This window comes from Daucus carota, chromosome 5, assembly GCF_001625215.2.
Source record: "Daucus carota subsp. sativus chromosome 5, DH1 v3.0, whole genome shotgun sequence".
NCBI lineage: Eukaryota > Viridiplantae > Streptophyta > Magnoliopsida > Apiales > Apiaceae > Daucus > Daucus carota.
In genome coordinates, this window is record NC_030385.2 from 37,691,234 (window position 1) to 37,761,909 (window position 70,676).

Sequence of the window (70,676 nt, forward strand, 5' to 3'; positions counted from 1 at the left end):
CATCTTCTTCCGTACTTAGTTTCGCTAGTGTCCATGATGAATGTTTGCAGTTCTTGGATGTTGGCGATGGAGGTGGTATAGCAGTGTATTAATTAGTGCGTGTAGATCACTCTGATTAACAAATGTTATTGCATGATTTTTGTTTTAGTTTTATAATTTTGGATATTGTTTGTTGTTAATAGTTTTAATTGTAGACATTAATATTAGTTATTTTTTGAATGACAAGTTGACTTTCTTTAAAAAAAAATTATCTTTGAAATTTGAATTTTCTCTTCATGTTTTAATTTGAATTTTTGTGTTTCAATTAGAAGATAATTTGATAAGATAATTGTTGTCTTTTAATTTGGTAATTACTGATTATTGTACCCAAATTTCATAATTCATGGGGACCATATATGATGGCTTTATTGTGCCTTAATGAGGTATTATTGCGCCATTAAGGGTTGATTTGTTGATTGGTGTATACCAAATTTATATGGGCAATGCCAGAGACCCCAAATTTTTATTCCAAAATTTGTTACCAAATGACGTGGCAAACAAGTGGCGAAATTTGATTGGGTGATTGATGAATCTGCAGGGGTGCCTCATTATTATGGGAATAAATGCAACCAATGAGATTTTGCCACGTCATTTGGGAAAAATTTTGGGGATAAATATTTGGGGTCCCTAGCATTTTCCAATTTATATAGTGTTAATAATGATAATTAGCTAAAATTGTGATATTTTTGCTTGTCAAGATTTTTTTTTATTTTTTAGTAGATATATTTTAGATCTTTTTTCAATTTTCAACTATATTTTCCTATTTATATTTTAAATTTTCTTAAATTAATAGTCGGTTATTTTGTTCAGATTAAAATTTTATTATGTATCTAACCAAAGAGATTTCACTATCTTTTTGGTGTAGATTTTTTTAATGATTTATTTTATATTAGTTTTTATATTACTTTCCTTATTCTTTAAAAAAATTATGTTATATTCATATCATTTAATGAGTTTGTTGACTCTTTTCGTCTTTAGTTTTATATAGTTTTATTATTCTATTGTCTATATGAACTTATTATGGTTTTATTTGTATTGTATTTTTCAGGGTACACGAGATGGAAGAAAGAACGATAGCGGGACCATTTATGGGTGTTTTCTTATCGAATATTAAATTTTATTGTCTAAGCGTCCCCGGTCATCTCTGCATGTTCGAAGGTTAGATGGTAAACTTTCTTGAACGAAAGGAACTCCTGAGAGCGACTATTGTATTATGATACAATTCATCATACGTGAAAGTATCTTGTGACAAAAAAAAAAAGTATTGTCTAGTTTTTTTGCTTTTGGGTATTTTGAGTTTCTGTGTCTTTGAAGTTGCAGGGCAAGGATTTAATCTCCCATTTATGATGTTTAATGCTATCGTTGTTTTATAAAAAAAAATAATTTGAAATTTGAATCTGATCTTGATTTCACATTTTTAGAAATTAAATTCAAATTAACCTTTTTCAGATTTGGAATTTAAATCTAGTTTTTGAGCGAGGAAGATAGGATGATTAAGAAAGCGACACCTTCAGTCGGCCAAAGCAAAAAAGAGAAATCGGGCCGACTAAACAATTGTATTTCCATCATTACATCATATAAAAATAAGATATATTTCTCGTCTTTTCTACACTTTGTCTGTGTAAAGTCATAGACCATTCCATAATTTAGTGGCATTTTATGTACATAGAAACTTGTCCACTTCCTCACTCCCATGGCCCCATCACCCATCACTCTGTATTCAATAACCGATAGGATAACCGGAGTGTACTTCGGATGGACTACGAGGTCGAGGATAGTTGATTTATATCGTCGGTATGATATTTTGTACTTCCTTTTTCATCTGGCGCTTTGGATTTGTGCCGGTCAAATGGATCAAAATTTAATTGAAATTTATTAATATTGAAAAAATAAAAAAATATGTCATTGGAAATAATTTTTAATCTATTTTAAGATGTACTCCCCTCCGTCCTACCAAATTCTTTAAAGTTTCTTTTTTTGGATGTTCCACCAATTTCTTTACATTACAAAACTTTTCTAAAATAGGTAATGGGTCCCATCACTTTCCCACTTTTTGTTCCCTTTCACACTACTTTTACTCCACTATCTCTATTTTTATATATTAAAAATCAATGGGTCCCACCATTTCACCCACTTTTCTTTCACTTTTCTACTATTTTATACATATTTCTTAACCTCCGTGCTCAAACCCAATGTAAACAATTGGGTGCGACGGAGGGAGTAATTTTTAGTTTTTTACATTAATGAAAGAGTGACTTATAATTTTTGTTCAAAACTTAGTCAATTTGACCAACAAAATTAGAAATATGACAATTAAAAAGGGACAGAGGGTGTATTTTATAAGTTATAAATATAAAAAAATTATTTAAACACAAAAAATAAAATTACTTTTATTTAAATAATTTTAAAATTATATATATTAAACGCTTATATTAAATTAAACCAAACTATCTTCCCGCTCCGCAAGTCGGTAATTTATTAACCCTGGATATAGGATATGATAACGACAAGTAGGACGCTGGTAAAACTTCTGTTTATGGTACCGACTCCATTATTTTTAATAAATAATGACTCTAAAGAAAAACATACCACTGTAATAAACATGAACATCACCGATCAACCAACTAATTATATTAGTCAAATTTTTAATCAAGATTAACGTAACGTGTGTCTAATGTTCATGTCTCTGTAGCAAGTTTAGTTGCCACTAATATATTAAAGTACATGCTAGCCCCGTCATTAAACTTAAGATGCGACCCTTCTGCTTAATTAATTGTTTAAAGCTCGCACCAAAGAGTGTGATTACACGTCTATTACCAGCAAATCCCAGCAGTAATCAAGAAGTATGGCCTAGTATTAAAAATTATATTAACATATAATTAATATTATTAAGACAAAATTTTAATAAAAAAATTCATCTATTTTTTAATCAAAAACTGTTAGTAATTTTTATTTAAGAAAACTAGTAAGTTACACGAAGTGCGCATGGTTCGTTTTCTAATTTACACTTGAGCTCATCATCCTAGAGAGGTGAAACAGTTGTCAATAAATTCATACTTAGTAATTTGTTGAACTGATTAAATTTTTAATTATTCAATTAATTATTGGAATTCAATTAATTTTTGATTAATTTATATTTCCTGGTTTTATTGATTAAATTTGATTTCTACCTTTTACGAGACTGAAATGTTTAACTTTAAACTAATTAATTAGCATAAATTTAATAATCTTGATTCTAAAAAATTTAATTAAATTTTTATTTGTGTATTACATCATGCAAAAAATCTAGAACAATCTTTACAGTCAACTAGGTAAATAGTGACCCTGACCAAGAAAAACGATGTAAATAGTGATCAGCACACGTCACAAATTATAAATGTTACTGAAAATGAAATTTAAAAGTAGATATATGTGAACAAAATAGGAAAGTTAATAATTATCATCATCATCTTGTTTGTATAGAATACAAAAACTTGTGATATAACAAACCATCAGTTTGTATCAAAAACGTGTACTCCAAGCGAATACACACTCAGTGTGTGTGAGAACCACTCCCCACACCTATTCAAACACGATCTCCCGTAAACCCCACTTGCTTAATTTTCCAATTTTCAGCTTTTTTTTAGGGGAGAGTGGTAAAAATCGAGTCTTTAATTCACGTGATCAGATGGGTTTTTAGGGTGTGATTTTGGGTTTGTGAATCAGTGATTCTTTGGGGGGTTTTAAAGATTTTGGTGGGATTTTGATGGGATTTTGGTGTGGTGAAAGAAGATATGAGAAAGTCTTTTAAAGATTCGTTGAAAGCTCTTGAAGCTGATATTCTGCATGCCAATACTCTGTATGTTTTTTGTTTTAGTATGTTTATGTTTATGTCAGTTGGCAATAAATTGTGCGAGTCTGGGGGTTTGTTGGTTTTTGTGATGTCAGTATTTTTTTATGGCTATCACTCTGTCACTCTTTGTGCGAGTGTGTGTGTGTGTGTGAGAGAGAGAGAGAGAGAGACAGAGGAGAGGAGAGGAAAGGAGAGAATTTTGGACCTTTTTAAATAAGAAACTGTGTCACTGTGTATGAGAGAGAGGGAGGGGGAGGGGGAGGGGGAGGGGGAGGGGGAGGAGGGAGGGGGGAAGCAGAACTATGGACCTTTTTTAATTAGTTATATAACTGTGATTGTTAATTTGTGGCTAGTTATTTCTGTTTGTGTTATGTGACTGAAAATTTTGGGTTGATTGCATTGTCTGGAATGATATGTGTTCCATTTTTTACCAGATCAACTGCAATGATTCGGCTCGATTGTCTCGACTGAAATTATTGATTCAATAATTATAGTTATGTTTAAATTTGTAGTTCATTGATCTTGTCTTATTTACATTAAGAAGCCTGATTATGTAGTTTCTGAATCCAGTAATGATTTACATTTTTTAAATTATGGATATGTATTCTGTTTGCAAGCATATGTAAGTTTATATACAGAGCTCTTGAAGAACCGTTATCTGTTTTTACCTAAGATTTTGAAATGCAGGGCTTCTGATTATCCTAAGGAGTATGATGGTGCCTGCCTGCAAATGAGATTGTCTTACAGTTCCTGTGCCCATATATTTCTCTTTCTTGTTCAATGGAGTGACTGTCACCTTGCTGGTGCACTTGGATTGCTCAGGATTCTAATTTATAAGGTTGTTTACTAGATTTATGCATCTATTATTCTGAGGATTATGATGTCTTCTGAAGAATATGATGTTTCATTGGTATGTGACAGGCATATGAGGGTGGCAAGACGTCTATGTATGTCCATGAGCGAAAAGCTAGTATAAGAGATTTTTATGGTCAGTAAGCCTTGGAAAAGGATATTAAAAATATTTGTATTATTTTTTGATGAGTTGTCACTCCACTTAAGAAGTGTCTGTGGATTGGTAGAATGTGGAACTCATACTTTTCTTTACTTTGAAAATTATTTTCTGATTTCTGCATTTTTTGTTTAAAACTTTATGCACAAAATTAGTAGCTTCAGTACTCATCTTTTCTCACCACGGATAGGTGTGATCTTCCCCTCCTTGTTGCAACTTCAAAGAGGGATCAGTGATATTGAAGATAGGAAACAGAAAGAGCTGTGTGCAACCAAGTATAAGCGAAGAGAGGAGTTGGACAAAGATAAGCTGAGTGAAATTGAAATAGAAAGGGAAGAGGAATGTGGCATTTGCATGGAGATGAACAGCAAGGTCGTGTTGCCCAGCTGCAATCACACTTTGTGTATAAAGTGCTATAGAGATTGGTAAGGAACTGTTCTACCAGTCCCTTGGGTGGTATGTGCATACATCGACATTTCTTGTACAAATTTTTGAGTTATGATCATTTGATGTGTAATGCTTTAGCAGTGAAAGGTGTGTAACTTTAAAAAAAAATGGGTATGCATGGAGTCATTTTTCCGTTTTGTGTTATCCACTGCCATCCTAAGATGGAGTCATTCAAAATCTCATCAACATGGTGACATTAGACTTTTATAGGACAACCTTATAACAACAGCAACATGACTAACCAGATTTTCAGTCTATACAATTTTTTCTTCTCTTTAGAAGGGCCGGGAGTTGTCACAGAAGCAGCTAGCAATATACAATCTCAGTCTACTTTTCTATTGAGTGGGTAATCCTGGGTATGTCAAAATTGGTCTGGTGTGGTTTGGATTGCCACCCGAGTCTTTAAATAAATATGTGTCCTGTAAACTCCTGGATTTGGAGCTATAGGGAGCTAGCTTTGATATCTTAAATTCCATGTTGCGAGATGTTAGTCCCTGATTCATAAAAATAATTTCAGTTCTAATGGTTTTTGTTTCCACCAACTAGTTATATCAAATTTGAGTTTCCAATTTGGCTAATGCTAGTCGGTAGAGTTATATTCCTGAGTTCTTGTGCACGAATGCTTGCTCCCTGCTAGGAACAGGCATATTCATATTACAATTTACACACCATTTCATCAGTCTTCTACAGGGTATATCTAATGTTAAGGTAAGGATATCTTGAGTATAGTGTAATTAATTGTTGCATCAAAACAGGGTGTACTTAGCATTACAGCCTTGTAGATAATAATTCTAGAATTTTGCCCTAAAATTTCTCTCATTTGCTGGTTACGTGAACAAACTTTTTCATGTCAAGAATACTGTATTTGTTTTCCTTTCTGCAGGCATTCTCGCTCTCAGTCATGTCCATTCTGTAGGGACAGTCTCAAGAGAGTAAAGTCGGGCGACCTTTGGATCTATACTGGCCCTTCTGACATTGTAGACTTGACTGCGATAGCAAGAGAAAGCATAAAGAGACTTATTATTTATATCAAGCAGTTGCCTGTAGTTGCTGAACCGACAGTAGTTCCGTATAATTCTCATTTCTGATCAGGGTTTCACACAAATGTTTTGTACATATACTGGATTGTCTTTTAGGATTCTATTTGCTTTATTTAAATACAATTAGGACCTATGCTGTAGTTGGACATGGTCACTAGTTTTAGATGATGTGCAGAGCCATGTCAGTGTGACAAATAGAATTATGAAAATACAAAGCATTCTTTTCTTCTTTCTCCTTATGTTTTTCTTGCCAAGTATATTCAACGCATTCATTCCTTAAATGCTTCAATCTCTTGTTGAATTTTGTTTAAGAGGAAATTCAGAATTTACTGGTATGCTATGAATCGCAAGATCGTTGTACTGAAAATTGCAACAATTATTGAGGTATATTTAATTGGGATTTTAAATAATTTTTTAATTTATGAAAATTGGGTGTATTCAACTCGATTTAAAAAATATATCAAGGTATACAACTAGGGTTTTAAATTATATTACAAAATCTGGTTGCATTCAATCAATTCATGAAATTTCTCAGGTGCTTAAATCCTAAAAAGTCTATATTGATTCTACGATTTTTTATCTAGAATCTGCGCGAAATTAAAATCAGATACAATACATTAAAATTCAAGAACTATATAAAATCCATGAACTCCCACGGAACAAATTAGCAAGCCTGGACAAATTTTCTATCTAATACTCCAGAGGGCGGACAGAGTCTGACATTTAAAGCTCCAATCACATATCCTTGGAGATGTTGATAACTTGCAAAAACTGCAGAACTGAAGCTAAATTGCTGCAGATGAGATGCTCATGATTATATATTACAGAACTGATGATATGAAGAGCATGGAGAAACTGGCATAAGCCAAAAAGACTATAAACCTACTTCGTAGAAAATACTGTGATTATGTTTATTACATTGGTCGGCCTTGACATGAAACAATAACTAGCATAAAGGAAAAGAAACACTGTATGAACATGTTCATTCCAATTTTGATTTAAACACAAGATGCCCTTTGGCTAAGGAATCCATAATTCAAAAGTAGCATATGGGTTTAGTCGTCATCTTCATCTTCGTCATCCTCTTCCTCAGCATCATCCTACACACGGGACAAAACTTGAGAATTAGTTTCACTCTTTTAGGTCATTACATATCTTGCTTTCTGGATAAGATAGCATGAGAACCAATCGGAGAAAAATACCATCAGCAAATCAATAGAACTGTCCTCAGTGAAATTAAAAAGGACAATGCATATACTATCATACTCTCTTAAAGAGTGCAAGTTTAATGTTTCGTGTATGGGACTACCTGTCCACTTTCTTCACCATCATCATGTATTTCAGATTCCTCGTCACCATCGTCAGTTGTGCTTTCCTGTTTTAAAATTTATATGAGCCAGCAGCAACCCAAAGCACTTAAATTAAACAAACTCTCGATCTGATAGTATTCTCCCACTGTTATAGATAGATGAAGTGGCTTACCTGCTTCTTATTGTACGCAGTTATAAGCTTTTGATACTCTCCCTTTCGTTTTGCTGCCTTCGCTTCATATGGTGCTTTTTCCTGCAAGAAGCAGAGACAGAAGCGAAATAAAGCTTCTTCCATCAATAGGCTTGCTACTAGGAGCACGTAACACAACGTATGTTTATAACCATTACATCCCCCTTAATTGGCAAAGACGTTTTTCCAGGTTTATGCCTAAGCTATGTATCTAAACTCAACTGTATTATATGATGGTTGATAAAAACGTTTCTCCTACATTAGTTTGTCTTCCTTACTTTTTTATAAAGTTGCAGAACACAGTTTTTAAATATAAAGAGTATTATCTGCTCTCAGCTTTTCTAACTATAGTACAGTTCTGAATGCATTCTTTAAAAGAATAACAACATATTCTATGTTCATCAATATAGCACTAGAAATCTCCTTAATGCATGCCTTACTCAAATCCATCCAATATAAACTTGAATAGAAATTTTGTAAGTGGTTTAGCAGAAGATCAATATAGTAATGTCTAATCATCCTACTCAATCAAGCCAGATAAGCACTAGAATGATAAGAATTAAAACTAATCTGTGTACTTACAGCTGCACTCAGTGACTTCCACTTCTCTCCACCAGCTTTTCCAACCTTCAATGAATTAGATGAATATAATTATACCGAAAGGAGATCTTTGGAAAGATTGCTAAGATCTACTTACTGCTGACACAGCCTTCACGGTAGGATTTTCCTTTTTGAATGTCTTCCTAAACTCCTCACTACAAAAACCACATGAAGAGAAACTTTAAAACACTCACTTCACATATAATTCAACTCCAATTTCAGGAATAACACATACAGAAAAACGAAAAAAGCACTTGGAGGCCTCTTTGGTTTGTTAGGGTCCTTGGCCAATTTATTCTTCTTGGCCTTGCTTCCGCTCTTATCTGCTTTCGCAACAGCCTTTCTCTTCCCAACTTTTCTGTTAGAACAGCACACAGTTTACCCATCAGAGATACGTCCCATTAACACGATACCAAATAACTCATACCCGCATAACAAACCTTACAAAATCAACATCAGGCAGCAACATAAAAGAACAACAAGACAACGACTTTTCAATTAATAATTATAACCAAAGAGCATTCTTTAAAAGAATAATTGAGCAAAACCCAAACTTCACAACCATTGTAGCACAAACGAACTATGAGCAAGAATATAAGATCATAATAAAGTGATTACTTGTCATCAACAGGCTTCAAGGTTTCCCTTGTAGCAGCTCCTTTACCCTTGGCAGTCTTCATACCAGTTTCTACTTGTATATGCTACACCTAACACAACTGAAAGACTAAAACAAATCAAATTAACCATCATCAAGCTTAATAAAAGTTCATATCATCACAAAATTATAATAAAAATATTACAAGCAACAATCAACTCAACAACAAAAGTCAACGCAGTCAGATTCAATAAACAAAATCATCAACAACAACAACAAAAAAAGCTATCCTATAATCTAATAAAAAAATCCTACATGAACCAAATTATCAAAATTATATTAAAAAACACATATAAACAGCTCTGACTTGACATATAAACTCAAAAGTAGTGCTTATATACCATAAAAACATGCTTAACTCCAAAGAATTTAGGACCAGAAGTTACAGAACAGTTATTACATGATTATAGAAAGTGATGTGCACTAACATGTATAAAGATATGTACATGTTTTCATACAGGTGGTGTTACATGGAGAAGAAACATACCCAGATGTAGAAAGATGGATCTAGATCAGAAATAAAACAAAGGGTGTAAACAGAATAATTATAAAATGATACTGAGCAAGTGGAGACTGAGAAAAAGAAAGCAAAGCCAGAAAGAAGAATCAAAGCGAGCGTGTGACAGACCACAAATGTAGTAAAATTTAGTTCCGGTTAAAAAATCAATTCGACCGTGTGACTTGCGTTGACTCTGTTTGTCCCGTCCAAGATACCGGAATCTCTTGTGTAAAATACTCCCTCTGTCCCTCTCATTTGTTTACAGTTACTATTTTGGGATGTCCCTCTCATTTCTTTACATTACCATAAATAGTAAGTTTTTCTCATCATTACACCCACTATCTTCCCACACTATCTCATATTTAACAATAAAAACTACTATTACACCCACTATTTTCCTCCACTATCTCAAATCTATTATTAAATATTGATGGGTCCCACCACTTTACTCACTTTTCATCTAACTTTACTCATTTTTCATACATTGTCTTGGTCTCCGTGTCCCCCTCCAATGTAAACAATTGAGGGGGACGGAGGGAGTAGAAAAATAGAGATGCACGAAACTCTCGGGACGGGTCGGATTCTAAAAAGACTTGGTTTTTTAATCAATATTATTGGGGTTTGATTTTAACCTGATCGGATTTTCGTAAAATAATTAAATCTGATTAAATTTTTTAAAAAATTAATATAATTGAATCAGATTTTTTTATCGGATCTCATCATATCGGGTCATATTTTATATGAAATATAGGATATATTGAAATCTTAAACTTGGTCATGACGAATCGCATTTTTAATTAAATTAGACTTTTTCTTGACCAAAATTAATTAGATTTTTTAATGTATGTTTTTTGTGCCCGGTTGTAGTAGCAACGAAATTATCGTTCAGAACGATAAATGAATTTAATAGAAATTTATTTTTATAGCTTATAAGGAATTTAATATTAAGATAAAAATGAACATGGTTTTATATGATTGATTATACATGAAAAAATTTAGATAATGTTTACTATTCTCTCACATTTTACTCTAAAGATATTTTTATTTACGGTTTTTTGAACCATCTCATTGTCTACAATTCTGAAAAAAAATACAATAATTTTCTTATTATTTGAACTTCGCCATTTCAAAATCCAACCTTATTCAAGAGTTACATTTAGATTTCGAGTTATATGATTCGCTCTTCTCTGGGTTTTAGTTCTCAGTACATGAAATTACACTAACACACAAGTACACGGGATACCAAATAAATACATATAGATCAATAATGAGCTCTGGACCAAAGATCAGTTCCTAGGTAGTTTCTTTCCTTTACCAAATCGGATTCCACAAATATGGGAGAAACTCTGCATAAAAACCAAACCAAACCAAACATATATATTTCCAAGAAAAACAGCAACGGAGAACTATATAATTTACTAATTTATTCTGAAGTGCTGGAATCAAACTATACACATATAGTTCTGTGTCCTTGGTTTCTTGTAAGGATAAGAGGAACCAGGCTGCATCTTCGTACAAGCTGGCGTGGTGGCCGTTTCATTGAGTAGAACAAGGCTCTCTGTTAAACTGTTGTCAAATGTGTATTCTGCTGCTGTCTACTGAGCTACACTGCATTGGTGAAGATCAGATCAAACCCATTTGTACAAGCTTCACTCGCCAGTTGAGGTCATATATGTTTCCATGAATGTCAATGCTCGAATGGTTAAACCAGCTGAAAGAGGAATAAATATATATTATATTTTATAATGTTTGTAATTATATTAAAAATTGATAACGTGTGTGTGTGTTTAAATGTTCAAATACATATATGTACAAGAGAAAAAAAGACAATCACCTGAGCACGTAACTGAGACGTAGATTCTTGGAGCACATTCTTCATTGTTTACTGCAAAAGATGTATAAATAAAAATTAAAAAACAGGATAAGTAATTGTATGGTAAAAATTTAAAAATCAAGTTAAAAATATTACAAATATTAATTAAAACATGTATTTTAAGTATAAAAAAATCATTTTAAATTGAATTCATTATTGTATACCGTGATAAGTTATGAATATATGCAAAATGAATTAAAGTTTCCTATCACGATCTCAAGGCAAGTCACACCAGGGTCAAAATTTAGTACGATTTTCGAAATTCAATCTTTAAAGATAGACCCAAAATATGAATATAGAACCAATAATTGAGATAAATATACTCAAAACAACTTGTATGAATCGAAACGTCAAGAAATTCAATTGAAAGTAAAATATTTCATATTGATAAGTTATAATTTTCTGGTCTAGACCAATAATAATATATCTTAAAAATGTTAATATATATATATATATATATATACACATATATACACACACATGTGTGTCTCATTACTCGTACATACAATATATATGCATGTGTATACTATTGTTTAAATATTCAACCTAAAAGATGCTTACCATTAAAGATCGAGATCCCCAAAATTATGCCGGGGACAATCAGGATATATTGACAAATCGATCAAAGATAATAAACTCGACACTCTAATTTTTAATTGAGAGCGTACTAATATTTTCAGATTTGATAAGGTCATGCTGGTTTCAGTTGAAAAATTTGGGTTCAAAATTCTTGCTAAATTTGATGCTCATAAAATTACTTTGATTAGGATGACTTCAAAAAGAGAGAAACAGGAAGGATGTGAGAAAAATTAAGAAAAGATTGGGACGATACAAGGTATGTGAGTAGCAGGGGAGAAAAGAGGATATGCGATATGTATATAAAAAGGAGATGAAAGGTTTTATAGGGGAGACCAAAATGATCTGGAAATGACGAGAAGTTTCTAGAGAAATCGAGAAGATATCAGAATGAAATAATAATATAAACAGATGTCTCGAAACTCTGTTTGGTTTTTTAATCATTACTATGGGGTTTGATTTTAACTTGACCGGATTTTCTTAAAACAATTAAATCTGATTAAGTTTTTTAAAAAAGTTAATATAATTGAATCAGATTTTTTTATCGGATCTCATTCTGTCGGGTCATATTTTATACAAAATATAAGATATATTGAAATCTTAAACTTGGTCAGGACGAATCGCATTTTTAATTAAATTAGACTTTTTCTTGACCAAAATTAATTAGATTTTCTGATGTATGTTTTTTTGTGCATCCCGGCTGTAGTAGCAACGAAATTGTCGTTTTCTGAACGATAAATGAATTTAATAGTAATTTATTTTTATAGCTTATGAAAAATTTAATATTAAAATAAAAATGAACCTGGTTTTATATGATTGATTATACATAAAAAAAATTAGATAATGTTTACTATTCTCTCACATTTTACTCTAAAGATATTTTTATTTATGGTTTTTTGAACCATCTCATTGTCTACAATTCCAAAAAAAAAAATTACTAACAATTTTTTTATTATTTGAACTTGGCCATTTCAAAATCCGACCTTATTTAAAAGTTACATTTACATTTCGAGTTACACGATTCCCTCTTCTCTGAGTTTTACCAAATAAGGGTCTGTTTGGGAGTGATGTTAAAAATTGTTGTGCTTTTAGAAAAAGTGCCGGTAAAATAAGTTCTGTTGTAGAAATCAGATGATTGTTTGGTAATTTTTTTGATATTTACTTATTTTGAGTTATAATATAAAAAAATAATGATTTTGGTGAGGTTTTATAATGAAATCTATAATAGCATTCTCCAAAAGCTGAAAAGCAGCTTTTAAAAGCATGGGAGAACATGCTTTTTCTAACGGCAGCTAAAAGCTGTGTTCCAGTTTTTCAGCAAAAAGCTACTGTTGTTGTCTGCAACAGCAACCCAAACAGTACCTAAATACATTTAGGTATCAATAATCAGCTTTGGACCAAAGATCAGTTCCTATTCTAGGTAGTTTCTTTCCTTTACCAAATCGGATTCCACAAATATGGGAGAAACTCGGCATAAAAACCAAACAAAACAAATATATTTCCAAGAAAAACAGCAACGGAGAAGTATATAATTTAATTTTTTCTGAAGTGCTGGAATTAAACCATACACATATAGTCCTGTGTCCTTGGTTTCTTGTAAGGATAAGAGGAACCAGGCTGCATCTTCGTACAAGCTGGCGTGGTGGTTTCATTGAGTAGAACAAGGCTCTCTGTTAAACCATTTATACGGGGACTTGCTCGATTCTTTACTACGTCTGATAGTCCCATTGGAGCTGTATATTCTAGTTCCGATTCATTTTCTACATCATAGAGGAAGTACTTAGCTAAGAACGGCTTACGTTTGACGAACCTCTTTAGCACAAGCTTGCCCATACTTATGAAACCCATATCAGAAAAATGACTGCTGCTGTTTTCTGCTTCGATAGTGAACTTCTTATCCCATGAAACAGAGTGGTCATTACCAGTTCTCAGAACCCACATTACCATATAAGAACCAAGGGACTTGCCCATCACAGCTACTGTTTTTTCGCAATATTCCTCCAGTTTAACAAAGAGATAGCCATCAGCATCAGGCAAATCTATCTGTCGCATTATCTCATGCCTCAAATCAAAGACAGCAACAACTTGATCGATCCCATTTTTTTTTGGATATTGTAGAAAATATGCACAACCATTTACTAACCTGGCTGGAAATGGCCTAATTGTATATTCACCATAAAAAATAGAACCAATATTGTTTTTAGCAATTCTTGATTTCTTCCACTGATCCGTGCTCAAGCTGTAGACATAAACATGATACAATGTGTTTAGATAAGGTACAACATTGATCACCTTGTAATCACCCCCATGGTAACCAAAACACAAGTAACAAGTATCAACGTACGGACGTTTTTCTTCGTTTTCTATTGGAGGAAGTTTCTTGCCTTTTTTGACAACCGGATTCCATAAAAATATGGGAGAGTCCGCCTTGAGTACCTTCTGAGGAAGCGACAAACAAACTAACCCATCACAAATTCCGTAATTCTCTAAACCATGTTCGGCTGAATCTTTACCAAACATGGAACGCATGTCGTGTGCATGCGACTCAAGAACGTGACTATATGTTTTGGAATCAACCAGAGTTGTCAAGTAGGGAAAATCATGATCAAGTGCAGGATTGGGGTCTCTCTGGTTCCAGAGTAGAAGGTATTTGTTTGGGTTCGAGGAGGCTTTGTTGTGGGCGAGATGGGATTCGATGAAGGAATGATCGCTGATGACTTGATTCCAGCTTTTGCAGACACTCCTCAGTAGCAAAAGACACTTCACGGGTAGTAGTATGAATATACTGCACCACAAGTGTTCTGGTATGTGTTGATTCCAGCTTGAAGCCATTGAATTCTTCCTAGCTGTTCGAAAAAGTTTTGAAAGATGTGGTGGCTGAATATAGTTATCGATGAGTCGCTAGGGTTGTGTGTTTTTCTAAATAAAACCAAACCAAACCAATGTGAGAGGGTTTGGACTTTGAAGATGGTATGATCTGGGCCCAAAAAAGGCTCAGGAAATATAGTGAGCTGACACATTTACCTAAAACGGGAATTATTCCAGCCCTTTGCGTGCGGGTAAATTATTAAAATTTTCATTAAGATGAGGTTGGAAAATAAATTAAACCAATATTAATATTAGATTTTAATCTTATTTAACATGTTATGTATATTTACGGGTACTGCATTATTAAAAATTAATTATTTGCAATACAACTTTAAAAATCTTATATCTTACCAACACTTTTACATTTATTTTTGAATATTACCAATATGATGTACATTAGGTGAACGTTTGATTGATGTCGATATTAATTTTTTACATAATAAGTCAAAATAACATATATGTAGTACCTTAGATAGATACGAATGGATCGTATCCGACTTATAATTTTTAAATAATGATAGTCCAAATTTAAGAGTAATATTAGAAGAATTGACTACATTAAAGAATTGTTATTTTTCCGGTCCCAAAAAAATGTTAAATTATTTTTATATTTTCAAACACTTTTTAAAAAAATAGGGTATTATGCCCGCGCTACGCGTGCTAAGACACATAAAAATATTATAAATCTAATAAAACATGCGAAATTAACTAAATAATGATTTGTTCAAAAAAATAATTCAAAAAATTCTCAATTCTCAAACCCGAAGAATTTTTAAATGCTTTCGTTACTATCAAATTCTTGAAAAATCATAATTAAAAATTACGTAAATAATGCTGACAAAAAAAACTTCTCACTTGAAAAAATGTGACGAATCAGTAAATATCTTATTTGTCTCGCATACCGATACTACACGTTCTAAAACTCTGGAATTTATTGATACACAAAGCAATATAATAACAAAAATATTAACAGTTTACATGTCAGGACTAAAGTATACAAAAAATGATTAGGCTAATGATTATATTGTATGTATGATTTTTCAAGTCTCTAACTATAATTAAAAAAATAAGACACATCCGATTAACATTTATGTAATATCTACGCTTTCCACGATTTTCATAACTTCATTCTAAAAAACATACGTATAACACGCAAAATGTCATAACTGATTACTATTATATTTATAAATTTATAAAATATATGTGACAAAAAAATAATTTGTGTTATTTTTTTCTCTTATTCAAAACATGAAGATTTATTGCTCAAAGATCCAGAAGTTTCAATATGTTACAACTTAATAAATCTTGCTCTCATTTGTGTTCTTTTTAACTTCTTGCTCTATGAATGATGTTCGTTATTTTAAAGGGAACTAACGCATCTCAAATAATGTTGTAATAACACAAAATATAATCTTTAATAAAGAAGCGCAAAAACAAATATCTAACAAACACTTGTATCCTTGAGCAACATGGATTTACATATATTGCAACAAATTTTGCTTATTAAAATATGTAAAATAGGGTAAATATAACATTTAATCAATGCCAATAGTCTTACTAAATTAAATATAATAAACATAATAAAACCTCCGAATATGCTTTATAATCAATATACTTATAATATAAAGGAGAAGCGAGGGGCGTGTAGGTGGCGCCTCTCACATCGCTCCGTTCTATTTTTCTAATTTTCTGAAATTTTTAGATGAAAAATATCAAAAATTAGTAATATCTTTTTTAGTTTCGGATATATTAGAAGCAAGTTTTGGAATCTGATTTTGTTTCAGATTATTTATGAAATACAGTAGGTTGAAATTTTAATCTGATTTTGTTTTCATATAAAGAAGAAGCGAGGGGCGTGTAAGTGGCGGCTATCACATCACTCCATTCTATTTTTATATTTTTCTGGAATTTTCGGATGAAAAATATCAAAAATTAGAACTACCTTCTTTAGTTTAGGATATATTAGAAGCAAGTTTCAGAATCTGATTTTGTTCCAGATTATTTATGGAATATAGCATCTTGAAAGTTTTAATCTGATTTTGTTTCAGATTATTTAATTATGGGAAAGAGTAGCACACAGGTATCCCTGCACCTATGAATACCCCTTTAGTACTATCTCTCAATACCACAATCCTACCTTTCTCTGGTGATATTTCTCTTGCTCGATTTCTAACTCGGTGGTGCCGTCCTTCTCAACGATAAGTGAAGGCTGTTCATAATGGTATATATTAAAAAAAATAAATCCAAACACGGGGGAAGATCTAGTTTTCACATGATTTTGATAGATGATATCAATAAATTAACTATTAGTGATGTATTTTTGTTGGTTATTCTTTTATAATATTTGTTTCGTTAATCGGACATGTTTGTTGTTGTTAATTTTTATATGATTTACTTTGTACAGAGGAAAAAATTATTCATGCATTATCTGGTTGCTCCGCTCAAGCAACTTTTAAGTGAAGACTGTTCATACAATATTAAAAAATAAAAGCTGTTACAAGGGGTAGTTATAGACCGCTATGTTAAGGATTTAAGTTAGATGGTTTTGTGCACAATCAATCGAAAAAATTGGAGGAAGGTGACAATGTAAGAACATGATTAGTTTTAAAAAAAACATAAATAAAATTAAGATTCGTCGTACTTTAAATTGTTAATTACGTGTAAAAATATATATTTATTTTTTCATAGTCCAATTTTGCAATTTTATAAATCAGTATTGGTATTACATCAAGATTTTTATAATATAAAATTTATTTTATCCTATGAATATTAATTTTTAATCATTAATATACTTTTTATAGACAGCCACAAAACTATTGCATCCTACATATATTAATATTAAATCATTAATATAATTTTTATAGACCGCCGCAACGCGCGGTTTCTCAACTAGTTATTATTAAAAGGAAAATGCAACTCAATGTTAATATGTAACATGGATTCTTTTATTATATTTAATATGAGTAAGACGAAATTTACTTCAGTAGTGATCTATATAATTTATGTGGTGCTACGTTCACAAATATACGCATACGCCAATATGTATATATAGCACAATTTAGTGCTCTCGCCAATATTAATATATGTACATATGTACATATTTTTTACACAGCTGATGTTACATGGAGAAGAAACATACCCAAATGTAGAAAGATAAATCTAGATCAGAAATAAAGGGTGTAAACAGAATAAATTAGAAAGTGATACGAAGCAAGTGGAGACCGAGAAAAAGAAAGCAAAGCCAGAAAGAAAATCAAAGCGAGCAAATTTATTCGACCGTGTGACGCGTTGATTCTATTTGTTCCGTCCAAGATACTGGAATCTACTTGTAAAATAGAGATGCACGAAACTCTCGGGACGGGTAACACCTCTGGTTTAGGTGTGATCCTCCGTAGGTTCAATGGGGAACTGATTTCGTGCGCAGCAGGCTCGATTAGGAGGTTATGATCCCCTCTGGGAAACCAACTGTGGGCTATATTTAGTGGAATGCATCGGGCTTATCTTGGGGACTCTCGCCGTGTTATCATAGAAACTGACAATATCGAGGCATTTGGAGCAATCAAATTCCCCAACGCAAATGCCCCAACTGAAGTCTCTAGTATTGTTCAACAAATCTTGGTGCTGAAGAATAGCCAGACATGGAACTGTGCTATTTGCTTTGTTTATGCTAGCTAGCCGAAACAAAGTAGCCACTTACCTTGCTCTTCTTGGTGCTGAGCTTTTCACAAGGGTGTTCCTCTTCACTGAGCCTCTTGGGCGTGCAGCCGAGCTGATGGACCTCGATATTGGTCTAGGGCCTCATGATCCGGAGTTCTTGGAGGCTGAAATGGCAGAAGATGAGTTGGAACAACTGGAGGTCGTCATGGCAAATGTGGATGATGGCCCTTTGGTGCTGGGTTTGGCTGCAACTTTTCTGGGGGTGGCTGGCTTCCAGCTCGCACCTCCGGTGCCTGAAAACCAGGAGCCTGACATTCAAGATGTGGCATACGAGGATGACCTCGATGTTGTAGATGGTGCAGTAATTATGCAAGCGTAATTTCAGTGCAGTACATGGAGCAGTGCTTTTTGCTATATGCACTGTCTTATTCTATTGTGTACCTTTTGCTCGGCGTAGTATTCTATTTGAGCTTTTAGCAGCTCTTCCTAGCTAGTAGTTTCCCCAGTAGCTCCTTGTTTTTGTTCTGTTTCATGATATAAGCTGGAGATATGGGTGGCTTCGGCCGGTGTTTCTTTTGTATCTCCTCTTTAGAGGAGTTTCTTATATTAATGAAATTGCATTCAAAAAAAAAAAAACTCTCGGGACGGGTTTTAAACGGATTCTAAAAAGATTTGTTTTTTAGACAATATTATGGGTTTTGATTTTCACCCGACCAGATTTCGTAAATAATTAAGCCTGATTAAGTTTCTTAAAAATGGTTTTAAGAAACGTAAAAATAATCGAATCAGATTTTTACATCGGATTTTATCATATTGAGTCGTATTTTATACAAAATATAGAATATATTGAAACCTCAAATTTGGAGACCCTACCGGATTTTAATCGGATTGAACTTTTTCCGGACAAGAATGAATTAGATTTTTCGATCTAGGTTTATGCGCATCTATGAATCTACGCGGTTGTATTAGCAACAAAGTCATCTTTTTGCAAATGAGAAATGAATTTAATAAAAAAAGTTTTATAAATTGTGGAAAATATTTAAATAGAAAGGAACTTGATTTTATATAATTATACATTAAAAAAATTAGATAATGTTGGTATTCTCTCGCATTTTACTCAAAATATTTTTATTTACGATTTTTTGAAACATCTCATTTGTTTCCATTTCTGAAAAAATAAAACAATTTTCTTATTATTCGAACTGGGCCATTTCAAAATCAGAGCTCATTTTAAAATATTTTTTTTAAAATACTAAAACTAAAAGTATTACATAACTGTTGTGCATATATATAAAGTCGGTCTAAGAAAATCACATCAATTTGTTGTGATAATATAATACAAACAAATATAAGATCTTCCTTATATGTTGAAACAAATCATTTTCTGAACTTATATTTATTGTTTAATTTATATAATTACAAATTTGCAATCTATTACATATGTATTTTAAATATTGTGTTTTGACGCGGCTATTAAATCTGTTTTTTATAACCTCAAGTTCGTCGAATGATACACTTTAAAACTGTTGTCAAATGTGTATTATGCTGCTGTCTGCTGAGCTACACTGCATTGGTGAAGATCAGATCAAACCCATTTGTACAAGCTTCACTCGCCAATTGAGGTCATATACGATCTCATGAATGTCAATGCTCGAATGGTTAAACCAGCTGAAAGAGGAATAAATATATATTATATTTTATAGTGTTTGTAATTATATTGAAAATTGATAATGTGTGTGTGTATAAATGTTCAAATACATATATGTACAAGAGAAAAAAAGACAATCACCTGAGCACGTAACTGAGACGTAGATTCTTGGAGCACATTCTTCATTGTTTACCGCAAAAGATGTATAAATTAAAATTAAAAAATAGGACAAGTAATTGAATGGTAAAAATTTAAAGATCAAGTTAAAAATATTACAAATATTAATTAAAACATGTATTTTAAGTATAAAAAATGATTTTAAATTGAATTAATTATTGTATACCGTGATAAGTTATGAATATATGCAAATGAATTAAAGTTTTCTATCACGATCTCAAGGCAAGTCACAACAGGGTCAAAATTTAGTACGATTTTCGAAATTCAATCTTTAAAGATAGACCCAATATATGAATATAGAACCAATAATTGAGATAAATATACTCAAAACAACTTGTATGAATCGAAACGTCACGAAACTCAATTGAAAATAAAATATTTCATATTAATAAGTTAAAATTTTCAGGTCTAGACCAATAATAATATATCTTAAAAATGTTAATATATATATATATATACACACACACATACAGACACACACGTGTGTGTCTCATTACTCGTACATACAATATATATGCATGTGTATACTATTGTTTAAATATTCAACCTAAAAGATGCTTACCATTAAAGATCGAGATCCCCAAAATTATGCCGGGACAATCAGGATATATTGACAAATCGATCAAAGATAATAGACTCGACACTCTAATTTTTAATTGAGAGCGTACTAATATTTTCAGATTTGATAAGATCATGCTGGTTTCAGTTGAAAATTTTGGGTTCAAAATTCTTGCTAAATTTGATGCTCATAAAATTACTTTGATTAGAATGACTTCAAAAAGAGAGAAACAGGAAGGATGTGAGAAAAGTTAAGAAAAGATTGGGACGATACAAGGTATGTGAGTAGCAGGGGATAAAAGAGGATATGCGATATGTATATAAAAAGGAGATGAAAGGTTTTACAGGGGAGACCAAAATGGTCTGGAAATGACGAGAAGTTTCTAGAGAAATCGAGAAGATATCATAATAAAATAATAATATAAACAGATGTCTCGAAACTCTGTTTGGTTTTTTAATCAATACTATGGGGTTTGATTTTAATCTGACCGGATTTTCGTAAAATAATTAAATCTGATTAAGTATTCTAAAAAAGTTAATATAATTGAATCAGATTTTTTTATCGGATCTCATTCTGTCGGGTCATATTTTATACGAAATATAGGATATACTGAAATCTTAAACTTGGTCAGGACGAATCGCATTTTTAATTAAATTAGACTTTTTATTGACCAAAATTAATTAGATTTTCTGATGTATGTTTTTTGTGCATCCCGGCTGTAGTAGCAACAAAATTATCGTTTTCTGAACGATAGATGAATTTAATAGGAATTTATTTTTATAGCTTATGAAAAATCTAATATTAAAATAAAAATGAACCTAGTTTTATATGATTGATTATACATAAAATTATCAGATAATGTTTACTATTCTCTCACATTTTACTCTAAAAATATTTTTATTTATGGTTTTTTGAACCATCTCATTGTCTACAATTCTAAAAAAAAAATACTAACAATTTTTTTATTATTTGAACTTGGCCATTTCAAAATCCGACCTTATTTAAGAGTTACATTTACGTTTCGAGTTATATGATTCCCTCTACTCTGAGTTTTACCAAATAAGGGTCTGTTTGGGAGTGCTGTTAAAAATTGCGGTGCTGTCAGAAAAAGTGCTGGTAAAATAAGTTCTGTTGTAGAAATCAGATAACTGTTTGGTAATTTTTTTGATATTTACTTATTTTGAGTTATAATATAAAAAAAATAATGATTTTGGTGAGGTTTTATAATGAAATCTATAATAGCATTCTCCAAAAGCTGAAAAGCAGCTTTTAAAAGAATGGGAGAACATGTTTTTTCTAACTTTTCCAGTTTTTCACCTGCTTTTCAGCAAAAAGCTGATGTTGCTGTCTGCAACAGCAACCCAAACAGTACATTTACAGATCAATAATGAGCTCTGGACCAAAGATCAGTTCCTATTCTAGGTAGTTTCTTTCCTTTACCAAATCGGATTCCACAGATATGGGAGAAACTCTGCATAATTAAAATCCAAACCAAACAAAAATATTTCCAAGAAAAACAGCAACGGAGAAGTATATAATTTAATTTATTCTAAAGTGCTGGAATCAAACCATCCACATATAGTTCTGTGTCCTTGGTTTCTTGTAAGGCTGAAAAGCAGCTTTTAAAAGAATGGGAGAACATGTTTTTTCTAACTTTTCCAGTTTTTCACCTGCTTTTCAGCAAAAAGCTGATGTTGCTGTCTGCAACAGCAACCCAAACAGTACATTTACAGATCAATAATGAGCTCTGGACCAAAGATCAGTTCCTATTCTAGGTAGTTTCTTTCCTTTACCAAATCGGATTCCACAGATATGGGAGAAACTCTGCATAATTAAAATCCAAACCAAACAAAAATATTTCCAAGAAAAACAGCAACGGAGAAGTATATAATTTAATTTATTTTAAAGTGCTGGAATCAAACCATCCACATATAGTTCTGTGTCCTTGGTTTCTTGTAAGGATATATAAGAGGAACCAGGCTGCATCTTCGTACAAGTTTCTTGCCTTTTTTGACAACCGGATTCCATAAAAATTTGGGAGAGTCCGCCTTGAGCACCTTCTGAGGAAGCGACAAACCAACTAACCCATCACAAATTCCGTAATTCTATAAACCATGTTCGGCTGAATCTTTACCAAACATGGAACGCATGTCGTGTGCATGCGACTCGAGAACGTGACTATATGTTTTGGAATCAACCAGAGTTGTCAAGTAGGGAAAATCATGATCAAGTGCAGGATTGGGGTCTCTCTGGTTCCAGAGTAGAAGGTATTTGTTTGGGTTCGAGGAGGCTTTGTTGTGGGCGAGATGGGATTCGATGAAGGAATGATCGCTGATGACTTGATTCCAGCTTTTGCAGACACTCCTCAGTAGCAAAAGACACTTCACGGGTAGTAGTATGAATATACTGCACCACAAGTGTTCTGGTATGTGTTGCTTCCAGCTTGAAGCCATTGAATTCTTTCTAGCTGTTCCAAAAAGTTTTGGAAGACGCTGAATATAGTTATCGATGAGTAGCTAGGGTTTCATGTTTTTTTAAATAAAACCAAACCAAACCCAATGTGAGAGAGTTTGGACTTTGGAGATAGTATGATCTGGGCCCAAAAAAGTTTTTTTTTTTTTTTTTTACAAATGCAAGAAGATTTCATTAACTCGAATATAATACAGTCGGGACAAACCCCCAACTGTCGATACAACCAGGTGGTAAAACAAATAGCATGCTAAAAACAATTAGATGATTTGTTTCCTGATCGTTTAACAGATAGAATTCAATAATTCTTGAAGCTAAGAACGAAATCAAAGACATCCCAAGCGATCCAAATTGCACCAAAATTTCTGGAAACAGTAACATCGCAATTGACCATATCACGGCCCAAAAAAGTTTTAGGAAATATAGGAAGCTGACACATTTACATAAAACTAGGGAATTATTCCCCGCCGGTAAATTATTAAAATCATCAATATAATCAATCATCACTCAATATACTTATATAAAGGAGAAGCGAGGGGCGTGTAGGTGGCGCCTTGAAAGTTTTAATCTGATTTTGTTTCAGATTATTTGATTATGGGAAAGACAGATTATTTATGGAATATAGTAACTTGAAAGTTTTAATATGATTTTGTTTCAGATTATTTAATTATGGGAAAGATTAGCACACAAGTCTCTCTGCACCTATAAATACCCCTATAAACGGTAGGGTTTTGGATCATCTAAACACAACTTCCTCTCTCTCAATATCTCTCAATATCTTTGGTGATAGCTCTCTTGCTCGATTTTTAAAGGAGAAGCGAGAGGCGTGTAGGTGGCGCCTCTCACATCGCTCCGTTCTCTCTTGTGAGAGTTCTCTTGCTCGATTTCTAACTCAGAGTCGGTGGTGCCGTTCTTCTTCAACGATAAGTGAAGGCTGTTTATACGGTATTAAAAACAAATATTAATATTAAATCATTAATATAATTTTTTATAGGCAGCCGCAACGCGCGGCTTCTCAACTAGTCAATATACTTATATAAAGGAGAAGCGAAGGGCGTGTAGGTGGCGCCTCTCACATCGCTCCGTTCTATTTTTCCAATTTTCTGGATTTTTCAGATGAAAAATATCAAAAATTATGCGGGCGTTTCTAGAATTGCTCGATTCAGTCTTTTAATTTTTCTTAAATTTTGGAGAGAAAATATAGTTATAATTCAAAAAATCATGTTCAAGAATTCTAAAGGTAATACAATTCTTTTCTTATTGATATTGAATTCTAAATGTAACTCTAGAATCTAGAAGAGGGGTTCTTAATTTTTTTATTTAGGAATCATAAAGATAATATAATTCTTATTTTTTTTATACATTAATATACAAATTATTAAAGAAGTACAATTCTTATTTTCAAAAATTATAGAATTTATAGTTTTATTTTATCAAATTTAAAAACAAAATTTACAGTTTTATTTTATTAATTTTTCAAAATTGATCACATAAATTTGTATTAAACGTGTATAAAAAATCAATTTTTTACGGGGCTGGCCGCATGAACTGATCAGGAGACATAAGTTTCTTTCACCACCTATTTCTACTCTGCTTCTAATCTCTGGATGGCTATAACTTGCTCTGACTTGGCACCGGAGATCATGATCGTGTGCTACAGATTTCTCAACATTATACAACACGCGTAAGTTTTCTACTCATTATCTTCCTTATGTTGATTGCAGTAGAGCTATCTATCTCCTTTTTTCCTGTGATATGGTAACTTGGCTATGCTTCTGCCTGGAAGTTTGCAGTGCCAATTTCTGTATATTTGAGTATACAGCTACATTGTGTGTCTGGGGTAGCTTACATAGATTTTTGTGGTTTGAATCAATGTCCAGGCGAGTGTCCAATGTGTTTGTGTAAGATTAACAAAATAAAGTGTATGACTTCAACCATTCTAAAAAACCAATCATCACACTAAACCTTGAAAGATTTCTGGCAGGAGAAGAAGGCGCCAAAGCCAAAGTTTTCGTCAACACAATCGTAGCTACTGTGTTTTACAATTCCGCAACCAACACTCGAAGATATATATATATATATATATATATATATATATATATATATATATATATAGAGAGAGAGAGAGAGAGAGAGAGAGAGAGAGAGAGAGGGGGGTTACATGGAGTACTTTAAAAAGGGAGTATTTGGAGTCCCTTAGATTAGCCATTGGATCAGATTCCATCCTGCGGTTAAGATTAGAAGTTGAGAAACATTTTTTGTTTAATTTTTGAAACACAAAAAACTGCACATTTTTTGTTCAGCGCGTGTCATACCCGTCTTCAGCGGTGGGAGACTAATCCCGCATTCCATTCCAGTGTGATCAGTTTCATCCCGCATACCACTCCACTGAAATATCGATTAGAAGCACTGTAGGATTCGCATCAACATGTCCTGCGGTTTTTTGAATTGCTGTATACTTAAGGAAGAAAAGTTTCATCGGAGAGAGACCCACAATCGACGATGAGTTCAGGTATGTAACCGCCTAATTGATCTAATTTTGGGGTCTATTTCCATTGCATGCAATGTTTAGGGTTTAAATGAGTTTCTAATTGAGGGATTTTGGTACTGATACTGTAATGCATGTCCTACTGTAATTGAGGTGTTGTATCGATCCTCGGTTGTGCCGTGTAGATGAAATTAGTGTCTAATTATTTTGTTTTACGTTGTTTGGTATTGGTTTTTATAATGGGGAGTTGGTTTCTCACTTTAATGTGGTTCGGAAATATAACTGGATTTGTACTGCTATGGGATCAATTTGCTAATATCTTACCTTTTTTGTTCTGCATAACATGTTGTTTAGAATATTATAGTGTGTTAAATGTGTGTGGGTAAAATTAGTGTTAAAAATTGAGTGTAGTACATAATTTGTTCTCAACCTAGGTGAGCCATATTGTGCTGTAGGCCTTAAAATTGGGTTTTATGTTCCCAGTTGCAAGATGTGTGTAGAATTTGTGGGTATTTCGCGTGCCTTTGTGTCCTGCTATAAGAGTCGAGTGTGAGACCAGTCCATTTGACTTGCTCTTTGCAGAACAAGAAAACTATTCTGTGTGTCAGACATATTTGATTTCGTTGGGCGTATAAGACTTGTCTGTGTAGTAATTGTGGGTAATATTAATGTTTTTGGGTCATGCTATAAGTGTTGAGGATGAGTTAAGTAAATTGTACTTGATCTGTGCAGAACAAGGAAACCGTAATGTGCTTTCATAGTGCGTCAAATTATTTTCTTGTGGTCTTGAAGTTCTGCTAAAGGTGTTGGCTTGCATAACACATTGTTTAGTTGCATGACATTGAAGTTGCAATGAAATTATGAATCATGTTCCCTTTTATGTCGCATAATGAAACTAAGAAATTTATTTTGTAGGACGAAGGAGAAGAGGTCCTCAGTTTCAGCATCTGAATGATTCATGTATTTGTAGTCGACATCATGTACAATGTTTTCAAAGGCATTGTTCCTCAACTTTCCACTAGTCCAGCGAACTTCTCCTCTAAATCTGACAACCAAGCTGCTTCCCTTGGGATCCCATTCAAGAGTAAAAGCTCCAACTGACGGATCATTCTCATTCAACCAAGATGTCATCGACCAGACGCTGCCAGTCTTATGATTAACTCCAAGTTTCATTCCCGATAAAAGGGTATCACTCGGATAATCAAAAGTTTGCCATAATGTCACACCCCCTTCAATTAGTACAAAATTCCCCGTATCCAACAGCCTCACGGTTCTATTAAAACCCTTTGAACTATTATATAAAACTACATTGACAGAAGAGTCAGAGCTGAGCATAAGATAGCCTGATCCTGATTCTATCGAGAGCACTGAGGTTAAATTTATTGGTGTGTTTCTATTACCAACCCATAATGATTTGGGATCGAACTGCACATACGACAAAAAACATAGTTAAAGAGAAGTGCTAAACAATAGAGCAAATAAGTTACATCAAACACGTAAACAAAAAGTAACAAAACAAAAACAATGTTACTGGTGGCATCCATCAACACACGCGCAAAGCCAAAGAAAACATATAAAAATGATTCTGCACTCCAAAAACATTCGGAACAGACTATCCTATACACCCACTGGACTAAAATATGAGTTCATAATATTTGTTTAGAATAGCATGACTCGCAAAAAATAGAGATGGGAACGATATGAATACCGTGCACTATTCTTACTACCCAACACAAAAGCCATACATTTTTAACTCATACTACAATTGCTAGCACTACACAATCCAAACACCTAGAAATACATACTACATAATAATGATAGATAGCATGCAGGACAAAATCGAGAACTGAACTCCTAGAAAAATGGTTTAGTTGTAACTGCCTTGATTGATGCTTGATCACGTACATGCCTGAGGACAAAAAAGAAACGCGCGTGATATATAGAAAATATTGTTTAAACTTTAGTTTTAATAAAACTGATCTAATATAATGACAGCCGTTGGATGCAGTTTGAATGGAGGGCCTAGATTAGGATTCCAAGGACTCCAATATAACATGGATCCCAAATAACTTTTCTCTCTCTCTCTCTCTCTCTCTCTCTCTCTATATATATATATATATATATATATATATATATATATATATATATATATGGGTAGCACTCCATAGCATACCCTCTTATATGGAGTTACGTAGCACACCATTATAAATATACACATAATATATATTCTATTATATTTTTTATGAAATATAATTGCAAATTTTGGTTATTGAACCGAAAACGAAGATTACAATTTTTTTATTCCAAAGATCATCTAAAATTATGCAATATCTCAACATGATTCTATAACAGAATAATAATCATCCAGAATTATTCTGTTGTAGAATCAGTTTCGAAAATATACTTTTTTTCATCAAATTTTAAGTTTTAAATTACTTAAAATAGATATATTTTATAGTATTCTATATTAGAATCACGTTTTATATGTATTTTATAACAGAATTTATAATAAAATTGATGATTTATAGTGGCGCACTATGTAACTCCATATAAGGAGTCCCTCTCTTGAATGTTAGCCTATATATATATATATATATATATATATATATATATATATATATATATATATATATATATATATATATAAGAATTCTAAAGATAATATAATTCTTTTTTTTTATCAGATTTTAAAGGTAATACTCTAGAATCTATTAAAAGGATTCTAACAAAAATAATACGATTCCTTTTGCAAGACGGATCCATCTTAGTCGTTTCGGAGAAAACTGAATAACGTGATTATATAAATTCTTTGGACAAGAAAAGATAAAACAAGCAGTTAATTAACCACAATATATGATGCTGGCCAGAGGTGGGAAAGTGGTCTAAAAATAATTATAGACAAGTACAGTTTAGAAAAATTAAATTCTTATTTTCAAAAGTTATAAAATTTATATTCTTATTTGATTAATTTTTTTCAAATTATATATCTAAAAAATATAAAGGAGGATGCAGTACGGTGATGTGGCGTCTCTGGAAACTCTCCGTTTAATTTTTCTAATTCTTTAAGAAAAAATAGGTAAAGTAGCTAAAAAATAGTAATCGTAAAAGAGATATAATTTTAAGTAGTTAAGAAGTAGGAATCTTAACGCGTCTCTAGAAACTCTCTGGTTAATTATTCTATTTTTTCTAATTTTTTAAAGAGAAAATAGGTAAAGTAGCTAAAAAATAGTAATTGTAAAAGAGATATAATTCTAAGTAGTTAAAAAATAAGAATCGTAACAAAAATATAATAGCTAAAATTTGTGAAATTCTAAGTAGTTAACAAATAGGAACCTTAAATTAAAAAATAGGAATCTTAAGAAAAATATAATAGCTAAAATTTATGAAATGGATATATTTATCCAATTATGATTATAATTTTATCATAACGTAAATGATTCTTGAGAGGACACGCGGGAGGTTACGTAGAGTCTCTAGAAACTTTCCGTTAAAATTGATAATTTTTTGAAAGAAAATAGGTAAAGTAGCTAAAAAATAGTAATCATAAAAGAGATACAATTCTAAGTAGTTAAGAAATAAAAATTTTAACAAATATATAATAGCTAAAATCTATGAAATTCTAAGTAGTGAAGAAATAGGAATCTTAAAGAAAAATAAAATAGCTAAAATCTATGAAATTGGATATATTTATCCAATTATAATTATAATTTTATCATAATGTAAATGATTCTTGATTAGTATTGTATTTGAGGGGAGGGCGGCCCAAATTAATTTTTATCGAAATAATAATAAATTTTCTATTAGTATTATGTTTGACGGGAAAGTGGCTAAAATAAATTTTTTATCTAAGTTATAATATATTTTTTTTATTAAAATGTGGCTACAACTTAAAATAATTTTTATCCAATTATAATCTTTAACTTTATTATAATTATAATAATTTTTATTAGTATTCTGTTTGACGGTAGGGTGACTCAAACTAATATCTATATTATATTGTTTTGTGCGGCTCAAACTAATTTTTATCTATATTATTATATTTAATTTTATCATAATTATAATAATTATTGATTAATATTGTCTTTGATAGGTAGGCGGGTCAAACAATTTTTTTTATTAGTATTGTGTTTGACAGGTGAGCCACTTAAACAAATTTTTATATTAATTATAATATTTTTTTATTAATGATATGTTTAACGGGAACACGACTCAAAATATCTTTTATGCCATTATAATATTATTTCATATCAAAATTTATAAAAAAAGATTCTTTATTAGTATTGTGTTTGAGGGGAGGGCGATCCAAATTAATTTTTATCTAAATAATAATAAATTTTCTATTAGTATTATGTTTGACAGGAAAGTAGCTAAAACAATTTTTTGTCTAAATTTATAAAAAATTTCATAACACCGCCGCGAAGCGCGGCTTTATTCACTAGTATACTTATATAATCATAGGGGCGTGTAGGTGGCGCCTCTCGCATCGCTCTATTCTATTTTTCTAAATTTTTTGGAATTTTTTGATGAAAAATATCAAAAATTAGAACTACCATTTTTAATTTCGGGTATATTAGAAGCAAGTTTCAGAATCTGATTTTGCTTCAGATTATTTATGGAATAAATTAGCTTGAAAGTTTTAATCTGATTTTGTTTCAAATTATTTAATTATGGGAAAGACAGATTATTTATGGAATATAGTAGCTTGAAAGTATTAATATGATTGTGTTCAGATTATTTAATTATGGGAAAAAGTAGCACACAAGTCACTCTGCACCTATAAATACCCGTATTGATTGTACTTTGTAGGGTTTTGGATCATCTAAACACAATCGCCTCTCTCTCAATACCACAAACCAACCTCTCTCTGGTGATAGTTCTCTTACTAGATTTTTAAAGGAGAAGCGAGGGTGTGTAGGTGGCGCCTCTCACATCGCTCCGTTCTATTATTCTAATTTTCTGGAATTTTTAGAAGAAAATTATCAAAAATTAGAACTACCTTTTTTAGTTTCGGGTATATTACAAGCAAGTTTCAAAATCTGATTTTGTTTCAAATTATTTATGAAATATAGTAGTTTGAAATTTTTAATCTGATTTTGTTTCAGATTATTTAATTATGGGAAAGAGTGGCACACAAGTCTCTCTGCACTTATAAATACCCCTATAGATTGTAGTGTTTTGGATCATCTAAACACAACCTCCTATCTCTCAATACCACAACCCTACCTATCTCTGGTGATAGTTCTCTTGCTCGATTTCTAACTCGTAGGTGCCGTTCTTCTCCAACGATAAGTGAAGGCTGTTTATACAGTATTGAAAAAATAAAAGTTGTTGCAAGCAAAGGTAGTTATAGACCGTGATATTGGAGTCGACAAATCCAAACACGGGAAAAGAATATTGTCTTGACATGATATTGATGGTTGATATCAACAAAATTCACTATCAGTGATGTATGTTTGTTGGTTTTTCTTTTTATAATATTTGTTTTGTTCATCGAACATGTTTGTTGTTGTTAATTTTTATATGATTTACTTTGTATATAGGATAAAATTATTCATGAATTATCTGTTTGCTCCGTTCAAGCAACTTTTAAGAGGGTAGTTATAGACCGCTATCTCACAGATTTAAGTTAAATGTTTTTGTTCACAATCAATCCAAAAAAATTGGAGGAAGGCGACAATGTAAAAACATGATTACTTTTTTAAAAAAACAAATAAAATTAAGATTCGTCATACTTTAAATTGTTAGTTACGTGTATAAATTTATTTTCATTTTTTCACCATGAATATAAATTCGTCATTATGTATATAAATTTTGTTTCAGATTATTTAGTTATGGGAAAGACAAATTATTTATGGAATATAGTAGCTTGAAAATTTTAATCTGATTTTATTTCAGATTATTTAATTATGGGAAAGAGTAGCGCAAAAGTCTCTCTGCACCTATAAATACACGTGTATATTGTAGGGTTTTGGATCATCTAAACACAACCTTCTTTCTCTCAATACCACAAACCTATCTCTCTCTGGTGATAGTTCTCTTGCTCAATTTTTAAACGAGAAGCGAGGGGCATGTAGGTGGCGCCTCTCACATCGCTCCATTCTATTTTTCTAATTTTCTGGAATTTTCGGAATAAAAATATCAAAAATTAGAACTACCTTTTTTAGTTTCGGATATATTAGAAGCAAATTTCAAAATCTGATTTTGTTTCAAATTATTTATAGAATATAGTAGCTTGAAAGTTTTAATCTGATTTTGTTTCGGATTATTTAATTATGGGAAAGAGTAGCACACAAGTCTCTCTGCACCTATAAATACCCCTATAGATGGTAGGGTTTTGAATCATTTAAACACAACCTCCTGTCTCTCAATACCACAACCCTACCTCTCTCTCTCTCTGGTGATAGTTCTCTTGCTCGATTTCTAACTCGGAGGTGCCGTTCTTCTGCAACGATAGGTGAAGGCTATTTATACAGTATTTAAAAAATAAAGGTTGTTGCAAGCAAAGATAGTTATAAACCGCTATATTGGAGTCGACAAATCCAAACACAGGAAAAGAATATAGTCTTGACATAATATTGATGGTTGATATCAATAAATTAACTATTAGTGACGTATGTTTGTTGGTTATTCTTTTATAATATTTGGTTTGTTCGTCAGACATGTTATTTGTTGTTAATTTTTCTATAATTTACTTTGTATACAGGAAAAAATTATTCATGCATTATCTGTTTGCTCCGTTCAAGCAACTTTTAAGAAAAAGTTGTTTATACAGTATTAAAAAAATAAAGGTTGTTACAAGTAAGAGTAGTTATAGACCGCTATCTCATAGATTTAAATTAGATGTTTTTTTGCAAAATTAATCCGAAAAAATTGGAAGAAGGTGACAATGTAAGAACATGATTACTTTTCAAAAAAAAAAACAAATAAAATTAACATTCGTCATGCTTTAAATTGTTAATTACGTGTATAAATTTATTTTCATTTTTTCACCATGAATTATAGTCCAATTTTGCAATTTTATATATTAGTATTGGTATTACATCAAGATTGTTATAATATAAATTTATTTGATCCTACAAATATTAATTTTAAAACATTAATATACTTTAATAAACTTCCACAAAATTATTCTATTCTACAAATATTAATATTGAATCATTAATATAATTTTTATAATTTTTATAGGCCGCCGCAACTCGCGACTTCTCAACTAGTTTTCATTAAGATGAGGTCGGAAAATAAATTAGACCATATTAACATTAGATTTTTTTATCTTTATTTAACATATTATGTATATTTACGGGTATTGCATCATTAAATATTAATTATTTGCAATACAACTTTAAAAATCTTATCTTACAAACACTTTTACATTTATTTTTGAATATTACCAATATGATGTACATGATGTGAACGTTTGATTGATGTCGATATTATTTTTTAACATAATAAGTCAAAATAACATATATGTAGTACCTTAGAGAGATACGAATGGATCGTATCTGAATTATTATTTTTAAATAATGATGGTCTAAATTTAAGAGTAATATTAGAAGAATTGACTACATAAAAGAACTGTTATCTTTTTAGTCCCAAAAAAATGTTAAATTATTTTTATATTTTCAAACACATTTTAAAAAAAAGTTTTAAAAAACGTAAAAATAATCGAATCAGATTTTTACATCGGATTTTTATCATATTGAGTCGTATTTTATACAAAATATAGAATATATTAAAACCTTAAATTTGGTGACCCTACCGGATTTTAACCGGATTGAACTTTTTTCGGACAAGAATGAATTATATTTTTGGATCTAGATTTTTGTGCATATCTGAATCTACGCGGTTGTATTAGCAACAAAGTTATCGTTTTGCGAATGAGAATTGAATTTAATAAAAAAAGTTTTATAAATTGTGAAAAATATTTAAATAGAAAGGAACCTGATTTTATATAATTATACATTAAAAAAATTAGATAATGTTGGTATTCTCTGGCATTTTACTTTAAAAATATTTTTATTTATGATTTTTTGAAACATCTCATTTGTTTCCATTTCTGAAAAAATAAAACAATTTTCTTATTATTCGAACTTGGCCATTTCAAAATCAGAGCTCATTGTAAAATAATTTTTATAAAAAATACTAAAACTAAAAGTATTACATAACTGTTGTGCATGTATATAAAGTAAGTCTAAGAAAATCACATCAATTTGTTGTGATAATATAATACAAACAAAATATACGATCGTCCTTATATGTTGAAACAAATCATTTTCTGAACTTATATTTATTTTTTAATTTATATAATTACAAGTTTACAATCTATGACATATGTATTTTAAATATTGTGTTTTGACGCGGCTATTAAATCCGCTTTTTATAACCTCAAGTTCTTCGAATGATACACTTTAAAATTGTTGTCAAATGTGTATTCTGTTGCTGTCTACTGAGCTACACTGCATTGGTCAAGATCAGATCATATACGCCCTCATGAATGTCGATGCTCGAATGGTTAAACCAGCTGAAAGAGGAATAAATATATATTATATTTTATGATGTTTGTAACTATATTGAAAATTGATAATGTGTGTATATCTCCGTGTGTGTGTGAGTGTGTTCAAATACATATATGTACAAGAGATAAAAAGACAATCACCTGAGCACGTAACTGAGACGTAGATTCTTGAAGCACATTCTTCATTGTTTACTGCAAAAGTTGTATAAATTAAAATTAAAAAACTGGACATATGATTGTATGGTAAAAATTTAAAGATCAAGTTAAAAATATTACAAATATTAATTAAAACATGTATTTTAAGTATAAAAAATCATATTAAATTGAATTCATTATTGTATACCGTGATAGTTATGAATATATGCAAATGAATTAAAGTTTCCTATCACGATCTCAAGGCAAGTCACAGCAGGGTCAAAATTTAGTACGATTTTTGAAATTCAATCTATAAAAATAGACCCAAAATATGAATATAGAACCAATAATTGAGATAAATATACTCAAAACAACTTGTATGAATCGAAATGTCAAGAAACTCAATTGAAAGTAAAATCTTTCATATTGATAAGTTAAAAATTTTAACATATATATACACACACACATATAGACACACACATGTGTGTGTCTCATTACTCGTATATTTGCATGTGTATACTATTGTTTAAATATTCAACTTAAAAGATGCTTACCATTAAAGATCGAGATCCCCAAAATTATGCCGGAGACAATCAGGATATATTGACAAATCGATAAAAGATAGTAGAACTGACACTCTGATTTTATTTGAGATCGTACTAATATTTTCAGATTTGATAAGGTCATGCTGGTTTCAATTGAAAATTTTGGGTTCAAAATTCTTGCTGAATTTGATGCTCATAAAATTACTTTGATTAGGATGACTTCAAAAAGAGAGAAACAGGAAGGATGTGAGAAAAATTAAGAAAATATTGGGACGATATGTGAGTAGCAGGGGAGAAAAGAGGATATGCGATATGTATATAAAAAGGAGAAGAAAGGTTTTATAGGGGAGACCGAAATGGTGTGGAAATGACGAGAAGTTTCTAGAGAAGTCGAGAAGATATCAGAATAAAATAATAATATAAACATATATAAATAATGATAAAAAAATCATTTTTTAACTTGAAATTTAGAAGCTAATGATTTTTGTAATAATAAATGATCATTTCTATACTAGCTCGTCTATTATATATCTAATACAACAATCTTGAGTAAATTAATTCAATATGACTAATATACCCTTTGCTTATTACACATATTTTAATATATATAAAGGTTATTATTGACTTTTAACACTAACGTATTTATTATACATTAATGTCTAAGCGATGTATTTATTATACATTAATGTCTAAGTATTAATATATATTAATTATAACATGAACGAATTATTTTAGTATTATACATATAAATAACATATATCATTTTTAAAATTTTAAATTTTCCACACAAATTTTGTAAATTTTAATATTCTACCTGATTTTTGACTGATTAATCTAATTTTGACTAATTAATCATCGATTTAAACGATTTCACCAAATCATATTAAAAATTCGTCTGGTCATCGATTATTCGGTTAATCGGTCGATTTTTAGAATATTTAATTATTGTGATTTAATAAAATTATATATATGATTTTTTAACTGTACGACAAAGACTCTGATTCGACAAGAATCTTATTTGGTTTTTTTCAAATTTTCAATAATTTTAGGTGAATGATAATTTAATTATATAATAAAATTTTAAATAGTGTATATTTTTTATGTTTATATTTTAATAAATATCATCATAGTGAGGATATATGTACATTTAGACATCAAGATAATATGACTTAAAATACAAGTACATATAAAATTTAAATTATTTTTATAATATAAATAATCTCAATTTTTTTTTTAAATGAATAAAAAATATAATAATATATCAAAAAAATAATTTAAAGCAACCCGTGCTTTGCACGGGTTAAGAACCTAGTTTTTATATACTAGCTAATCAATTGTGCAATATACAAATTCAGATAATTTTCATATAAATATATTTGTATCGTATTACAATCGTGTTTGTAGTCTAATATAATATTATATGAAAATTGGCATATCAAAAATAAAAATATAGATAATCATATAAAATTTTTACACTCCAATCATGATCTTTCCCCTTTTATAATTTTAGTCAAAATCCCATGATATACTCTATTTGCGAGACTGCTATAGACCATAAAATCATAGATCTGTAGCCAATGTCACGTCATAAGTTACAATATTAAAACAATACATTTATTTATAACAATTTGAAATAATAACAATATATTATATTTAAAATATGACCAATCATAGCGAGTACAATTGAAATAAAATATATTATAAATTATAAATTTAATAATTTTAACATAATACATGAATATTCCAATTTTGCCGGCCAACAGAGAGGCTCTAATAGAATTAAGGTTAAATAGCTAATTCAAACTTGCAACTGGGTCATATTATTCAAAAAAAACTTTCAAACATATCACTAAGTAATTAAAATTTTTTTAAAGTATCACTCTCCGTCAGTTCTATTAAGTAATTAACGAAAATTTGGAAAAAGGAATAAAGAAAATATAAGAAAATCAATAATTTTAAAAAAAATCGAAAAAATCTTGAAAAATTGAAAAATTTCAACAAAATCTGATATTTTTATAATTTTTTAAAAAATGTGAATAAAATCAAAAATGGAAAACAAAACGTGGCAAGCTTCTTCTTTTTTGTTCTTTTCAAATATTCTGAAATCCGAAAAAAAAATGCCACCTAATTTTTTCCAAATTGTTTTCAAATCTCAAATCTCAGTTTATATAACTTCTACTTACGAAGTACTCCCTCCATCCCAAATTAGATGTGCTGGTTGATTTTAGACACGCACTTTAAAGTTCATTGATCGCATAACTACATTATATATTTTTAAAATTTTATTTTTGTAAATAAAAATTTAAATCTGAAATTTTCATTTACAAAAGAAAAATTTTAAAAATAAATTTCGAAAATCAATGCATTTTAAGTTACATGCCCAAAATCAAATATATCTAATTTGGGGATGGAGGGGTATTATCTTGATCCAGTGCGGGCTTTATGTGGGCCATAAGAACCGTTCTGCGGATTTAGCAGTTCTTACTTCAAATTTAGCATGACGAAGACGATTGTATAATTTGCACAATACACTTTCTTCTGCAACTTTTGCTTCGGTTAATTAGGTAACCTTTGTCATTTAGGTTCATCTCAATTTTTTTGTCAAGTAAATATAAAATCTTGAGTAAATTATTACCCGAGTTAATCTCAATTTCCATTTCTGTTTTAATGATTTTTTCTTTTTGGGTTTTAAATTGATTGAAGGTATGGGTAGGCTTTTTGTTGAATCTCTTGAAGGGAACATCTATTCTTGCAAGCATTGCAAAACCCATTTGGCTATTCTTGAAGATATTGTCTCTAAGGTTCTCTCTCCCTCCCCCTTCCCCTCTCTCTGTATATATTTGTGTATAATCACACAGGAAAGGTGAATTTTTTGTAGTAATGATCACTCTTTGTTAAAGTAGCTGATGAGTTCCTTATCGGTTTAAATGCTTGTTGGGGTCTGGAAGTAATATTAGATTATATATTTGCTCTTCCGGATCTTGATGGTTGATTAATTGTTTTGTGCTTTTATGATCAGTCCTTGTATCTGGCAGGAGGAGTCGTATAATATGTTTATAGCATGTTTGTGGAATCCTGAACTTCGATTGGGGATATGAATATTTTTTTTATTAACAAACTTGATTGGTTAGTAGTTTATTGAGTGTTGCATGAATAAGAACAGCTAAATATGTATATACATCAGAATGAATCATAACTATTGCGAATGTAATACAAGATAAGTTTCTTTTATGACATGTTTGTTGGAATGTTCATTTGGTCAATCATATCACTTAGTGCACTACTATTATATTCTGTAACAAGGTAGGTGTGAGTTTTAGATATGATCAGGGTTTTTAGTATTTTCAATAAATTATGTCAGGTTTTTTATATTTAAAACACTGACCTACAGAAATTGATCTCTTATATGACTATGCCAAGTATAAATTTCAAGCAGTAAATATGTTTTTCATGTTCCAAATGGTGATGGGTAGCCAAAGTGAACATAAAGGAGTATTTTGGTCCGTGTTATTAGTTAGTTTGAATTATCTGGTGTAGGGATAACTAGTGTATTTATCTATACTTATTTTATGTGGAGCTGGCAGTATATTATATGTGTTGGTTAGTTATGTCAGTGCATTAGGCTATGTTTTTACAGTTTTATTTCCTATATTACCTTAGAATTGATTAATGAGATATGTCAGTGTGTTAGGCTATGTTCTTTTTGTTAATGGGTTCCAATCCATCATAATATTATTTCACCAATGGTTAAGAAAAAAAATATTCGGGTGGTGGAATTACTACAGTTAATGCACCCAAGTTTTCCTTTTTATCATTTTTATTCAATCAGTCAATGTTCCTGCCTAATTGCGTCTCTCTCACTTGATCCCAAACTCTGTATAACCTTTCTCACTTTCTGTTGGCTTCCCTCCCTCATTTAGATGATGCATAGAGTTATCTGTATTGAAGAACTAAATCATTGCCATAGGCAGCTGAAATAGTACATTCATTTTAACATAACTGTTGGAGTTACTTTTTTAACTCCAATTGATGAAGAGAAAAAAGAGATGAGGTTTTGAGGACTCCAAGATGCAGGAATTTGTTTTCAAGTGTTGTAGTTATTGACTTAGTTATAGTGAGTAGTGACTTATTTCTATAATGTTTGAGAATGTGAGTTTATGATATACTTTGAAATTGCTATCTATTTGAACCAACAACAAACTTGTTTCAGTAAGTTAATATATGTTAGACTTGTTTCCACTATTTGTGTATTTTTGCATAAGTGCATATTTAAATGTCCGGGAAAGTTCCGGTTCAGATTCGATCATTGTGTTCATTGTCCGGGAAAGTCAAGGAAGATCTCAGTAAAAAACAATATAAATAGGCTGGTACATTTAATTCACCCTTTGTAAATCAGAAAAAAATAGCATTTATTCTGTCGAGACAAATTTGTGCAAATTTAAGGCATGCATTTTTTAGTTTTCCGGTCTCCCTGTATGACAAATCCTTGGATTTCACCTTTAAGTATACAATTGCAATATCCATACAGACTGTATATTTTGTAACTTTAGACTGCTGCATGCGGAAAACATATTGGATTCCTTTATATCAGTACATCATTTTCTTATAACTTCTTTACATTGGATAATATAAATGTTTTCTGTAGAGGCAGCAGAAAAGTCTGACAATATTATATTCCTTCCATCCCACTCATTTCTTTATATGTTTTTTTTACTGCTCGACACGCATTTTAAGGCTCCAATTAAATATAGTTCCATAACTTATTTTTGAAATTTTCTTTTTATGAATAAAAATTTAAACATTATACTTTTATTCAGAAAGAAAAAAATTAAAATAATTTATAGAACTCTACTTAATCAGAGCCTTAAAATGTGTGCCGAGTCCGTGTCTCCCAATTTAAAGAACCTGGTGGGACGGAGGGAGTATTGTTTACATCGTTCCGGGAGTAGTTGCAACAGAACGTTTATGGACATACTAAAATATCTCATATAACATTATGTCTCTGTTCATGCTTTTAAGTACTTTATATGAATTGATGACCCCATTCCTGACCTGTTATTTGCTCATGCTTTCAGGCTTTCCATTGTAGGCATGGGAAAGCTTATCTCTTCCGTGATGTGTAAGTCTTCTTGTTTAGTTTTGTAAATTATTAAGATATATTGCATATTAGATTGGATGTAAGAAGTAATCCGTCTAAGCAGAAATATTATAGTTCTAGAAACTAAAATTCCCTTTCCTGTTGATTATCGGTCATCTGCTGCATCAATTTGGCTGCTGGCTAATCTTTGGCTAGGCAGAACAAATTCTAACTTGTCAGTTTGATAAAGAATTAAGGAGCTCTGTATGCATAAATGGAATTAACTTTCACTTCTCAATTGATCTTTTGATAAGAAAGTCTTTCTTATGAAATGTAGAATATATGAAATTCTTAAATCACAGAAGGATTAACACGACTAAGCAGGCTAGGTGCCTGTGTGGAACAAACAAGAGTCGTGTCTAAACAAATTTAAAAGTTACAGTGTACTTTTTGGCTTCATTGTACACAGTCCAATTTGCCTGCTAATTGTGTTTTTCTTACCTACGTGCAAATGCTATTCTTCATAGTGTGAATGTTACCTTGGGAGAGAAAGAGGAGAGGATGATGATAACTGGAATGCATATAGTGGCTGACATATTCTGTGTGCGCTGTGGATCAATTGTTGGGTGGAAATATGTAAGCTAAGCTAATATTTATCAGCTCAATAACTTGATTTCATATTTTTAAGTAAATTTCATTTTATTGATGGAGTTGGATGATGTTTTTTCAGGAGTCTGCATATGAAAAGAGCCAAAAATACAAGGAAGGGAAATTCATTCTCGAGAGGTATTTCAGATTATATTCTATCGTGTGCAACTCAATGGAGCACTAATCCCTGAATCTTATTTTTGAGCAGGTTCAAGGTACTGGGTCCTGATGGGAGCACCTACCAGGGAATTCCAGAAGCTCAACTTGCAGAAAGTGATGCTGATGAAGAATAAGAGTGGTTTACCCTCTCTTGTTTAGGCTAAATAAAGTAGTATATATAGGATTACCCACAAATAACTGTACATCCTCTAGATCTTATCACTTAGCGGCCATGGTATTCATTTGCTAGTTACAGTCGTGCTTAGAGTCGTTGCAGACCAGTTTTGCAGGAAAACTTAGAATGGTCCTGTCATTTTGACAGTTTCGTTTTACATATTAGGCTATTGATTACATTAAGCAAAGGCAGTCTATATGTCCTACATAATTTCCTATTAATCAACCATATTTAGTAAATGCACTAATTATGTCGGAATACAAAGATTATTATGATGATTTTTGTTGTTGTGAGCCTTCACCCAGTGATAGTAATCCTTTTAGAAATCAGTCTGCCATTTGACTTTTGTTGTCCTCTATTCTACTATACACAGTGAGCTTATTGTTGTGCTCTATTCCATTCTGCCCATTTGATGAAAGAGCGAAGCTTGATTTACTGAGGTTCTCGCTCAAATTTTAAAGTTGCAAGGGTTTTAGGTACTCCTCTTCCATCTTTGAAGTGTTTGAGTGGCGCGTAGAGGTGATATGTTACTAACTTTACTCTCGATTCAGCCTTGTTAAACATCCAGTAAAAGCAAATCGGAATGTAAGATAAAAACATATTTATATAGATTACAGAGCATGCTGTGACTTGCCCAGATAAACTTCCCGGAGAAATTTAAAGAATCGGAATGTAAATAACAGAACAGAACTCTCATATTTGTATTTACATTTACCAGTGTCCCAGAACACCAGCTGTTCTCTGTTTATGGCACATGGATTTCCCCGGTTGTTATTATCTGTCGATCTTACTCAAAGAGGAAGTTAGCAAAGAGTTTTTGCAGACTGCTTAGACCCCATCGATCATTGTTTTCCAAGACGAGATCATATGACTTGGAATTCCGCTCACCTTCATCTTCAGCAAATCGCGGATTTTCAACCTCAACATGTTGGTGCTGCTCTTGGTAGTCAATATCTATAACTTGCTCGGATTTTAACTGCAATTAGTTCTGTTCTCTTAGTAGCAGTATAGTGTAAAGATCAAAAGATAACTGGTGTTTGCGGATTTTGTTTTTCTCTTTGTTGGCAAATCATATGAGTAATCTGTTTCTTCTGAAGATAATCCTGTGTTTTATAGTTGTTTTTTCCAGGTACATTGTTTATGAAACAGAATGAATTGCAAATTGTGGCTTTCTATCAAAGTCTTGGTGCTCCTGTTCTATAGGTAGGTTGAATCTGTGCTTGGATGAACTGATATCATCTGTAATTCTAGTTGTTACATGTGAATTTCATATCGGAAATTGAACATATTCTAAAGCGGATCGCATACATGCATACTATGCTATATGAACTGTTAACTTGCAAACAATGTACTGCGGTTCACAGTTCACCGATACATTGTAGTTGAAAGAAATATAAGAAAAGGCTGTATCTTTTTTGCTATGTCAATTTAACAGGTAATTTATTTTTGCGAAAAGATACAGTGAAAATGTGATTCGCTTTTAGCAAGGAGATATCTCTTCTGCCGGTTGTAGAGCCGAATCAATTTTGTAACAAAATTAAGCACAGAAACACAATTACAGAAATGCTGCGCGGGTTAAGCATTTACCTCTGGTATATTAAGCTCCTTAATATTTTCAGCTTCCATTGTTGCATCAGCAAAGATTTTGTTATCAACTTCATTCATGAGTTTCTCTTCAGGTAGAGTTGTCGGCAGTGGTTCCAGGCCTGGTACCAGAAGAGGCAGTCCTTTCGCTGATAACGACTCATCTGTAGTGAGTTTTGAATCTTCAACATTCATCTTGCCGCCATTAGGTCCGAGCATAAGCCTACTTATATCTTCGTCTGAAAGAGCAACAGGACTTTCCTTTACATCGGTAACCAGTCCTCTACCAGGTATTGTGTTACTTTCATCAATGTGAACTTCTTTGTTTGGCTCAGTAATTTCTTCTGCATTAATGATAGACTCTTCAATTTGTTTAAAGGTCGATTCCTCGTCTGAGATCTTCTGACAATCAGCACTATCCCAATCTTCACAAATAGTAAGCGTTTTCTCTGTCTCCCATGTCTGAAGAATTCGGTCTGGTCCAGGTTGCCATATGATATTTTCAGGGCCTTCTTTCAGTATGATCTTGAACCTGATACATTTTTCTATGGGAACATCCTGTTTAAAACAGAGAAAGCATCATACAAAGTAAGATTACACGTTTAATAAGTTCATACTTCTGTGTAAATATTATTTTTAGTGCTGTACATTCTTACCAGCTCTGTCGTTGTCCACACGTGTCCATCTGACCAGTTGAATGGTACGGCGCCTGACGGATCCCATTGTCCGAGGACCGGATCGTCTCCGACAATGTGGAACTGCTGGCCAAATGCACATTCTCTTTGCAGCTGGAATCTGACACGAACAGTTTTCGACTGATCTGTTGGATTATGACATTATTATATTGTTTCCATGTTAATGACATAAAACATTGTTTAAAATAACTACATTAGTACTATATAAAACTTACTTGTCATATCAGAAGCCTTTGTTTCTTCTTCATCCTGGAGGTCTAACTTCATCTGCAAACAAGATCTCAAAGAATCAAAAATCGATCTCTATAAGCTCATAGCATTTCTTCGTTTAATCATTAACTTTGCATTGCTTAAAATTATATAATACATGTAAGAGATATTGCTAAATGTAGTATGCAAAGAAACTACAAAGATAATATAGCTTAGTAAGGAAGGGAGAGGGAAAGAGAGAGAGGGAGGGAGGGAGAGAGAGAGAGAGAGAGAGAGACCTGTGTGTCTGAGGATGACATAGAGATAGGTCTTCTCTGGTAGAGAGGCTTAGATACTGAGAAACTAAGACTACCAACATATTTAGGAAGAAAAGAGGATGGCCTCAAGGGAAGTGGTTCTTTTCTTTTGTTGAAAAGCCCTTCATCTGCACAAAACTTTTCTGAAAACAACTTGAGTGATGGTGATAAAGAAGCTGAGCCCCTCAAAGCTTCCATCTTTTTTTACTTGTATTTTCTCAAAAAATTTCACACACTGAACACACAGGGAGAGTGTGAATAAGAACAGAGAAGAGAGTGAGCAGAGGAGGATTATATGAAATGGGTATTTTGTAATGTAGTGATGGTATATCTGAAGTTTGTGGCCTGGGGAGTGTATATAAAGAGAAATGGACTGGGGAGCATGTGGGTAAATCGTAAATATATGTTTGAGTGTGTGTAGTAGACTATAAAGTAGCGGATCAAGAAGCAGGTGTCATTTGACTCGCTTTGTTTTATGTTGCTTCTAACGGAACCTCTTTTCGGATCCGGTCATTCGGACCCTCGAAAGTAGGGTACTAAATTACTAATTTTGTGAGATGGCACAAAATACTATAGACCCGAGTTGTTCCATTATATAAAGGCGTGAAGACTGAATTTAGGAAAATGATTCGTTTATGAGATACGAAACCTTTAACAAAATAATATTTGTTAATTTTGATTAGAATGTGTTTTCATGTATTCATATGAATAGTATTAATTAAAAAATTTATTTCATCTATCATTTTATTTTGTTTAAAATTTGTACCCAATTTTATACATACACGCTATCCTTGAATTTATGCAGCTGACATAATTTCAGGCTATGAGGTCATTTGGACAAATTTAAAAAGATGGATTTTTGTTTAAAATAAAAAAATGGATTAGAAGTGAAAATTAAATAAATTAATAAAATGTTTGAAAAAGAAGTAGAATTTCTGAAAGGAATGTTTCTACTTATTTATTTATATCATTATATGTAAAAAAAGCAAAAATTAGAAACAGTTTTTGCTCGTGCGCTATATCTTAAGTTTTGCTTCATCCAATCAGATCCGAATCAATTTTATTCAGACAGATAAATGCTTAAATGTGTTAAATTAATTGCGATGACTTTCTAATTAAGCATGGAATATACGAGTTGGGTAAAGTAATAAAATGTTGATAACATTTAAGCCTTTCACATGACACATCGGGTGTTTCAAGTGACAAGTCCGCACCGTCACGGCATCTAAAAACAACTTGAAATCCAATTCTTTGTCGGTCCAATAGGCCCTCAGAATCTTCAAAGTTGATGGGCCATTCGGTTAAGATGATGATTGTGGCCTGTCACAAGTATATGGACCTTCGGCCTAGATTTTATACATCACATGGGCCTGTTGTATGCAGATCAGACACCTTCACATTGTTTAACATATGACGACCGACTCGAATACAGTCCCGATTTCACTGCTGGACAGTACCCGCTCCGATTTCTATCATGTATTCCTATTTTTATTTCTTTCATTTCTTATACATTTTTATTTATTTGATTCTATTATTTACATTTTGAAACAAATTCTTATTTTGATTTCTTTTAGAATTATTTTTTTAATCTTATATTTCTATTTTATTTAAATACTAGAATATTGAATAGTTTCTCGGATAAGAATTTATTTATTTCTGTTTTCTTTTAATATTATATTACTTTTATTTAATATCACTAACAAAAATATTCAAATATGTTAATCATATTACCTACCACGTGTAAACAAATTACGAATAATATGAATCAGTAGGAGCTGCCCTCATTAGGAAATTAATACTAATATTTGTATAAAATCTTCTGCAATATATCTATCGCTTCAAAAAGATAATGAGACACAAAAAAAAAAGATCTTTTTAGATAATCACAAAATAAGTGTGAATTCAGATAATACAAACAATCTAATTCTTTCGAAGCAATATGCATTAATAGGAACAAGCAAGAGTGCACATCTCAATTTAACTATAATCTTACAGAGGCATCAGGCATTAAGCAAGTAATAATGTAGCAATATTTTCCATCAATATACCGTCACGTAATATTTCACAGCAATTTTTGCAATTTATAATTTCTTTAAAATATTATACGGCCAAGTGCAACCTTGCTGAAATCCTTGCTTGCTTGTTGCCTCATTTTTCTCTCCATATATCTTCAACGTCCACCGAAACAAACTAACTGTATTCAAAGTCTCTTCAGTTGAGATAGCCTTATCTACAGGATTATATATTAAGGAAAATATCTCTTCACATAAAATTAAAATAAAATAGAAATATTATTTTCATTATAATAGTGTGTGTTTAATTGGGTAGGGTGGTACATTAATAAATTTATCCAAATACAGAATCTATGGAATTCAATAGAGATAATCATTAGTAGCTGAGGAGCCGAAAATTAGAAGAATAGACCTCTAACAAACAAGTTGCTAACGAGAAGATTCATTTGAGCTGATCAAAACAATAAACTCTGTTTCTACACACCAACCAAAATTATATAATTTTGGAAACATGCAGTTGTATATTAGTAGTAAACTCCGCCAAATAAATCCTTGGTTTTTGTCTTTAGTTCTGTCAAATTTTATCAACTATGCTGCACATTCATTATCAATCCGTTCCCTCTCTTGACATCCCAAAAACAAAGTCTACTATGCATAAGCACGATCATATGTTCGATTTTCGCCTTCTGCGACGCCTTGATCGTGCAAAGCTGAGGATTTTCTCAGCTCTGTCGTGTCTGGCGTTCTGTTTTCTTGTTGTTTTTGGAGATGTTTATGTTGATCAAGTGAAGTTGCATGGTTCAAAGGGTTCTAGGAAAGTGCTGGAGTCAGTTTCGATGAGTGACTCTTTTACGATGAGTGTCCCGAAAAGAGTGTCACCAAAAGAAGATGTTGATGAGGGTGAAAAGAGGAGCCATGATTTTATTAGTTTGGTACCTCCTGTGAATGTTTCTGCAGAAGAAAGAATTGCTTGGTTTAAGGGAAAATTACCTGTTTTTGAGATATTTCAGTCGAATGCAAAGTCACTGAGGTTCGAAAAACGGGCTAATGAATTCTTTCATGGTGCAAATGGTCATTGTGGAACTAGGTTTTTTATGACATGGATATCTTCAGCAAGATCATTTGGAGAAAGGGAGGTTTTGGCGATAGAGGCACTTTTTAAGTCCAATCCGAATGGATGCTTGATGATATTGTCGTCGACGTTGGATTCTGTCCAGGGTTTAAGGATTCTAAGGCCTATACTAGAACATGGTTTTAAGGTTGTTGCAGTAACACCTAACTTGCCTTTTCTGTTCAAGAACACGCCAGCTAAGACGTGGTTTGATAAAATCAAGAGTGGAAAGAAGGATCCGGGGGAGATACCCTTGGCGCAGAATCTTTCAAATTTGATCAGATTAGCACTTGTGTACAAGTATGGTGGGGTTTACTTGGATACAGATTTCATTGTTTTGAAAGATTTTTCAGGTTTGAGAAATTCGATTGGAGCACAAAGTTGTAATTCATATGGGAAGTGGACAAGGTTGAATAATGCAGTACTGGTATTCGACAAGAAACATCCCCTTGTGTACAAGTTCATAGAAGAATTTGCATTAACGTTTAACGGAAACATATGGGGACACAATGGACCTTACCTTGTTTCCAGAGTGGCTTCAAGATTTGCAACAAGAAAAGGTTATAACTTTACAGTCTTGCCTCCTATGGCTTTCTATCCGGTTTATTGGAGTCGGATTAAAGGGTTCTTTGTGAAACCACATAATCGGGCTAGATCAAAATGGGTTGAAGCTAAGTTGGTTCAGCTAAAAGGGGAGACTTATGGGGTGCACTTGTGGAACAGGCAAAGTAGTGGATTAAGAATTGAACAAGGAAGCATCATGGAGAGACTTATTTCAGAGCATTGTATACTCTGCCAACACATATATAGTTCTTGACGGAATGCACCATCTACAACACGCTTTGCTTTAGTAAGCTCTGATTATTAAGATTCTTTATTACTTGTTAAGCAAGATGTTCCTATTACACTAGTAGTTTACAATTGATACTCACTTCTGAAAGCAAAACTGAATCAAAACATATCCTGTATATCCCGCTTGTAGACTTAAAATACAAACTTTAGCTGGATTCGTAGGAGTAGAAACCTTAGTTTCCAATCAATAATCACTTCTCTCTGAGTGTATTTCTGTTTTGTGTCTTGTTGAGTGTCAAAAAATATGTTTATCTCAATAAATTCTACCACATATCATGATACGTATACGTCTCAGCCTAAACCTAAATCTAAAACCTCTACACGTCCATTTAATAAACCTTGGCAATCTTCTAAAACTCTTTGTTCTGTTTAACTTGCGCCTGCGCCATTTGGATCTGCTCTTCTGGTAGGCGAAGTCTTTATCAATGAAGCTGCCTTCTGAAGCTGATCCATAAGGACTATCAAAAGCATTTACAGTTTCAGCTTTCTTAAATGTCCTCCAAGGATCATCACAGATTCCATCATCTGTATCACTTCCCCACAAAAGAAGAGGCTTAATTATAGGGGAACCACTGTATTCCTTCATATGAGTTGCCAAACTAGTATGCTCCATTTCAAATAATCGTCGTAGAGATGTATTTCCTCCCTTCATCAACCCTAACAAACTATGACTAGTGCGTGAAGAGACAGATGAAGAAGCTGTTGAAGAGTAAGATACTGATGCAGACGACGAAAAGTAGAGAGATTTCTGGTGCTCTATGATCTGTCTTATCCTGTTTCTGTGAGCTTCTGTCTTGATAATAAAGCAATCATCCTCATCTTCCTCTTGTGTAATTTCTGATGCCATTGTGTTGGAAACAATGTTCTTAGGGTCACTGATGAAAGGAATCTAGAAAGACATGAGGAGGCTATTTGGCTAAAACTCTATCCAAGTAAATCCAAAGCCGGCTCCAATTTTATTCTTTACAAAACAAAAGGACAAGTTGAACTATACTAGTATTAGACTACACATAAGTGTGCCAGTGACTGAAATTTGGATTGCGTCTAGGTAGTGACCAGTGGTGGAGCCAGGCAGCCAGCATAGTAGTTAAGAGGTCCAATTGCACTTGAAGGTTTTTACACAAAAAAGTTGAGTTTCTTAGCTCACAGTCCAGAAGAGACCCTCATGTTTTTCAAGGTCTAGGCATCAGCCTTAACATGCGTGCGTGAGTATTTTGAAGGAAGGTAGACGGATCTAGTAAGAGGCGTGCGGGGACATTGAAACCCACTCAAGTCACATCGAATGATGAATTGCTCTATGTGTTGATCAATTTGAAGTGAAGGGGTTGGATATCCGAAGCAATGTGTCCCATTCGGGGATCAAGAAGCTCGTAAATTTTCAAAGAGTCGAGATGATAGCATGCATGATCTGCCAATGCCGGATCACTCTAAATCATTGTGAATTCTAAATAATTAATATCTGGAACTAAATATCTACGATGACTTGTGGAACGTAACGCATAGGCATATGTTTTTATGGCTTTATTTAGTCGGGCATTCATATCCGAGTTTGTTTGTTTGTATGGTTGGATGATTTTCCACCTCCCAGTAGTTTTCTCGAATTTATTGCTCCAGCTAAGACTGATTTTATTGAACAGAATAGAATCGAGTTTTTGGGTTTTTTTCCGGCTCATCTGCAGGCAGAGTTGCAGACTAAAGTTTAAAAAGGATTCTCAGAAGGCCCATCACTTGTAGCAGTATTGAAGCCTGTTTACAATCCGCCAATCTGGAGTGATGCATTCTGAGCTGGGCCTTTCTGGCCCCAGCTTTAGACTGGATTCCTTAACTAAATGTCTGAGTTAAAAAGATCCGCTCAAAGGTTTGAAAGATAATTCGGATACATCATACATCATATTCATATATGTAAATTCGGATTTAAAATTTTGAATATGTATCCAAATTCAAATCTCACCAATAATATCCGGATCCTTTTTAATTTAATAAAAAATAACTCAATAATTTATTTTACTTATAAAACAAGAATTAATATATGAAATATTAATGATTTATACCAGCCCACACTCAAATATATCTTGAAAATATAGTTTAAATAATAAATGAAAACACATATTATTAATTATAATTATTATATATTTATTTATCATGAGCAGATACAAATATGCCTTTATCTATATTCGAAATTGCCTCATAAACATGTGAATAATACTTGTTATATCGTTCGCACGACTGTCATTCACTAGAAACAAATAAACTTAGAAATAGCCTTCACCCCATGAACAGTGATCATTAATATTATGCTCGAATAGGAGAATAAATCTTTTGAAAAAATAATTATTATTATTATTTTGTATAAATCGATCATTTATACATTTTAACCTGATAATTCAGATAGAATAACATTAGTTGCAATACAAGATAACGTGCATTTGAACTTGACTATATTTAAACGCAACATGCATAACATTATAGACTTCATACCTGGCGGGTGAAGAAACGAGAATAGATATTCATATTTCAATTTTCATGTTGATGAACACACTTGGCCATGTGAGGAGCTTTGAAGGAGATATGGGGAATATATAGGGGAGAAAATAGTGGCACATGACTTTGAGCTTAATGAACGTGTAACCCATGTGATCGGGTCGGGTCCACGCGCCTTGCTCTCCCACCTCCTCCATTACATCTACACCAGTTCGAAGTGTGATTGATGAAGAATCTATGCTCCATTAATTTTAGATCCAAGCTATGTATTTTTTACTTTAATCCCAATCACACTATTCCCGTTTCAAATATCTATCATTGACTTCCAGTCCACTCCATTCTTCGCTCTAATTTATTTTATGCTTATAAATATAGTTATATATTAAAAATAATCATATTGAATGCTTGATTTCGTCTGAGTGTTTGAATTTGTGCACCACTTAACTCACTACTGCATCAATCGTTTTAGATGTTTTGGATAGGAAAATTTGACACGCATTTTAGGATTTAGGATTTATACGTATTTTAGGATTTATATGTAATTTTTATAAATTATTTAATTAGTTTTTCTTTCTGAAAAAATTTTAGTGTTCTAATTTTATTAAAAATTTAAAAATAAAATATGAAATTATATTTCTTGTAATTTTAAAATTTGTGAAATAATAACAAAAAACCGTTAACAAATGAAAAATGAAAGTTATAGAAAGAGTACCACCGAGGGCTCTACGTAGTGTATGATATTATCAGCGTTCAGTTTCCCTCTAAAATTTATAACTTATACCGCTTTACAACTTATTTGGTAAACTTTTAATTTTTATATATATGACAATTTAATTTTAAAACAATTGAATCAGGTTTGCTATGCTTCATTAATTAGAAAAGAAAGCATTAATTTCAACAAAAAGTGTGAAATAATTATCGCAAAAAATGGAATCGAGTAGATAAAAATACATAATATGGAAAAGCTAAACATACAGTCCATTGAATTTAATCGTAGTGATTTAGCTCATGCTTTTGTAACAAAGGAATCATTACAACTCAACCACACTATTTCTTTACCTAATATCATAAATGTAAATAAATTAAAAAAGAAAAAAGAAGTCAAATAGACTAAAAGATGGATGAAATCCAGCACACATGTAGGGAAAGCATTTGATACCTCCCATGTATATATTACAAAATATGCAGAAACATGATGAGTTTGGTCATACTCTGTTGAGTTGAAGTGAGTTAACTCAGTGTTTTTGTGGTGGTGGTGGAGGCTTGCATTGATAGCACTTTGCAAATAGTCCAAAGGTGTCAACTTGCCTCACAAAGTTCGTCACACTTGCCCATCCACCGAACCCAAATCCTACTATTAATACCCAGATCACGATGAAAGTGTTGATCACAAACATTGCCGTCCATCCTGGTAGGAACTTTGGAGGCTTCTCCGCCGCATTCTGCAATCATGTCAAAATACGATTATATTAAGTTTAAGTTTGAAGGTTCACTCGATAACAAGAGGTTGATGGTTCGAACTATGTTACATTGTAGAGCTAGTTCAGTCTTTTTGTTGGGCAGGTGTGAGTCAACAACATGACAGCTCATTTGAGACATGATAAATCACTCAAATGTACCATATAACCAAATGAAAACGACTTTCTACCAATCTCCCTCTTACACGAATATTTTCCAAATCTAGGCCTTTATTGCTATTGCATTCTCAGTTTTATTCCAAAAAAATAAAAGTTTCCGCAGATCAAATGACAAATCATACATGTGATTTGCCTCTGTTTTCTATGATTTATAATGTTGCGAGATATGTGAGGACTGAGGAGTGTAGGAGAATTTTTCTCCATGATACGCATGGACTGAGTAAGGTCAATCTAGTAACTTCATATTGCAGGAAAGGGAAAAGGAAGATGTAGAGTTAAGTTACCTGTCTAGCAGATGCTTTCCTGTAGGTGAGCATATGGGCTAAAGCAGGGATGATGTACACAGTAAAACTAACCAAGAGAGCCCCAACTGCAGAATTAATGGGCCCGAAAAATGGAAATATAATAGCTAAAAACCAGATCGGTATCACCACTGGCAATCTTGCTAATGCCCTTAAGCAAATGCTCTTAGTGTCATGCATTCCAATAACTTTCTCCCACACAAAGTACAGAGGTGTACATGCAAATCCAAATGTTATAAACTGCATCATAGAAGAACATCTTTTGTTCAGTCTTCATGCGTAAAATTATTCAATATGAAAATGAGCATAAGACTTAAATGTAGTAAAATGAAAAGGATCATGATATGCCACTGAAATTGACCTGATGAATGAGCATAAGGATAACAGCAGCGTCGCGCCAGCGAGTCTTGGGAAGAAGGGAGAAGGCATTTGAGTGGTTGAGAAGCTCATCACCAAAAGCCCAGTACACGGTGGAAGCCGACGGGAGTGTCAATGTGAAAACATAGACTGTGGCTATTAAGTATATGTATTTGAATTTTTGTGGTTTCCACATTGCGTGCATGATCTCACTGTAGATTCGAAACTCATTATTCAGTGAATATAATTCAAACAGCATGTGTATTCAAATGAAATAACAAATTAAAATGGTAATAAAAAGCTCATTGCAGATCATGTATGATTAAATCATTCAAGTGATTAGCACTAATCAGTATAACTCATGAGTTGTATAATTGTAACGATGATTTGTATGACTCTGACAGATGATCTGTGTATTATTTTAGGCCAAGATGGTCTCTAATCTCGATATATGTTTACACAACTGTATATTCATTAAACCAAAGAACATGTGATCATTCAAAGTCAAGAGAATATCTATAATACTATAATGCTATCCCATGTTAATATGTTGACATGAAAGCATGGGGAAAAATTGTTGCCTTGGCAAACAAACAAAGGAAAAGTAGTTTTCCATAATTATGTTTCCGATTTCAAACCCCGAGGTAAGCGGCAAAAGCTGCAATTAGCTGTGTAGAAACAAATAGAAGAACTCGAAGAAGATGATAAAATGTTGTTTATCTACAAGAATAAAAAAGCTTACACAGTAACAGCATGTCCACCAAATGTGTATAGTATATTGGTGGCGCCTGTAAAATACAGCACTAGCTTTGTCGGTGCTGAATGTTGCACATTATCGACCTGCATAGTTTTATATATTTCAAATCAAATTAATTACACAAACGAAATATCTAAAATATGATTCGCAATTGCTTAGTTCTACGATCATAAATCAAAAAAATACTCTAGATCTGCAACTTTTTCTTCCAGAAAAACTAATTTACAGTTTCTAGTATAGCTAACAGCGTATGGTAGTCAAATGATATCCCTTTTACAGAGTATTAAAAAAATTCTAATAAACTACAGCGAATAACTAAGAAAATTTGTTAGTGTGTAGACGTAGATCACCTGGCCGTGAGCAAGAGCTGCTATGGTCATGTACCACGCGGTATAAGTTGTCATGCCAAGGCCAAGAAAAGACCAAATCCGGTAGTTATGGAAGGAGGGTATAAATACAGTTGTTGCACAGCAAGCTCCAAATATGTACGTCCATGTCCTCTTGTCCAAATGGTCATTGATGTAGTATATATTACTGTAAAACAGTAAAAAAAAACTTCATGAAAAATCAAGCTTACTGATTGGTAAAAATTATAAATGTCTATCCAAGTAATTTACCTTGCACAGGCTATAAGCTGGATGACAGATCCAAAGAGCAGGAAAGTACAGTTAAAGGCTAAACCAAGAGCTTTCCAGTATGGACCCAATAATCCATCAAGAACTTCAAACCACTAAATAAAAAATAAAAAAATATATTTACTTTCTGAAAAAAATTATGAAAAAGTAGTCACCAGAAAAATTTCGGGTTGGATAATTAATTACCTGAATAACATGGTTCTTGAAATTGACATTTTCTTTCTCTTTTCTGCTTCGATACTCGATGTAAAGAACACTTATAAGATAGGCTGTCCAGCTTCCAACAAGTCCATAAAATATCTGTAGCAGTATGCCTGAGACCATTCCCAGTTGAGAGAATGAGTATGGCAGTGTCAGTAGCACTTGAGCTACCTGCAACAAATTTCATCATTACTAACTCATGTACAAAATAATTTAGCCTATACCACTTTCTCATAATACAACGATGATTTGTATTATTGTGATCGGTGACTTGTATTATTAAGACGACTCATAATATTTGTGATCGGTGATTTGTAATATTACTATGATTTGTGGTACTAATGTGTCCCATGATTTACGGTTAGTTTGAGGTGAAACATGATTATGTGAGTAAAAATAGGACATACTTGGTTAGAAGCACAACTAAACCAAGCATCCCAAACAGAACCTCCATGCCAGAGGAAGCTCTTGACGCTGAAAAGAGATTGATCTTCTGGTTCTCTGTGTTCATCACCTCTTCCTTCAGTTTCTGTTTCAGTGAAGTTGGACACAATTGCCTCCTCTGCTTGCTTTTGACCCAACATTGTCTCTGGACTCTGATATCAACTTGACACAATTCTCTACCAGATCTAAAAAAACACAAACAAATATAAATATATAAGACACTAAATGAGACAAAAACAAACACATCTATCAACCCAAGAACAATCCCCTTCTCCCATAAAACAAAAGCCAGGACAAGTCCATCAAAGCCCAGATCCAAGAACAAAAGAAAAACGAACAGGACTTAACAAAATAAGTACCTTATTTGAGAAGTCACTTTCTTGAGGCAGCCCAGATCTTGATTTTGATTGATGAGTTTTGAGAAACAGGAGAGGTGGTTAGAATAAAAGCAGAGTTTTAAAGAAGATTGTTCATTCCAAGATTTGATAAAGCTTAAAAAAGCTTAAAATTAAATGCTTTCACCAGAAATAATGCAAAAGCAGAGCTGCATCAAATCTATGAAGAATCAATCAACTTAAATGCAGCATTTGTTCTTCTTAAAAAACTATTTTGCATGAAAGATCAAGGCAGTGGACTCAAACAAAAGGCGGCTAGAGAAGCCTCAAAAGCTGGAAAAAGATTTCTTGTAATGGCTATTATGTTCAGAAGCTACTAATAGTAGGAGAACCTTTGTAAATGAGTAGCAAGAAAAAAGAAGTACTTTTTTCATCTTCTCTTCAAGTACACATATTTATAAACAAAGTATACTACTAACTGTAGCTCTGTATGTATCTGTGTCTATACATGTGTGTATTTTATTGGGTATATATTATTGTTTGTGTGTGGATATGAAAAAGAAAAGAAAAAATGCGACTTTAAGTCCAGTTCATGTATTCGACTAATGATTCGATTCTTGTTTGAGTTGGGGCTTTCGGATCGAGAGATTTCAGCTGACAGAAACATGGTTCCAATCAGAGTCATATTTCACTACTGAGCCAGGGTTCTATTTTATGAAATAGATCAAAATATATATTACCAACTGATTGCAAAAAAAATATTCGTTAATAACTTAATGAATTGTTTTTTAGTAGCTTTGAAACAACGGTTTTTCTAGTGTGTGCCCATGAGCACATGCTAACAGCGAAATTTTACAAGTTTGAGAGATTTTAATTGGATCTTATATCTTAATAATGGTAAACCCCCCTGCAAATACAACAACCACACCAATCAAAATCTCCCAAACATATCAAATTCCGCGCTTAGCATCTCATGGGCACACACTAGACAAACCCTTGAAACAAATAGCCTTTCACATATTGCCGTGGTTGTGATGGACTGATTGACCTAAATCCATATTTATATCAATTTCTTTGATTTCTGTTTCAAAATTGATTGGTGTTGGATTTATATAAGGATAATATTACATATTCAATAAAAGATTCAAAATTCTTCACCAAATAACATGGCAGACAAGTGGAAAATTGTAATGGGGTGATTGATGTATATAAAAGGGGTCTTATTATTACTAACCGAATGCAACCGATCAGACTCCGATACATCATTTGAGAAAAAAATTGACATAATTTTTTGGGTGCCTACCATTTTCTTTTTTATAAACAAATTCATATTCGGTTCAATTAGTATCACGAGTCTCATATTGGATATCTGCTCAGTATAATCTATTTCATTTTAAGAAACTTGACTAACTACAAAATCGTAAATCATAAATAATTTTACGATATCCTGATATATAAATAGAGTAACAAAATCCATACCATAAATTATGAACCTTCGACAAAATATATCTATCTATATGTATATATATTTATGTGTGTGCGCGCTCATCAGGATATAACAAGATTGGATCGGATAGCCATTAAATTATATATAATGATATATTGTCGGATATTTTTAATATATTAATATTTAGATCGGATTTTTGAGTTAAATCCATATCCGTTCAAATTGAACTCGGATTGGATCATTTTTCCTCCATTTTATCCCAACTTATAGGGGTGTATTCGATTGGGATTTTAATGGATTGTTTTTAGTCTGTGGATTTTAATAGATTGTGTCTGATTTTGATTTTGTACGGATTCTTGATAAAATGTCACAGAGTTGATAGGATTTAAGCACAATGCTTCAAAATCCCATTGATTTTGATGGGATTTCAAAAAACTTGAAATACACTGAAAATGCCACAAAATACATCATTTTATGAAATGCAAAAAAATCCATCAGCATTTGAATACCATCAGATTTTAATGGATTTTAAACAATCCCAATTGAATACCATCGGATTTGAAAGCCTAATTTAAAATCCCAATTGAATACCATCAGATTTTGTAGCATAATTTGAAATCCCAATTGAATACCTCAAGATTTTATTGGATTTCAAACAATCCCAATCGAATACCCTCGGATTTCATGAATGCAAAAAAATGTTTTAAAATCCCAATCCAACACACCCCTCTTAATCTTTTCACAAAATTAAATTGGAATTTTTTGGTCGTGATCGAGTAATAGAGTATTCTGATTATGAAAAGATCAAGGTTAGGTTCATGTTCTTTTTCATGCTTATGAATTTATTGAAATGGATATGAAAGGAAAGCAATCTATAAAATATATGGAGATTGTTTAGCTGAGTTTAAAATTATAACTTAACGTGATACAATCGATTTATAATGACTTGATATGATAAATTGTGAGTTTTAAATGTCCATTTTTTCTAACTTTAAATCAGTTTTTCGCTTATTTAATTTTAAGTCGACTTCTATCTTATTATACAAACAGTAACATTTCAACGCAATGTAAAAAATGATTTAAAATCCGAATTTTAAATTCAGACAAACATGCTCATGGTCGACTTTGTGTTACGATATGAAAAATTTTATTGTTAAATTTTTTTGGAAGAATCAATTTATCTTGCAATTTTTTAATATTATCAATCTTTGACTTTTGCAAAGTCTTTTCTTTTTCATTTCCCAAAACAAAAATTCCAATGAATCATACTCCCTCCGTCCCATTTTAACTGCTTTTGACTTTTTTACACGTATTTTAAGGTGTTAAAAAAGTCACATCTAAATATAATTATTCTTTATAAAATTTATATCAAATAAAAGTTTAGAATCTAAACTTTTATTTGATATAAGAATTAAATTTTTTTATTAAGCGTAGACATTGTCTTTTTACACCTCAATATACGTGTTAAAAAGTAAAACATCAGTTAAAATGGGACAGAGGGAGTATCAGTCTAAATATTTTGGTTCATTCAATTTTATTGGATTTAGATCGGATTTTTTAACCTCATCCATGTCCGAATTTGTTAAGGTTGTTGTTAACCTAGACCAAAGTTTCAAATTCGTGTTGATAATTTAATTATTATTTAATTTTTCTGAAAATATTTTGAAACACACTAAATAACTTAGCATAAATTGGAAATGCAAATAAAAACACATTAATATATAATTATTTCAATTAGTAAACACGAAAACTGTATAGTAATCGAATAATATATTTCTAAATTAAATTAATATTTTTAAGTGAACATAGTTATCCTCTGCGACGATATTTTAGACACGCATGTCAAGCTTTTTTTTTTTGATAAGCCAATAAATAATAGAGAAAACTGGGCTACGAGCCCTACAGGAGTTCCAACAAGCTCTCTACAACCAACTTGAGAACCTTGTGGAAAAGATAGATAGCAGTACTAGACTAAAACCAGGGAACAGAGAGACTAACAATACCAGGCTAAAAACCTAAACACATACATAGAAACTAGTTGGAAGCCAACTAGAACAACCACTTGGCTATAGCCCTAAGCAAGCGAGCTGGTAGAGACAGTAACCTCCAAAGGAAGGGGGGGGCATCCCTTTGATCTTGACATAGCAGGATGCGACCGCCTGCCTGCGGTTCCTCACCATCAATGACCTCACCCAGACCATAGTTGGCTGGAGGGTGCTCATCAAACAGAAGACCCATGTCTCTGTCAAGCATGAACTGCTTTTCGCCAAAAGAGCCAGGAGTTTCAGCAAAATGGTTCATGTGGACCAAACCATATCTGGCAAGATAAGCAGCCTTACCATTTCTCGTTACTGGGATACGAGTTAATTCACGTTCAGTAGTCCCAATCTTGAAATTGTTTGAGTGTAACGTGTTATAGAGGCGAAGGACTTCCTGAATATCTTCCTGTTGAGGCACTTCCTCTTGGAAGCTGATGGCTTCAAGGGCTCCCCAATGGTCAGTTTCAATGTGCGTTTTCCATTCTTCCAGCTTATAGCACTGCAATGCACCATGATAGATGCCCCAAAGTGTTGCTTGGAGCTTAGATTTTCCTGGCATTGGGCCGGCAGCACTCCAGATTTCTTGACCTGCTTTGTTGCGAACCATAACTCCCACACTGTTGCTATTACCGTTGGGGAGTGGATCAGTGGTGGTGATGCAGTGGACATTGATTTTCAAAGCCTCACCCTCGGGAGGATCCCACAGGTAGTCCATCAAAAGAGAGAAAAAGTTTAGAAAGGAGAGATGCATCTTACAGGAGAGCCAGAATAGAGCATTTATACACTAGCAAGGACGAGGGAAAACAGTCACTGGACTGTAGAATATAGAGAGAAGCCAGTATCCAATGGTTAAAGATCCAAGAATCCCCAAAAAGCTGGAAGGGCCATAATAGCTAGAATCCATCTCGCAATACGTGAAGATTATATGGTAGAGGCCTAGATGAAATTAAATGTTATTCTGTCACCCAAAAGATGGCTTCAGAGTCTCTGGAGAGACCCTCCTTAGCCAACTCATCTGCCTCAGAGTTAAGTTCACGAGGAACAAAGTAGAGACTGACATGAGAATCCAAAATGGATGAGTAGTCAGGGAAGGGTCTTCTCAACACTGCACTTTTATCATCTCCACTCCTAATGAGCTGTAGTGCTTCTGTAGAATCTGAGCAAACGGCTATACTAGGAAATTTATTAAAATATCGATCAACTTGGTCTAGAATATAGAGTAGAGCCTCCACTTCAGCTTGGAGACCATTCACTGCATTGACTGGAATCGAAAAAACATGTAACACCCTCTTCTCTTTGTTTAATATACGACCACCTATAGCTCCCCTAAGCTGGCCATCCTTACTTGCACCCCATGCCCCATCAGTTGCACAAACTATATCATGAGATAGGAATTTGTAATTCCAATAATCTGCATGCATCTTATTAAAGTAAATTGCCACTGCACCTGTTGGATTAGAATTCCATAAAGGGTCTGAGGTGAATGGAATCAGTTTTGAGGCCTCTCCCCATTTGTTAATTCTGGTAAAGAGCAAGCTTAGTAACACTGATTTTTTCATGTCTGACTGCTGAAAAATAGAATCGTTACGCGCAAGCCAGATGGTCCATAAGCTTGCTGCAACAACTGTGTACCAGATTTTTGACGCTGGAGGACGTTGTAATGCCAAAATAGTCTCAAGAGAGAAGAAGTTTAACCTTTGTAATTGTAGTTTTAGGCTCCACCAGTTGGCTATAAATTCCCAAACCCACTTGGCAAACTTGCAGTCCCACAGGAGATGATTCTGAGATTCAACTGAGTTTTCACAATTGTCACAGAATGGGCTTACTTCTGACATTCGTGAGGAGAGAAGTTGCTTAGTAGGCAGTATTCCCCATTGAACTTTCCACAAGAAGATTCGAATCTTCGGAGGAACCTTTATACTCCAAATTAGTGACCAAATTCTCGAATGAGGTGATATAATGCAACCAGGATTTAACATACATTGCATGAGACCTTTCGACGTGAACGAGCCCTTATACCCAAGCCAATGTAGTGTGTTATTCTGCTGTCTGAGTTGGATGCCTTCTATAATCTCCTTGAATTGTGAAATTAGTACCAGATCCGAGGGGAGGAGATTAGGATTCCATATACGCGTATTTGAATCAATTTCATGCCATAAAGATAGAAAGTTGGAGATTGAACTAAGTTTGAGCTTAGAGATTGAATATAACCTTGAGCAACTCTTTGCCAGAGGACCGTCACCTCTCCACCAGTCTTCCCAGAAATATATCGAATTGCCATTTCCTAGGGTCCATTTGAAGTTTTGATGATTTAGCATTGATTCCACTCTTCTGTTTTGTCCTAACTCCGCAATGCCTTTGATAATTGGGGAGAGTGTCGATCCCTCCACTAGTTGCCCAAGGTTAAACCGGATAAACTCGCCATATTTGCTCAACAGGATGTTGTTCCACCAATGGCTTCTTTGCGAGTAGCATCGCCACCACCATTTGGCCAACAGTGAGACATTTCTTGCTTCGAGAGAGGCAACTCCCAAACCTCCAACTGATTTAGGATGGCAGAGACGATCCCAGTTTATGAGATGCAATTTCCTTGGACCATTGGTTTTTCCCCCCCACAGAAAGTGTCTTCTCTTTTTGTCTATGCATTGGATGGATTTTTGCGGCATTTTGAACAGGCTGAACCAGTACGCAGGGGTACTGTCCAGAACCGATTGTAATAGTACTAACCGTCCCGCCATTGAAATATTAGAAGCATTCCACTTCTGCAATTTTGAAGCAATCCTAAGTTCCAGTGGTCTCCAGAAAATGGATTTTTTGGGGGATTGACCTATAGGGGCTCCTAGATACGAGAAATGATCGGAACCGATGGAACACCCTAACCAATCTGACCAGAGATGTAGTTGGTCCGGGTTTTCTTTGAATCCATATAGCTTACTTTTCCCATAATTGATTTTTAGGCCTGAGATGAGTTCGAACACTTGTAAGGTTGCCTTCATACCTTTAACCGAACGTGTGTCATTTTTGAGGAATAAAATGACGTCGTCTGCAAATTGGAGGTGGGTCACTTCCTCCGTTAAGCCAGCTATACTCACACCACTGAACAGCCCCTTACAATGTGCAGCTTTGATCAGACACGAGAGGGCTTCACCAATGATGTTGAACAGAAGCGGAGACAGAGGATCACCTTGACGGAGTCCTCGTGTTGGGTGAAATTCCTCCGTTGGGCTGCCATTCACCAATACTGACACCCTTGAGGAATCAAACAAATTTCGGATCCATTTGATCCACTTGACATCAAATTGCATGACCACCAGAACATGATACAAAAATTCCCAGTTAATGCTGTCGAAAGCTTTTGCAAAGTCGATCTTAAGAATGAGTCCCTTACTTTTTCCTGTTTTCAAGGAATGGTAGATTTCAGAGGTAATAAGTATACCATCCGAAATCTGCCTACCTTTAACAAAAGCGGTTTGAGTAGGGGAAATGAGTTTGTTCATGAAAACACTAAGTCTTCGTGCCAAGACTTTTGAGATGAGCTTCATACTGGTATTCATCAATGAGATTGGACGGAATTCTGAGGGAATAGAGGCTGAGTTAGATTTTGGGATGAGAGCGATGAAGGAGGAATTGGAACCTGGTGGAATCAACGCAGAAGAATGGAAGGACTGAAAAGCTTTGAAAATGTCACCCTTGATTGTGTGCCACATTGATTTTAATACCCCAGAATTGATGCCATCAGGCCCCGGCGCCTTATTAGAGTCCGTTTCTTGCAGAGCATCCCAGATTTCATTTTCTGTAAACACATCAACTAACTGCTTGCTTTCTTCAGACGTTAAGGTTGGCAGGAATCCTGGGCTCAGGGAGAAAATGCGTGCAATTGGAGGCTTGCAGAAGAAATTCCTAAAATGATCTAGAAAAGCTCTCTTGATGGTAGATGGTTCTGAGATCCAATTTGATCCAATCTGTAATCCATGGATGAGCCTGGTTCTGTTTCTACCTGCAATTGCTCTGTGAAAGAATCCTGTGTTTCGCTCACCATGTAGCTGCCAATTTAATCTTGAAATTTGACACATCATGCTTGCCTTTTGCTCATACGCTTGATTTAGTTCCATGGCAATCTTTTTCTTTATTGGCAGGGCTGCATTGGAGTTATCTGCATTGCCTTGCTCTTTTTCTAGATTTTTGATCTTAACATCTAGATTGCCATTGGAAGTCAGGTTCCAAGCTTTAGCATATTTTCTAACCTCTCTGAATCTGAAACTTAGAGAGGAATTTGGATGGTCTTGCCATATCTTTCTCAGGTTATGAAGAAGAGCTTCATCTTTTAACCAACAGTGGAAAAATTTGAAAGGGCGGGGACCCTAGTCAGCTTTGGAGTTCGCTAACAAAATAGGCCTATGATCAGAGGAGTTTCTGTTAAAGCTCTGTAGTGACCAACTGCCAGAATTGTTCCAGTTTGCATTGATCAAGGCACGGTCAAGGCGACTCTTCCTGTGATCAGGTCCAAACCATGTAAATCTGCCGTTGCAGAGTGGGATGTCTAACAATTCATTATCTTGCATGAATGACAGGAGAGCGTCCGTATCCCTGTGATTGTACACACAAAATTCCCTTTCGAGGTCTGAAAGTACCACATTAAAGTCTCCAATTAAAACTGTTGGCAGGTTGGATTTGCTAGAAAGAAAGGAGGATAATTCCGACCACAGCTCCTGCTTGGGTGAACTTTTTTGCGGGGCATAAATATTCACACATAGGAAGTCTTGAGGGCATCCTGCCGTAGAGCCTATGATCCACTGCCAATGTTGATTACAACCTGAATTTTTAGCCTTGATATAGGAGTTATCCCATACCATTAAGAGGCCTCCTGAGAGCCCTAGAGAAGGGGAATCTATCCATTTTGCCTCTCCCGGCATCCCTAATGAGCCTATAGACTTATCACACCAATTAGCTCTTTTGGTTTCTTGTATACAAAGAATTGTGGCCTTAGTATCTGACATTATAGCGCGGATATTTTGTCTATTTACCACTTTGTTGGTGCCTCTCGCATTCCAGCTTAGTATATTAATCTTATCCATAAAAAAAATTGAGATGAAGAAGGAGGAGGAGCTCAATTACCCAGATTGTCTCTGATTAACTGAAGACTTTTCTCCTCAGAGTGTTCCGGGATGAGTCCCATACCCATGGCTGAGTCGTACACAAACTTAGCTTCATCAAAAATCTCGTCTGCAGCAATCACCGGCAATCCCAATTTCATTCCTCTGATTTTCCGTCTTCTAGGTACTTTGAAAGCTTTATTCTCTTTAACCTTAGCTTTACCTTTGGAGGGCCTTCCTCTTCTGCTTTTGATACTCATCTTATTGATGCTGCTGATTAGTAGACTGTTCTCGACTTCCAGACTTTCCTCTACCATGTCGTCTAGGATTGAAGATTTTTGTGATTGGAGGGATTGTGAAGCAGTCGCTTCATCACTAGAGACATCTCTTTCTTGCCATTTGAGTCTCCAGTCCTCACTTCCTTCGTCTGCTTCTATTACATTTGGGTTCTTAGGAATGCTGTCCTTTAGTTCTGATGTTTGATCCTCTAAATGTCCTTCCACCATCATTGCAGGGGGCGTGGTAGGGTTTATTAGGGACCCTGAGCTATCCTCATGATCCGAGGATTCTCTAAGTGCTTCAAGCTATCAGCATATGTATTGACTTTGTCACCGTAGGCATGTGTTTTTTTTAAAAAAAAAACTGGCACATGTAAATTGTAACATGTGAATATCAAAGTTGGAAGGAAAATGTCAAATTAATTTGACTTACTAGTTATGAACCCACTAGACTTTCAAACACATATAAAAGAGGTTGTTTGTATGTATTTATGTAGAAAGTTTGAATCCAAGGAAACCAGAAAAAATAAAGTTGTTGGCAGGCAAATTTAAAGTATGAAGATATATATTATCAATACCGACAGGACGAAGCTACATAGGGGCCAGAAGGGGCCATGGCCCCCCCTAGGGTTTCCGTAGTATTGTAATTTTTATTATATAATTTTGAAAAAAATTGTATTTTATCTATATATTTATATAAATATAAAAATTTGGCCCCCCTCAAAAAAATATTTGTTCACTTCTAAGAAATATTTAACATTGTAAAATAAAGTTTTAATTCTTAGATTTTTTTAATTTATTGTATTAGACCAAATTTAAAAATAAAAATAAACAAAAATATGGATATATATACAATTATACTATTTTAAAAAAATATCGTATAATGTGATATGTGATAAATTATAAATGTCAATATGGTTCTTCTTTAAAAATAAGAATCTTTGGTGGAGGTCTTATCCAAGAAACTTATACCTCACTTCACTTCTTCATTTTCATAGAATAGTTAGTCCTCGTGCATTATCAATTTATTATTTAATATTAATATGATCTACTCATCTTCAATTTAAATTTCATCACCCAGGTAATATTTTTACTTATTCTAATTATAACTTGTCATCTTCTAAATAAGCATAATATATTTTTTTGTAAGTATAAGAAACACTTTTTTATTTGAAAACGAGCAAGTATAATAAACATAATATTTAGTTTTTGAGATATTGTCAAAATACAATTTCATTTAATGTGTGTTACTTGCTAATTAAAGATTACTGTATAACTTAGACTTATTATGATGAGTATCCTGACCATTTTATACTTAAATATATCTAAAGAAAAATAGCTAAATATTTTTGTTGACACAATTATAAATTAGATTTCCTGATTTAAAAGAACGCAAAGCTCTACTATAATTTTTTACTAGTATTTTTGTATTTATTTTATAATGAATATTTTACAGTGCTGATGAAAAATTTTATTGTATCGAAGAAATTTTTTTGGCCCCCCTTACAGATGTTTGCTAGCTTCGTCCCTAATACCGACAATTTCAGGTATCAGATCATGTTCGAGTCGGGTTCATAATTTTGAGTTAGAAATTTGACCCAACTCGAATTTGAGCTCAAATTTTAATGGATCAAAATACTCAACCCGAACATGACCCGTATTATCATAAATAACCCGAAATCGACCCGAGCCATAATATTTATTAAGAAAAATATCTTTTTGATAATAAATAAATATCATTTTAATCCAAATAAATTAATTTATTATATTAAATAATTTTTTATTGACTTTAACTAATAGATATTATAAAATAATAAAAATATATGTATTTTATATGAATATGTTAGATTTTAAATTTTGGGTAATCCAAATCCGACCCGAAAATGGCTTGCTTTTTTCCAGTTGATTTTGGATCATACAGAATTAGACTCGTACCCGAAAAACTCCAACTTGAATTTTCATTTTGTGATCAAATTCGTGTTCGGTTGTTGGGGCGGGTTTGACATTGCCACCCCTACCTATAACATAAGAAGCGAATAACCTATAATTTGTTTATAAGCAAATAAACAATTATTTTATAAGCTAAAAAAAACTTATTACACGAGTAATTTTGACACATTAAAACTACTGTATTTGAAATTTATGAAAATGTGTCATAAATATCGGTGTCAAAATTTATTAAAAATAATTTATTATGCACCTCAAAACATGTTAATATCAACAATATTATTATAAAATAACTATCTCATTTCAAAACTAACGATTTTTATAATTATTGCACGAAATTTAAACTGTACAAATATAATCCAAAATAGGATTTATGTTCTGACAAAGAAGTTACCCCCTCCGTCCTCCTCCTCATTTGTATACGCAGAGCATTTTAATACTCTTTTGAATTACAGTTCTATAATTTATTTTTAACTTTTTGCCTAAAAAAATTCTAACTACTAAATTTTTTTTAGAAAAAAATATTATAAAATTATAATTTACAAAATTATTAAAATGCGTGGCCACTGCTGAGGAGTGAATATATAGAATTGAATGGTAGTGAGGAAGTATAAATTATGATTGTGTTCTATTATTGCCGTATGCCAACATGTAGATTACTGATTAGTTAAGCCAAACCGTGACGTGGACCCACCCTGCCAGACTTAGCTCACGCTCATCATCACCAGTTTTTTACCCGCCGGCCGGCCGGCTTAGAAATGATGAAAAGGATTGTAACGATTGTCTCCGAACCCCACCACCCAAACACTCCACTACTACCTCCTAGTATATTTTTCGTTCACTTTGCTGTTTTCGTCAAAAAATACACAATTTTACAACCTACTTTAGAAAAGAAAAAGGTCCGTGCGTGCAATTTGGTGTCAATTTGATATTACACGTTTTTGGTTTTCTAAAAGTATTATGGCCCTTAAACATCATTCTATATCTTGTCTTTTTAGTTTTTCCTGTTTTCCATAAACACACTGATAATTAATTTTTATTTAAGAAAAAAATTTGTGCATAAAGAATGATCATTATCAATGAAATTAAAGTCAATAAAAATCTACCACCTAATCGAAATTGATTGTTAATATGTGTCATGAACACACATAAGAAATAGTCCCTATGTCCTCCTCAATTATTTACATTGGCGGATAGAGACTCGGTACTCATTATAAGATTCACATAAAATATAATTTGATAAATTATTTTAACCTTTTTTTTCTAAATAAAAATTTAATGTTAAAAAATTTTTATTCAGAAAAAATTCAAAATAAAATTGTGAATCTATACTTTATATACACCTTAAAATGCGTGTCAAGCAAATCAAAAATAATGGTAATGAAATAACGGGACAGATTAAGTACTACTGTAACTTATAACTGCCAGTAATATATTAGGTTTGATTGGTATTTTATTAAATAATTATAATTCTAATAAATTATCTTTATTATGAAAATAAAATATTATAATAATATTTTTTTTTATTCTTTTAAGATATTTTCTTTCACGAGCATGAGACCTTACCTACATCTAATATATTTTGGAGTTAGGTTCCTTAATAGTTAACTTCTCTGTTAAGAATACTACTAGCAGTAGCAAGCTAGAATCCACTTATCTGTGGAAACGTGAAGTACCGGAGTAAAGTCGAAATATAAAAAGGAGCAGCACACTGCACACATAATGATCAAGATTATTTGCATATTTAAAAGTGTGTCGAAATAAAATATTTAACGATCAGCATGCTCTCGTTTGATCAAAATCGGGAGAATGTTCCCATGTTTGGCTTTACATGGACCCCATTTTGCTATCCACTCCATACTCATTCAAGTAATCAAGTACAAGAGAAGTGTTCGAGTGCAGTGTGCAACTCAAAACTATGCTATTAATTTTTGTATAAATAATTCGTAATCATTTAATTTACTGAATAAAATTGAAGCTATTTATTCAAATAAATTATTTTATGTATCAAGATTTTTCTATTATAACTTTTCAACAATGTAATATTAAGAAGTAAAAAGATAAAAATAGTACTCTTTTTCCCTAGCATGTTATTTACGTTATCTTTTGGCACACATTTTTTAAATTATATATCAAGTTGTAGTCCGCGAAGATAAAACAAGTCAGAAGGATCGAGAAGGTGGAGGGAGGGGAAAGTAAGGGAGTATTTAGCAAAGAAACATAATAGGAGATCAGGAGTACATGAATTTTACTAGATCTATAATAGTTTTTTTTTTTTTTTTTTTGAAAAGCAAAGGAAATTTCATTAAAGTCTCAGAGTACCTTACAATACACCAAAAGGATGGATCAAAAAAACATGAACCATCGAAACCTACCCTGAAGCCTATTACAAAGGAACTTTAACTTCACCAAAAGAGGAATAGTTTTAGATACAGGGACCTGCGTTGCAATAATGGTCAAATAGGTTCACCTAGAAGAGTTGATTTATAAGAAATGCAATTATGCAATCCCTTCTATGCATAAATCACAGCCCCTTTTCTAAGTGGCTTTCAACTTTCAAATGACCAATCAGAAGAGAGAAGCCTAGCTAGGTATACAATCAAAAGCAATGGTATATAATAGGTCAAATATTTGGTCATTTAAAATACTAATCGAGTAGTTTATGTTGTGATATGTTTAAACTAAAACTAAAATCGCACTTTTGATGTCTTTCTAAAAAGCAATTAGAGCACCTGGCTCAGCTACTAATCACGCTCTTCTACGCGTCGCATTGTCAAGAAAAAAAGAATATTTTAGTTTCAAGATAAAAGTTGCTAAGAATAAGAAATAAATTTAGGTAATGAATGTAGTCGAAAATTACATTTTTAGCTCCCCGGATAATTTAATTTGCATAAATACACACTAAATATTCTTACGAACGTTGTAGCTGGTACAAGCTGCGGAGTTGACGACTTGACATAAATGGTGATACCGTGATAGCAGCATAAGAGGTGTGTCCCAGTAGTGAATTAAGTTTCAACACGTATGCATAGTTATCATGATTCCACTAGGTACAAGGACAATAGAGATTTTTAGCACCATTGAAGATGAGGAAAATAATACATAGTCGGATATTTGCATTGCATGCATTGTCGTAATCGATATCCCCCGTTGAGATTTCTTTCAAGCAAAGTAACTGCAATATTCTTCCATCCGATCGATTAAGATTATTCCTTCGAAACCATGCTATCGTTAAAAAAAGTCAATAACAAGTGGATGTCGAGGATACAATTTATACTAACAATTGTTCATTTACGAAGTTAATTAGAATATTGAAGTTCCGTTTCAACGGATAACAGCTTTTTTCCCAAAAATATGTAAAAAATTGTTTAATAAATCTTTTTTTTTTTTGAAATAACAGTTTTTAGTCTAAACACTGTTTTTTTTTTAAGAACAGGTTTTCATTGTTATATATTTCACTATTAGTAATCTTATAAAAAAATTATACTTAATATTATATTTCAGAATATATAAATATCAAAAAAATTATAATTTCTATCGCAACACTTTTTCAAATAACATAGTTTAACAGCGGCACTCTTAACACCCTAAAAAGACGGGGAGAAATATTTACTTCATTAACGTAATATTTAGATTATGTCTTCTTCATTTATATGATTTCGGACCTTTTTACACTTTGCATCTGTTAATTCTTTTTATCAATTAATTTACGATTTACCGATTGCTGAATTTTGTAAAAGAGACAGAGGGAAATGTCATATACTATATACATGTCCCATGTGATGGCCAGTCCACTCCACCAAGTGGTAGAGGATCTGCAGTACATACAGTTTTAGCATCAGCCTGACGAATGACGATGATATCTAGTTCACAAGTTCTGCCCAATATGTATCTTGGAAATTTAGGCAACAGGCTTGCATGGCTTAATCATTTAACGTTAGGTTAACCCAAGTTATATTTTCGAGTAGTGTTTTAATTTAAACTAAAAAGTTTATCATCAACAAACTACTCAACTAGATTAATTGATTGATTGTAATTTCATCCAAATGTATAGACATTCTAGTTAAAACTTTAAAACAAAATGCAATATGAGCACGGTTGGATAGCTCAGTGATAAAGAGATTATCTTCGGTCGTCTCAGGACCTGAGTTCGAACTTGGCTCACTCCAGAGTTTCAAAACCACTGATTGTGTTGGTCGTAAAAATGACCACCACAAGGAGTAATCTTTTACTAGAATTAATGAATGTGGAAGAATATAAAAACAAAAAGAATAATAAAGCGTTGAGTGGGTTGAAAAGGTGAAACTTGAGATGTGATGAGAAAAGAAGATGGGATAATTAGCAGAAATCATCACACCAAAGTTGTTCCTGGATAAGTGAAGAGTGAAAAAGGGGATTCGTCCTCTTCCTCTTTCTTTAGATATACAATGTATATAATATGTGCATCCACATGCACACGCCTATAAAATATGCTGCTTTCGTTTCTCTTTGCTCTCTTTTCATCATCGTTGGAATCTCTTTTGATTGGTGCGGGTTCAAAGACAACTCCGATATCATTTCTCTCCTAACTATTCATTCATCACTCCTTTACTGGCCCGCTATATTACTTTACTCCGGTATCTTTTTTTCTCCAAGTATATATTAGTAAAATTCCAAATTATTATTGTATCGTCAAAGAAGAAATTTAATATGTTGCCATGCATGGAATTCCATGGATTTCAACCACTACAACGACCCTTGGTCTTTTTGTTATTAGAATAAATCACACCAACC

General features: G+C 32.7%; 9 protein-coding genes across 32 annotated transcripts; 3 read left to right on the forward strand and 6 right to left on the reverse strand.

Moving 5' to 3' along the window:
- The first annotated feature begins 3,538 nt into the window (after nt 1-3,538).
- LOC108223071 (E3 ubiquitin-protein ligase AIRP2) lies at nt 3,539-6,606 on the forward strand. Of its 2 annotated transcripts, none has more exons than XM_017397133.2 (5): nt 3,539-3,877; nt 4,559-4,709; nt 4,793-4,859; nt 5,071-5,305; nt 6,211-6,606. In XM_017397133.2, exons 1-5 carry the CDS (start codon nt 3,813-3,815, stop codon nt 6,413-6,415), a joined length of 723 nt encoding a protein of 240 aa, XP_017252622.1. In that variant the 5' UTR covers nt 3,539-3,812; the 3' UTR covers nt 6,416-6,606. The 2 variants fall into 2 exon arrangements, with proteins under 2 accessions (XP_017252622.1, XP_017252623.1); XM_017397134.2 differs by having other exon boundaries at nt 3,738-3,877; nt 4,578-4,709.
- A 608-nt stretch (nt 6,607-7,214) lies between these two features.
- Nucleotides 7,215-9,779, reverse strand: LOC108220378 (high mobility group B protein 1). 2 transcript variants are annotated; one of them, XM_017394127.2, is made up of 8 exons: nt 9,610-9,779; nt 9,086-9,183; nt 8,703-8,825; nt 8,565-8,622; nt 8,450-8,494; nt 7,850-7,930; nt 7,677-7,742; nt 7,215-7,467 (listed from the first exon to the last, which is right to left on the reverse strand). In XM_017394127.2, exons 2-8 carry the CDS (start codon nt 9,145-9,147, stop codon nt 7,423-7,425), a joined length of 480 nt encoding a protein of 159 aa, XP_017249616.1. In that variant the 5' UTR covers nt 9,148-9,183; nt 9,610-9,779; the 3' UTR covers nt 7,215-7,422. The 2 variants fall into 2 exon arrangements, with proteins under 2 accessions (XP_017249616.1, XP_017249617.1); XM_017394128.2 differs by having other exon boundaries at nt 9,086-9,191; nt 9,610-9,751.
- Nucleotides 9,780-13,627: 3,848 nt separating this feature from the next.
- Nucleotides 13,628-14,902, reverse strand: LOC108221716 (F-box protein CPR1). Its single transcript, XM_017395576.1, has one exon. It carries the CDS (start codon nt 14,900-14,902, stop codon nt 13,628-13,630), a length of 1,275 nt encoding a protein of 424 aa, XP_017251065.1.
- An 11,892-nt stretch (nt 14,903-26,794) lies between these two features.
- On the reverse strand, nt 26,795-34,637 carry LOC108221717 (G-type lectin S-receptor-like serine/threonine-protein kinase CES101). The gene is made up of 2 exons (XM_017395577.2): nt 34,593-34,637; nt 26,795-27,361 (listed from the first exon to the last, which is right to left on the reverse strand). The coding sequence occupies exons 1-2, from the start codon at nt 34,635-34,637 to the stop codon at nt 26,795-26,797; spliced, it is 612 nt and encodes a 203-aa protein (XP_017251066.2).
- A 2,901-nt stretch (nt 34,638-37,538) lies between these two features.
- On the forward strand, nt 37,539-43,692 carry LOC108223966 (protein yippee-like). 22 transcript variants are annotated; one of them, XM_064093750.1, is made up of 12 exons: nt 37,539-37,695; nt 37,835-37,932; nt 40,207-40,250; nt 40,736-40,844; nt 40,939-40,994; nt 41,065-42,133; nt 42,307-42,393; nt 42,647-42,782; nt 42,870-43,064; nt 43,154-43,210; nt 43,294-43,362; nt 43,434-43,692. In XM_064093750.1, the coding sequence occupies exons 2-6, from the start codon at nt 37,837-37,839 to the stop codon at nt 41,147-41,149; spliced, it is 390 nt and encodes a 129-aa protein (XP_063949820.1). In that variant the 5' UTR covers nt 37,539-37,695; nt 37,835-37,836; the 3' UTR covers nt 41,150-42,133; nt 42,307-42,393; nt 42,647-42,782; nt 42,870-43,064; nt 43,154-43,210; nt 43,294-43,362; nt 43,434-43,692. The 22 variants fall into 22 exon arrangements, with proteins under 22 accessions (XP_063949820.1, XP_063949819.1, XP_063949809.1 ...); XM_064093749.1 differs by having other exon boundaries at nt 43,468-43,692; XM_064093739.1 differs by having other exon boundaries at nt 43,154-43,362.
- LOC108223967 (uncharacterized) lies at nt 41,909-44,501 on the reverse strand. Its single transcript, XM_017398462.2, has 5 exons — nt 43,958-44,501; nt 43,685-43,736; nt 43,431-43,594; nt 42,778-43,332; nt 41,909-42,166 (listed from the first exon to the last, which is right to left on the reverse strand). Exons 1-5 carry the CDS (start codon nt 44,171-44,173, stop codon nt 41,978-41,980), a joined length of 1,176 nt encoding a protein of 391 aa, XP_017253951.1. The 5' UTR covers nt 44,174-44,501; the 3' UTR covers nt 41,909-41,977.
- A 2,033-nt stretch (nt 44,502-46,534) lies between these two features.
- On the forward strand, nt 46,535-48,231 carry LOC108222688 (uncharacterized). Its single transcript, XM_017396573.2, has one exon. It carries the CDS (start codon nt 46,578-46,580, stop codon nt 47,913-47,915), a length of 1,338 nt encoding a protein of 445 aa, XP_017252062.1. The 5' UTR covers nt 46,535-46,577; the 3' UTR covers nt 47,916-48,231.
- Nucleotides 48,232-51,388: 3,157 nt separating this feature from the next.
- On the reverse strand, nt 51,389-55,647 carry LOC108223532 (auxin transporter-like protein 4). The gene is made up of 9 exons (XM_017397847.2): nt 55,124-55,647; nt 54,728-54,949; nt 54,306-54,491; nt 54,102-54,214; nt 53,835-54,018; nt 53,470-53,567; nt 52,732-52,939; nt 52,353-52,610; nt 51,389-51,873 (listed from the first exon to the last, which is right to left on the reverse strand). The coding sequence occupies exons 2-9, from the start codon at nt 54,902-54,904 to the stop codon at nt 51,667-51,669; spliced, it is 1,431 nt and encodes a 476-aa protein (XP_017253336.1). The 5' UTR covers nt 54,905-54,949; nt 55,124-55,647; the 3' UTR covers nt 51,389-51,666.
- A 2,948-nt stretch (nt 55,648-58,595) lies between these two features.
- On the reverse strand, nt 58,596-63,582 carry LOC135152876 (uncharacterized). The gene is made up of 3 exons (XM_064094027.1): nt 62,972-63,582; nt 59,551-62,839; nt 58,596-59,336 (listed from the first exon to the last, which is right to left on the reverse strand). Exons 1-3 carry the CDS (start codon nt 63,580-63,582, stop codon nt 58,596-58,598), a joined length of 4,641 nt encoding a protein of 1,546 aa, XP_063950097.1.
- Between the last annotated feature and the right edge of the window lie 7,094 nt (nt 63,583-70,676).

Excerpts from the sequence above, each read along its gene's own strand:
- LOC108222688 (XM_017396573.2), top strand. The coding sequence starts at position 46,578 with ATGCTGCACATTCATTATCAATCCGTTCCCTCTCTTGACATCCCAAAA.
- LOC108223532 (XM_017397847.2), bottom strand. The coding sequence starts at position 54,904 with ATGTTGGGTCAAAAGCAAGCAGAGGAGGCAATTGTGTCCAACTTCACT. Across the intron at positions 52,940-53,469 it reads GGTGGACATGCTGTTACTGT|TGAGATCATGCACGCAATGT; the intron begins GTAAGCTTTTTT and ends TCGAATCTACAG. Across the intron at positions 52,611-52,731 it reads TCCTTATGCTCATTCATCAG|TTTATAACATTTGGATTTGC; the intron begins GTCAATTTCAGT and ends TCTATGATGCAG.
- LOC108220378 (XM_017394127.2), bottom strand. The coding sequence starts at position 9,147 with ATGAAGACTGCCAAGGGTAAAGGAGCTGCTACAAGGGAAACCTTGAAG. Across the intron at positions 8,495-8,564 it reads CCGTGAAGGCTGTGTCAGCA|GTTGGAAAAGCTGGTGGAGA; the intron begins GTAAGTAGATCT and ends AATTCATTGAAG. Across the intron at positions 7,743-7,849 it reads CTGCGTACAATAAGAAGCAG|GAAAGCACAACTGACGATGG; the intron begins GTAAGCCACTTC and ends ATTTTAAAACAG.
- LOC108223967 (XM_017398462.2), bottom strand. The coding sequence starts at position 44,173 with ATGGAAGCTTTGAGGGGCTCAGCTTCTTTATCACCATCACTCAAGTTG. Across the intron at positions 43,595-43,684 it reads AAAGGCTTCTGATATGACAA|ATCAGTCGAAAACTGTTCGT; the intron begins GTAAGTTTTATA and ends ATAATCCAACAG. Across the intron at positions 43,333-43,430 it reads TGTGGACAACGACAGAGCTG|GATGTTCCCATAGAAAAATG; the intron begins GTAAGAATGTAC and ends TGTTTTAAACAG.
- LOC108221716 (XM_017395576.1), bottom strand. The coding sequence starts at position 14,902 with ATGGCTTCAAGCTGGAATCAACACATACCAGAACACTTGTGGTGCAGT.
- LOC108223966 (XM_017398453.2), top strand. The coding sequence starts at position 37,837 with ATGGGTAGGCTTTTTGTTGAATCTCTTGAAGGGAACATCTATTCTTGC. Across the intron at positions 37,933-40,206 it reads TTGAAGATATTGTCTCTAAG|GCTTTCCATTGTAGGCATGG; the intron begins GTTCTCTCTCCC and ends TCATGCTTTCAG. Across the intron at positions 40,251-40,735 it reads GCTTATCTCTTCCGTGATGT|TGTGAATGTTACCTTGGGAG; the intron begins GTAAGTCTTCTT and ends TATTCTTCATAG.
- LOC108221717 (XM_017395577.2), bottom strand. The coding sequence starts at position 34,637 with ATGAAGAATGTGCTTCAAGAATCTACGTCTCAGTTACGTGCTCAG. Across the intron at positions 27,362-34,592 it reads CGTCTCAGTTACGTGCTCAG|TTCGATCCCAAATCATTATG; the intron begins GTGATTGTCTTT and ends TCGTATGTGCAG.
- LOC108223071 (XM_017397133.2), top strand. The coding sequence starts at position 3,813 with ATGAGAAAGTCTTTTAAAGATTCGTTGAAAGCTCTTGAAGCTGATATT. Across the intron at positions 4,860-5,070 it reads TAGTATAAGAGATTTTTATG|GTGTGATCTTCCCCTCCTTG; the intron begins GTCAGTAAGCCT and ends CACCACGGATAG. Across the intron at positions 5,306-6,210 it reads ATAAAGTGCTATAGAGATTG|GCATTCTCGCTCTCAGTCAT; the intron begins GTAAGGAACTGT and ends TCCTTTCTGCAG.
- LOC135152876 (XM_064094027.1), bottom strand. The coding sequence starts at position 63,582 with ATGTCAGATACTAAGGCCACAATTCTTTGTATACAAGAAACCAAAAGA. Across the intron at positions 62,840-62,971 it reads TCTGATCATAGGCCTATTTT|ATTCAGAGAGGTTAGAAAAT; the intron begins GTTAGCGAACTC and ends TCTAAGTTTCAG. Across the intron at positions 59,337-59,550 it reads ACTCTGAAGCCATCTTTTGG|ATGCATCTCTCCTTTCTAAA; the intron begins GTGACAGAATAA and ends CTCTCCTGTAAG.